General features: G+C 37.6%; 1 protein-coding gene across 2 annotated transcripts; it reads right to left on the bottom strand.

Annotated features, from left to right (window-relative positions):
- Window positions 1-20,118: 20,118 nt before the first annotated feature.
- On the bottom strand, window positions 20,119-64,420 carry mc5ra (melanocortin 5a receptor). 2 transcript variants are annotated; one of them, XM_067426144.1, is made up of 2 exons: window positions 64,113-64,420; window positions 20,119-23,282 (listed from the first exon to the last, which is right to left on the bottom strand). In XM_067426144.1, the coding sequence occupies exon 2, from the start codon at window positions 23,209-23,211 to the stop codon at window positions 22,222-22,224; it is 990 nt and encodes a 329-aa protein (XP_067282245.1). In that variant the 5' UTR covers window positions 23,212-23,282; window positions 64,113-64,420; the 3' UTR covers window positions 20,119-22,221. The 2 variants fall into 2 exon arrangements, with proteins under 2 accessions (XP_067282245.1, XP_067282246.1); XM_067426145.1 differs by lacking the exon at window positions 64,113-64,420 and adding an exon at window positions 63,913-64,035.
- Window positions 64,421-72,089: the final 7,669 nt, after the last annotated feature.

Below are 72,089 nucleotides of genomic sequence, written 5' to 3'. Positions count from 1 at the left end.
TTTCTCCGCTGGTTTGACCCCATCCACTCTGAAGGTGTATGTGGCAGCCATAGGGGCTTTCCACTCGCCTTTGGAAGGGGGCCCTTTGGGTAGACACCACTTGGTTGTGCGTTTTCTCCGTGGGGCTAGGAGATTGAGGCCTGCGGCTCATCCCAGAGTCCCGGCTTGGGACCTGGCGGTGGTTCTGGAGGGGTTGGCTGAGGCCCCCTTCGAACCATTGGAGTCGGCTGAGGCGAGAAATCTGACCCTGAAGGTAGCATTTCTCCTCGCCATCACTTCTCTGAGGAGAGTGGGGGACCTCCAGGCGTTGGCGGTCACGCCTACTTGCTTGGAGTTTGCCCCGGGCGGGGTGAAGGCTATCTTGCATCCCAGACCGGGCTACGTGCCCAAGGTCCCTTCTTCAGGGATGGGGTCGGTATTTCTTCAGGCTTTTCATCCTCCGCCTCACGCGACGGCAGAGGAAGCTAGGCTGCACCTGCTCTGCCCGGTTAGGGCATTGAGGATCTATCTAGACAGGTCAGCTCAATGGAGGAAATCGGACCAGCTTCTGGTGTGCTTTGGCCCCCCTAAGAAAGGGTTGCCTGCGGCGAGACAGACTATTAGTAACTGGATCGTGCAGACGATAGCCACGGCTTATCGGGTGCGCAATATGCCTTCACCCATGGCCGTGAGGGCTCACTCTACGAGGGGCTTGGCCTCCTCGGTGGCCCTCCTTTCGGGAGCCTCACTTATTGAGATTTGTGAGGCGGCGGGTTGGGCTAATCCACACACCTTTATAAGATTTTATAAGCTGGACCTCCCGGCTACGCCGGGTGCTAGAGTGCTTGCGTCCTGAGTGTGCCTGGGATCCAGCTTCACACCAGGATGGGCGTGTCTCGGTGTGGCATAGTGGGTATTGACGTTCCCAGAGTGTCGTCACTCGACGACGCAGTGTTGAGTTCCCTCGATATAGGGAACGTCTCGGGTTACTATTGTAACCCTTGTTCCCTGAGAGGGAACGAGACACTGCGTCTCGTCGCCACACCTACACGTAGAGCGCTCGCTTCATCGCAAAGGCTGTCTGTTGTTTGGGGCGGCGCCTTCTTATAGCTTCCGCGTACGCCGTCGCCGGTTACGTCACGACGTTGCACCAATCGGATTGGTGGCTGATTTCATTCATACTTCAGAGCCGTCACGCTGGGGGCGTTCCCAGAGTGTCGTCACTCGACGACGCAGTGTCTCGTTCCCTCTCAGGGAACAAGGGTTACAATAGTAACCCGAGACGTTTTGGGCTAGTAGTTGGCGGGTTTTGTTGTAAAAACTCGATAACCCTGTATGCACGCATGCTGGAATAAGTAACCTTAGAAGAAAAGGATGAGTGTAAACGATCTTTGCCAGTGTAATAAAAAAAAGAATTTGAGGATACACAGAGTCCTTTCCAACACCATCATCATTTCTGAGAGAAATAGTGAAGGTGAATGCATATACGAACAAGTTCTCCATTTAGGATTAGAACAAATTCAATGACTTCCATTGCTTTTGAGTTGGATGATTAAAGGGGGGCGAAACACTCAGTTTCAGTCAATCACATGTCAATTCAGTCACATCACATGAACAGAGTACTCTAAAAGGAAACTCATGTAAACACCTTAATCAGAATATTGTCTTATTTAGAATAAGGTCAATAATTAGATTACTGCTGTCCATGTAAACGTAGTCATTATGTGTAATGCCAGAGTTGATCGGACTCGGAAAACACCTAGCCGTGATCAGAGTCAGTCAGCACGGCTTGTGTACTTTGTGTAACTTGCAAATTGTAAAATTAGGATAAGAAAAGTGTGCGTCAGGAAATAAGGTTTAGAAAAATTAAATAAAAAAAAACATTAACTCTCTCTCTTTCGCTCGCACTCTCTAAGCCTTTAGACAGCAGGCAGATTTAATAGCCTACAAGTGCACGATAATAATGTACTCAACAATATTTAAAATCAGCAACAAAATCTCACTGTCACATAAATGTTTTCTGTGATGCTCAAATTGACCCTTCGCTAAGCCCCACCCCCCGTAGTTACTGTTGCTACGCCTGTCAATCTTTCGCGCCTGGCACGTCTATTACAGTATGTATGCGCCGGTGTCAGACATTTCCGAGGAGATAATTAGTCATTTCTGGCGAACAGGGGAAATATCTGAGCGAGAAAGAAAAAAGGGACTGCAGTATGTATTTGCGGGATATATCCGCGACATATTATGCAACCGATTACAGAATAATTTCAATAAAATTGAAGCTAAAGCCTATGGTCTCAGCGCAATCAGCAGCTGCCTCATATGTATGTTCATGCACAACAGGGTAAGTAAAATGAGAAAATAATCGAATAATTATAAATCAAACAACTTATCAATAAATCTTGTGGAATAAACACAAGACATTAGCCTGAAAACTTTGCAATGATTCTCCGGCTTAACGTTATATTTAGCGTGCCGGGCTACTGCTCACATGTCGTGTGTCTATAATCTACTCCTTGGACCTGGCACTAGCCTGAGATTTTGACCTGAGCCATTCATCAAAAACCACACATTTACTGAAACCTTATAACAGAAAGCCAGTCTCTCAAACATGATGGGTTTTATTAATATTATAAACACAGCCACTGCAACAATCCTTATGATGAAGGTCTTAATTTGCACACATTTTGTCTAAACAAAACTACAATACAAAACTAATAAATAAAGCTAAGACAGTTCTTTTTATAGTCGATATACTGCATCATATGTAATAACTTGCATCAGTCAAAAACCATGTATTTTCAGTTTGTTGAAGCAAACGTGTTTTTGTTAATCCTGATGACATTTAACGTTGTGAATGGGGTCTCACACACACTGCTTGATTCAAGGCTGGTATTTCTTACCTTCAGTTTTACGTTTTGGGGAAGGAAAAAAAATACACCATCTGTCCAAACTTTTAGGATAGGCATCAGATTTGCACAATCCATACGCACAGATTTGCATCGGCATGTTTCCCTCACTCGAAAGCTTGACAGACCTTCCGTGCCTAGTTACGGTTGCTAAGCCACGATTGGCCTGTGGTGGTATTCGGGCGTGGCTTAGCAAAGGGTCAATTGCGTAAAAAAGCTCATATTTCAGGTTGCTCCAGCTAACGTGCGAGTGCAGTCTCAAGTGCGTCATGTTTCTATGGCAACCCAAGCTTCTGCAGTAACTGTAATTACTTAATAATAATATGAATTAACCGTCTTGATTAATCTTTAGGTTTTGGTAGTCAGACTCGGCTTACAGAGATTATAGCAAATAAATAATGCTAACATCAATGGCCATGGCACTGAATGGGCCATCGCTATTAGTTCAAAAGGGCAAACAGTCAAAGTTATTATGCGAGTTACCTTCGAGTCGAAATGCAAATCTGAAAAGATGCATAAATCCGTCACTGTGACATAATGTGGACTTTTACAGCTGAACTGATGAGTGAATTAAGCATACTTGGAACAACAAGAGAGGAATACTGTAATACATCACAGTCAGGTATCAAAAAGCTATCATCATCATTCACCTGGCTCAGTATAAAAAAGCGATAAATCATCCAAATGTCTATCAGGAGGAATTCTTGGATATAAGATGCAGCTTACCAACTCATGTACCTGTATATACAGATGAGATTGAAGTGGCGGAAGTCATTGCAAAAGCGGAGGGTGCCGTCCAGCTTTGGGACCATCCCTATGGGGCAGGACCACGGGCTGCGTGCTGGTTCTATAACCCCCAACCTCAGCATCTTCTGTACATCCTCCTCAATGGCGTGCCGCCGAGCCTCTGGGACTCGATAGGGCCGCTGCCTGACGATTGTTCCTGGTGGTGTGCGGACAGTTCTGCAATGTGTTCTCCTCCCTCCCTGGGCGGACCCACGTGCTCCAAGCACGTGGGTCCGCCCAGGGAGGGAGGAGAACACATTGCAGAACTGACCGACCAGGTGTTGCAGCTCCTTCTTTTGGCCAGCTGAAAGATGGGGGTTGAGGTCTACCACGGCCGGCTCAGTAGTGGCAATGGCGGATAGCTGGGCCCTAGTCCCGACCCAACGCTTTAAGAAGGTTGACATGGTACAGCTGATCCTCCTTCCTCCTTCCAGGCTGCCGTACCCGGTACATAACAGGCCCCACTCGCTCCGTTACTGTATATGGCCCTTGCCACGTGGCGAGAAACTTGCATGCGCCGTGGGGACCAGGACAATCACTCCCTGGGCTGGGCTGCACTGTTATAGTGGTGTTGCTGGGTCTGCTGGGCTTTCGTGAAGTGTTCCCGGACTAGTGGCATTACCCTGTCGATCCGTTCCCTCATCTCTGGGACATGTTCGATAGTAGACAGATGAGCTGCTGGCTGCTGTTCCCATGCTTCCTTGGCGACATCCAGCAGGCCCCGAGGTTGCCATTCGAACAAGAGCTCAAAAGGGGTGAAACCAGTAGAAGCTTGGAGAACTTCTCGTATGCCAAAGAGTATGTACGGCAGCATCTAATCCCAATCCCGTCTGTCGTCAACGGCCACCCGACGGCACATCTGCTTTTACGTCTGGTTGAACCGCTCGACCAGCCCATCGGTCTGGGGGTGGTACACCGTGGTCCTCAGTTGTTTCACCTTGAGGAGGTGACAGAGGTCAGCCATCAGCCGGGACATGAACAGGGTTCCCTGATCGGTCAGTATTTCCGTGGGGAAGCTAACTCGACTACAGAGGAGGAAGAGCTCATGGGCGATGGCTTTGGACATGGCCTTACGGAGGGGAATAGCCTCAGGGTAGCGAGTGGCGTAGCCCACCACCACGAGGTTCGTTGCCCCGGGTGGACTTCGGCAGCGGCCCGACCAAATCCATCCCAAAGTTCATTATTTTCCATAATGTAATGATACAAATTAAACTTTCATATATTTTAGATTCATTGCACACCAACTGAAATATTTCAGGTCTTTTATTGTTTTAATACTGATGATTTTGGCATACAGCTCATGAAAACCCAAAATTCCTATCTCAAACAATTAGCATATTTAATCCAATAACAGAAAAGTATTTTTAATACAAAAAAGTCAACCTTCAAATAATTATGTTCAGTTATGCACTCAATACTTGGTTGGGGATCCTTTTGCAGAAATGACGACGTGGCACTGCTGAGGTGTTGTGGAGGTCCAGGATGCTTCGATAGCTGCCTTAAGCTCATCCAGAGTGACTTGCGTCTCTCAACTTTCTCTTCACAATATCCCACAGATTCTCTATGGGGTTCAGGTCAGGAGAGTTGGCAGGCCAACTGACATTGATACCATGGTAAGTAAACCATTAACCAGTGGTTTTGGCTCTGTGAGCAGGTGCCAGGTCGTGCTGAAAAACGAAATCTTCATCTCCATAAAGCTTTTTAACAGATGGAAGCAGGAAGTGCTCCAAAATCTCCTGATAGCTAGCTGCATTGACCCTGCCCTTGATAAAACACAGTAGACCAACACCAGCAGCTGACATGGCACCCCAGACCATCACTGACTGTGGGTACTTGACACTGGACTTCAGGCATTTTTGCATTTCCTTCTCCCCTGTCTTCCTCCAGACTCTGGCACCTTGATTTCCGAAGGACATGCAAAATTTGCTTTCATCCGAAAAAATTACTTTGGACCACTGAGCAACAGTCCAGTGCTGCTTTTCTGTAACCCAAAATTGGCTTGACCTGGGGAATGCGGCACCTGTAGCCCATTTCCTGCACACGCCTGTGCACGGTGGCTCTGGATGTTTCTACTCCAGACTCAGTCCACTGCTTCCGCAGGTCCTCTAAGGTCTGGAATCGGTCCTTCTCCACAATCTTCCTCAGGGTCCGGTCACCTCTTCTCGTTGTGCAGCATTTTTTGCCACACTTTTTCCTTCCCACAGACTTCCCACTGAGGTGCCTTGATACAGCACTCTGGGAACAGCCTATTCTTTCAGAAATGTCTTTCTGTGTCTTACCCTCTCGCTTGAGGGTGTCAATGATGGCCTTCTGGACAGCAGTCGGGTTGGCAGTCTTACCCATGATTGTGGTTTTGAGTAATGAACCAGGCTGGGAGTTTTTAAAAGCCTCTGGAATCTTTTGCAGGTGTTTAGTGTTAATTAGTTGATTCAGATGATTAGGTTAATAGCTCGTTTAGAGAACCTTTTCATGATATGCAAATGTTTTGAGATTTTTGGATTTTCATGAGCTGTATCATCAGTATTAAAACCAAAACCAAAATCATCAGTATTAAAACCAAAACCAAAATCGTCAGTATTAAAACAATAAAAACCTGAAATATTTCAGTTGGTGTGCAATATATATGGTATAAAGTATTGTTTATATAGTCTAAGAAATAGTTATGTGTCAATGAGTAACTCATATAATCAAATATTAAAGTAATATCATTAATATTATTGTATTATTGGATGTATAAAATATCCTTTAAGCAGGGCACTTATTTGATATAGTCAGTTTAAGTGTTACAATTGCCACAGCACTGTTCCACTCTGATATATTCATTTAAAGCATTGCTCCATGTAAATGTACTAACGGTACTTTATTATTTATGGTACATTCCAAAAGATGGCATGCAGGTCATCTGTGAGCTGAGAATAAAAACAAAAAATATATTCCAGCTGACCCTATCTACTTTTAGCAGTCACGACAAAAACAACTTTTTTATTACATCTAATCAGTGAAAGTTTTCAGAAGCTATGGCAACCATCAGAGGTGTCAAAAGTACTCGCATTCATTACTCAAGTGGAAGTATAGATACTAGGGTTTAAAAATACTTCTGTAGGAGTTGAAGTATCAACTCAAGCTTTTTACTTTTAAAAAAAAGTAAAAATGCCCTTAAAGACAAAAGCTTAGGCCACATGGCCACACCACAGGGGGCCTACTACCCCACCTCCTCAAAAAAACATTTTTTAAAGGCCGTATTGCCTATAATATTATAATACAAGGTTAAAGGACAACTCCGGTGAGAAATTAACCTAGGGGTAATTAACAGATGGTTACCGAGTAGATCGTTCTCTGGGATGCGTTTTTTTGAAAATCGAATGTAAAGAGTTTTATCTCTAAAAACAGATTAGCTTATAGCGCTAGTCTATGGGGCACAGGGTAGACACAGGGTGGTAAAATTAAAGAACAGCGCTCGTAGATCGATTCATCGAGACTGTTTTTCGAGATGGTGCCTGTCCGTGAACGCGTAAGGCACTATGTTTATAACGTATCTTCTTATTAAACTGTTTGTGCTCTTACAATGTTCTCAATGCTTCGGTTTGCATGTAGGGACCCTCATTATGCTACCGTGTTAGTGTGAGGCTATTTTGAGCCTTGTTATTGGTATTAACTAGCGATTTAATTTCACTACTCTGTGCCCCATAGACTAGTGTTATAAGCTAATCTGTTTTTAAAGATAAAACTCTTTACATTCGATTTCCATGAAAACGCATCCCAGAGAACGATCTACTCTGTAACCATCTGTTAATTACCCCTAGGTTCATTTCTCACCGGAGTTGTCCTTTAATGTTGAAAAATTTGGGATGCACTAGCTACCTGTTTCAGCCGCATATATACCCATTGAAAATGAATGCATTTTAGTATGATGGAAATATACCATATGTGTACTGCTGAGCATTAACATGTGTTTCCTGAAGCAGAAGATTTCCTGAAGCAGAGACTAGTTGCCTATAAGTAATGTAATGGTACAAAAAGTCAAACTTCAGAGGCATGTTATCAATAACCTTTATTGGTATGTAAATGTAGGCTATGTGTGATCAATGTTGCCAGATTGGGTTGATGATTTAGATCCCTATATTTCTGCCCAAACCCGACGGGCCCTGACTTTTTTTACGCCCCTAGGGCCAGGCTTTAGGCCAATTTTCACCTCATACCCACTGTCAGCCGCTGCCTCCTTGGTTGTCACTTTTAAAAAAATAAAAACTTTAACAAACAAAAAAATAATCTAAACATTTTTATAAATTAACTTAATAAAGAAACTAAATTAAATATAACTACTTGGACATTAAAAACAAAGCTGAACTATTTTAATGACTGCAGGAGTGCGTAATGAGGATTCAAAAAAGAAACTAAACACAGGCTCCAGTCGGACTAGAATTGAGGCCTGTGCAGGGCTCAAAGCTCACCAAAACACGAGCCCTGCCCCTGTGCAGAACTCAAAGCTTTAAAAAAATAAAAAAAATAAAAACATATGCCAAAATAATGTGCTATTATTTTATTGAATAAACCACTTTAAGTGGAAACAGTGCCCAATATAAGAGATCAGAAAAAGCACATAATTAACAGGCATTTCACACGTTAATAACACACCAAATTCGTAATTCATTGATACTGTACAATAATACGCCAACAAAAAACAAAAACAAAAATGCGCTTAGCTTTGCTCTGACAAAACTACAGTACCCTTGTGAAATTCATAGAACACGCACTAATAATTACTCCAGTAAAGTATAGATGCCCAAAACACTCAAATTTGAGGATCGCAACAGTCAAAAATTTGTAGGAAGTGTAGAGGCCCTTGTTTTGAATGAGCTCAGCACATCTGCAGCCACAGGACATCACTAAATACTCTTACTGCTCCGGTGTGATCTTGATCCACTCATCTTCAGTCTCTTCCACAGTTACGTAACTGAAGTGGGTCCATAACTTTGTTGCCAAGGATTTTCCCGTTTTGCAGTGTGACAGGGGGCATTGTATTGCATGAAAATTGTGGGCTGATTGGGAGATGCTCACAGTGAGGGAACCGCCGAAGGAGGTTCTGATAAACATTTGCATTCACCCTGCCATGTAGCTGTATAATAGGCCCAACTCCAGAAAACATCGCCCAAACCATGACACTTCCTCCTCCACCTTTCACTGATTTCTTTACGCACTTTGGGTTCAATCTTTCCCCAGTTTGATGACGAACAAAATGTTTCCCATCGAACCCAAATAAATTAACTTGCTTACATCACTAAAGTGACTATTGGACCAGTTGTCCTCTTTCCACGCAACTCCTCAGCAAAGGTTGGTATAGCCTTTTGATTCTTCTTGCTGATGAGAGGCTTGAACAGTGCAGAGTGAGCATTCAGTCTGAATTCTCTTAGACGGCGAGACACTGTATGGCAAAACAGATCCTTGCTGTGTTCAGCTCTGAACTGGCGAGAAATTCCAGCTGCTGTGATGAAACGATTCCCCATTGAAAGTCCTGTCCTCTCGTGCATTGGTCTTATGTGGACGGCCACACTTTTTGAGGGACTGTAATGAATTAGTGTCTTTGTAAAGACTCAATATTCTAGAAATTACAGATTTGGAACGATCAACTTCTCTTGCAGTAGCTGACAAGGTCATCCCATTGGCCTTCATCTGGACAACCTGGCATTGCAGGGTTTCAGTCACCTTAGAGCGGCTTGCCATCTTGCAATGTCAGTGAAAATTGGAACGTTTGCTGCTTTTTCTTGCGGCTGTCCAAGAACTATTGTGTGATTGGTCAGACATGTAAAGTGGGCGTGGTTAATGCAGAGAAACGCAGATGATCGGCACCTGCTTTTCTCATGAAGTATGGAATGTGCTAGCCAGAACGAACTTTGTTTGTGTTCTTGCCACCTCGAGAAAACGAATACATTTCTTTGTTCTTGCAGAGTATGTTCCAAGCTTAAGTTTTATTCACTGTTGTGGCAAGGGGGGCGTGGTTCAGCGGGGTCTGCAGCGGGAGAGAGAGCCGCGGGACGAGCGGTAAGTGAGTGGGTTGGACGCAGATTGATAACACCTGTATCTTGTTCCAGTGATGGGCGTGGGGAGAGGATAAAACGCCTGTGGAATCGGAAGCATGGGAGAGAGAGAGGGACTGCTGACGCTCCACCCTGACCTGAGTACGTTGACCCGGAAGCGGACGTTTAAACCGGAACCCGGAAGTGACTGAGAGAAATAGACACTCGCTGAGAGTGTACCGTGTTTTTGAGTTATTGATTTATAATAAAAAGCATCAGCAGTCAAGCCGACCCCTTGTCCTCTTCCTTCCCACCCACGAACATTATCACAACTGTACTTCAGAATATATTTAACTTGCGAAATATGCTACAAAAAACTGCCCTTCTGCTCCTGTTAGAATAACTAAGTTGTGATCTTGAAATTTTGTAAATTGTATGTTGTTCTCTAAATGTGGTCTCTACTGTAATAAATAAGCCTTCCATTCATTCAGTTCTTGATCCGTATTGCTTGTTTGTGTTGCAGGGTTGTGACTTATGTGTTATTCCCTGTGATTCTCCTGAGTGTTCCGTGTTGGATTTATGATTAAAGTCTCTTCTGTGATATTCCTTGTCATTGTGTGCTTCACCGCCACTCGTGCGTGACAGCAGCAGCACAGTGCAGGTTTCCTGTGGTGCTTTTGTGTAGTAAAGGTCTCTTTTTTTTAGGAAAGATCTGTTGCCTCTTCTGTTTAGCACACATTAATGAACTAGTGCTCAGGCACCTCATGAAATCTCATCATTAATGTTGCTCTGCAGTGCCACAACCCCCCCAAACATCAGGACGCATGTAACTCCACTGTCGACTCTTTGAAGCAGCGCTAAATGTTGCTATGGGCAACCAAGACCTTACACCGCTCTACACACTGCCTCTCTCTTGCTGGCTGCAGACTTTTGAAAATCAAGCTAAACATGTCACTAATTTTTATCTCATACAGAGGTCCATTTGTTACACAGTAAGCCTTCGACAATAACCAGCTATCCATTTAGACCTTCTTTTTTTTCCTCTATTTAACCCTGCACTGTTAGCAATTTCTGTAAATTTCACAGTAATTAACTGTAAAATGAACTGTATTTTACTGTAAGACAGTTATACAGTATGTTACTGTATTTTAAAGTTGCATTGTGGGAAATTTCCCACTGGCACCACTAAAATACAGTATTTTTAATTTACTGTAAATCAAAATACAGTATAAAAAAATGAGCGCGAAACCTGACCAATCACAGAACGGCTTGCTTGGCGAGAGAAAAATGAGCGTGAAACCTGACCAATCACAGAAAGGCTTTTATTTCCGCTTGGAGAAGGAAGAAAAAAGAAGACAGGCACAGATGCAAGAACATGTCAGCTGCAAAGGTTTGTGCAAATATTCTTACTTATTCTTTGTATATTTTATATTTGTAGTTTAATTAAACAACGCCACCTCACATACATAACGTTACTGTGTGGAGAGACTGTGAGAGCTCAGAGAGATTTGTGGCGCCACTCATTCCAAATATTAATATTTCTTTTTTTTATTTCCTTTTTATGGACGTTTCACCATCAAAATATGGACATAAGCTGGTCTCTGTCTTAGGTTTGACGACCACGTTATGAGCAGGTGAGTGTTCACGTGAAAAAACGAGCTTTTGTGGGTTTAACGTTAGTTTAAAATCAGTCATTTACCCCCGCTAAAAGTTACACAATCGTCTGCCGATAACCTATTACGTACCCCATATAAATGTTCAGCATGCATTTATTGTTAGAATAAAACACGCAATGTTCGTATGCAAGCACTGTGGCGTCTTATTTGCCTTTATTAATTATGCCAAAGGGCACAAAAACATGGCGAACTTCAGGTTTGCGTGTGGAGTTCGTTCCTGAATCCCCGTGCACGTGCCAAAGCCTCTCCGCACTTCAGTCACACATGTACCGCAAACACAGAAAGGCCGCGGCGCACATAACGAACAGATCGGAACAGCACGATCTGATTTCTAGATTCAGCGTTGAAGGTTGTCCACTGTACAGTGTCGACCAAATGGGCCAGTCTTTGTCCACACGAAGCCAGAGCTTTTCGTATCTGATCTTTTTTCCCTCCTCGTTTCTTCATATCTAAGATTGTACATTCGAGATGCTCTCTCTCTCTCTCTCTCTCTCTCTCTCTCTCTCTCTCTCTCTCTCTCTATATATATATATATATATATATATATATATATATATAAATTAATGTCAATGTCAGATTTCTGGCTCTAAAAGTATTTATAGTAGTTATAATTTATCATTTTCATTAAAAGAGATTAATATACTGATGTATGTATTAACTATTAATAATAATTAAAATTAATTAAACATTTAAATGGATAGCAGCAATAATATATTTTGTCAGCACCTCTAGTAAATTTCATATTATTTATAATTGTTGTTTATAATTGTTATAATTGCATAACCATGGGAGAAATGTGAACTCTATTTGTAACAAAAAAAGTTGATTGTCAATTTATCCAGAATCATGTAGTTCTAGGATAGTTTTTTAAAAGCAAACATGTTGCTTTATTTGTAGCATGTTCATTATTCATCCATGTTTAATATTCTGCTTAACATCTCCTTTAATAAGTTTTGAATAACCAGGGTAACTAAATGATGATAATCATTTTTGAATAACAAAGGTAGGCCTAAGTAAATCATGATTGTCAGTTTTGGGTAAACTATCCTTTTAAACTAATAACAAAAGCTCCATCTACATACTGTCACTGACACCAAAATAAAATGTGAAATGTTTTTCAGAAGTTAAACACTACATTTATCAATTTATTATTATTATTTTAGGGGATTCAGTTCTACACAGAAAAATGCATTGATGCTGGCAATTGAAACATCGAGTACCAAGTGGAAGCAACCAATACTTTGGAGTTTTCAGAGGTAAGTACATCTTGCAGTATGCTATAATATTAAACATCAAAGGGATAGTCCAACCAAATGCAATCCAAATGAAAAGGAAAGTTCTGTCATCACTTACTACTTCAGTGAAACACAAAAGAAGATATTTTGAAGATGTTTACATATAATATTTTGAAGTGATGAAAACTTTCATATTTGGGTTGGCTATCCCTTTTAAAGTCACAATATCTATGATGTATAGAATATTCAAAAACCAGTAGAACAATGTTATGCATTTTGTAGATTTGTGTACTTACTAGTGTTGTCAAAAGTACCAACTACAAAATCAAGTTGGTATTGAAATTAAAAAAATGTTACTACTAGCATTCACTCCAATCACAGATATACTACGAGCATGTGAACACTATGGTGAATCAGAGGTGTTTAAGAATCCGTTCAGAAATGCAAATATTATCAATTTTTTTTAATTTCAGTACCGACTTGGTACCTCAGTTGGTACTTTTGACAACAGTAGTAATTGCATTCATTTTTGATTATATAAAATGTATATGAACAAACTTTTACATCTTTAATAAGGTTAAGGCTTCTTTTGTGCTGTTATAAGCTGTTTGAATAGTTATCAAGGAGCTCTAAAGACCGGTTACACTCACTACGTGAATGAATCACGTTTGTGCCGAAGACTCATGGTATATGAATGTGAATCAATGCAATGTAGAAACTCAAAAACTAAAACAAACATTCACCTTCAATCCATAAACGCATCCATAACGTATTCTGCAATCTCAGTGTTTCAGTCTGTGTTTCTTATCTTAATAGAGTTAAATGAATAGTTCATTCAAAAATGAAACTTCTGTTATTAACTCACCCTCATGTTGTTCCAAACTTTAACAAATTAAGATGTTTTTAATCTCATAATTTTTGTCCATCCACTGAATGTCCACTTAACCAAAATATCCCGTTTCAAAAAGTGCATATGGATTCAAATCATATGGATTACTTTAACATTGTCTTTATGCACTTGATGCTAAAAAACTTTGGTTGACTGGATAGACAAAAATAAAGAGAGAGAGAGATTAATTTATTTTTATTCTGAAAATGAACCAGTCTAATGGGTTTGAAACAACATAAGTGTGAGTAAATGACACCAATGTTTAAAATGTTTTTACACATCAAATGATCTTACAAATTCTTTCTTTTATGTAAAGGTCCACTGTGAGGATTAACCCTGACCACAGCAAGTGCTCCTCAAAGTTCCAGGTCAGCAACAGAAGTGGAAAGATAGTAGCCTGACAAGCCTGACCCACATCAAGATGTGTGGTCTGGAAACTCTCCATTGACGGCTCAATCCGAGGGGCGGGATAAACGGTTGTCTTTCAAACTCTCTGTGCACGCGATAGGATAGCGCTACACCAACCAGAGCAACGTGAAGTGGAGCTAGTTGATATATTAAACATTCGCCGTATCCGGTCAGCAAAACTCCGAACACATCTTCCCTTCTTAAGAATGACTTCAGTGCCGCTCTTTGTTCTTTTCTCAGAGAAAAGCTTAACTCCAAGTCTTCCAGAGTCGCGGTCAGAGCTGATTCGACAGACCGCCGTTCACCAGTTTCTGTGTTTACTAGTAGCACGCAAGCGCAACTCGGCCGTCATTATGTTAAGCCCCGCCCACCGACTCTATACACGATGTGATTGGTATCTTTTGTATTTTTTGCAATTACCTTTTTTATTTTTCACTCTATGGCGGAAAAAAGCTTCCATAACTAAGCAAAAACTTTTTTCTTAAATGTTGTTTCCTGTTTTTTTCTTCTTCTGTTATTATTAATCTTTGTCTTCTTGTTCTGGTTTATTATTATTTGTAGATAATAATACTTTTTTTACTTTCTTTTTTTTACTGTACAGCCCTTCTTTTGAATTTGTAAGTTTTTATGACTGAATCTGTTTGTGAATAGTCTTAAAAATGTTATGTTTTAAAGTTGCTGCAGGCTTTCAGAAAACAAAGTTTTACAACTGAATGATTAAAAACAAAATTTTAAAAAAATTAAGCAGTTGTCATTGCTTCTTTTTATTGTTATTTATGAGGACCTGTTGAAATATAGTAATTGGCAATTTGTACAGTTTCACAGTAAAGGAAAAGTGGGAAATGATTTACAGTAAATTAATAAAATTACTGTAAGTTTCACAGTAAAAATATATATATTACTGTAAAACAAATTACAGTAAGATGTACTGTAAATAGTAATACAGTATTTTTACTGTAAGTTAGTTTACAGTAAGTTACTGGCAACCAGCTGCCAGTAAGTTACTGTAATTTCTACAGGAAATTTTTTACAGTGTGGAGTTCTAGAAAAGCATTTATTCTTTTCTCTTTTAACGGATTCAGCCCACCATGTCTTGAAGCTTTCAGTGTGCATGTGCAAAAACACTTCTTTCCTTTCAAAGCTATGTAGGAGAGTGGTGTTAAAGGAATAGATTTCTTGTTCTTTTCTAGAAGACAAAGAGATTTTGGCCAGGTCCTGCAGTTGAAAGTACAATACAATCTATGTGCTATATTTCAGGTCTTTTGGAGCAGAGAGAGAGCGATTTTTTTTTTTTAATGCACTTAAGCATTCGAGCTCTGATTGAGCTTAAATAGTGTGAGAATTAAAGGTGGAAAAAAGCCTGAAATAACCAGAAATACTGCAAATTAAATTTCTGAAAAGTTTCCTTTGGTGCGTAATGAAACATTACTTTTGCAAACGCTTGTGAAAAAGAAGTGTGCTTAATTGTATTGAATGTGCACTTGTAGTGCACTTGAAAAAACTGTCCTTGCAGATAATATAATATCAATGAGACAAAAGTACACTTAGAGTACAGTTTCATGTTTTTTTAACCGACTTGATTTTAAATCATGTTTTAATAATCTTTTGCAGTGCATACCACTGTAGTGTGTTGTTCAATATTACATTTAAGTTAATATGTTTTCAGTGTACTAAATTGCAACAAAAAATGTGTAATAACAAATATATTTAAATACATGACAAAAGTTTCAATAGAAATGACATATTTTAGTTTATCATAAATGCTTGCCAGTGTATTTGGCTGTGCGTTTTAACCATATTTCAAATCCAATAGAAATTAAATGACATAAAGATGTAATTAATTCTATAAATTTCAGCTAAGTGCATTTAATATAACTATAATACATTTTCATTTAATTTTAAATTAACATTCAAGTGTCGAAAACATTACACTCACTAACTGTATATATTTGCATTTTACTTCTATATCCTTATAAAAACATCCCCATTATAAATCAATGTATTTTTTATGCAGCATAAGTAGTGTGTTACTAGACTACTGACAGGGGTTTTAGCTCATGGTCTTTTGTAGATGCACCTTGTAAATTATGCACTAGCCATGTTTCTAGCACTATTCATTTATTCCACAAAATGTAGACTAATTCTTTAAACTTTAAAATCATTCTAAATTAATTGTAAACTAATTCTTTAAAATCATTATTAGTCAAAAATAAAATGTATTCTACTTTAATAACCAACTTTAGATTACAACAAAAGGGAAGACCTAGAATATACCAACTGCATTGTCCAAATGATCTGCATTGTTGCAAGTTTCTGTTGAAAAGTGTGTAATTGAATTGCGTAAGAAGGTTTTCTGTATATAATATGAATTTTGTTCTGTTCTTTACACAAAGCTGACATATGGCTTCACTCTTGGAATATAGAGTAGGAGTCATAATATCCCTTTTATGATGTTTTTTGTCCTTTTTGGAGCTTGCACTGAGTGCATTTTTATGATGGTCTAATGGTTTCCGGTTTACACCTGTTTCGTTCAGTTTATCTGAAAGTAAATAACTCTCCCCATAGAAAAAGCTAAAAGAAACAATTTTGTAAACAGTATTTTTACTTGACACCAGAATGCTCACATGAGGGTGAGATTTAGAGAATGTTCACTTTCAGATGAACCAGTTTAAGTCTTTACTCTTTCTGAGTATGATGCTACAAGCTTGGCACATCTGTTTTTGGGCAGTTTCTCCCATTCTTATTTGCAGGACCTCTCATGCTCCATCAGGCTGGTTGGGGAGCATCGGTGCACAGACATTTTCAGATCTCTCCAGAGATGTTCAATCAGGTTCAAGTCTGGGGTCTGGCTGGGTCACTCAAAGACATTCACAGAGTTGTCCCGAAGCCACTCCTGTTGTCTTGGCTGTGTGCTTAGGGTCGTTGTCCTGTTGGAAGACAAACCAGGTTTTCATCAAGGTTGTCTCTGTACATTGCTGCATTCATCTTTTCCTTAATCCTGACTAGTCTCCCAGCTCCTGCCACTGAAAACACATCCTCACAGCATGATGCTGCCACCACCATGCTTCACTGTAGGGATGTCATTGGCCAGGTGAAGAGCGGGGCCTGTTTTTTTTCTCCAGAAATTACTCTTGCCATTCAGGCCAAAGAGTTCAATCTTTATTTCATCAGGTCAGAGAATTTTGTTTATCATAGGACGAGAGTCCTTTAAGTGCCTTTTGACAAACTCCAGGAAGCCTTTTACTGAGGAGTGGCTTCCATGTGGCAACTCTAGCATACAGGCTTGATTGGTGGAGTGCTGCAGAGATAGTTGTTCTTCTTGAAGGTTCTCCTCTCTCCACCCTTGGTCACCCCCCTGTCTAAGGCCCTTCTCCCCGGAGAAGGGGCCGGCGGAGTCGCCACGCTTGCCGTGGGCCGGAGCCTGCTGCCGTCCGCCAGTTAGGGGAGGAGCAGGAAGCGCAGGGCTCGCTGCCGGCTCCCTCAATAGTAGGAGTCACTGCCGGCCGCCAGGGGGCAAAGGAGGATCGAGCTCTCCACCAAGCGTCCAGTGACATCGCATAGCACCGTGAGGAAGAGCCTCTCGGCTGGCGGAGGGCCGAATGGCAGTTTGTCCGGGAACCAGACCAGATTTTTATTTTTTATTTTTCTCCCCTCTCGTTCTGTTGCTCCTCGTGCTCCCTGCTCCATTTCTCTCGCCTCTCTGTCCTTACCCCCAGGTGCCACGGCCGCCATAATCGCCCCCCAGGAGAGGTGGGGGGGCTTTGTTTACGTTCTGTTGTGTGTGCGGGTAGTCGTCCGTGAGGGGCTGCCCGCGTTTTATTGTGTGTGTGTGTGTGTGTGTGTGTGCGGGCAGTCGTCCGTGAGGGGCTGCACGCGTTACTTTTGTTTTGTTTATTTATTGAATTAAAGTTTGTTCAATATTCGCCGGTTCCCCGCTTCCTTCCTTCCCATCTAAGAACCTCGTTACAATAATATAATATAATAATTATTCAATTTTTATTGTATGCATTTTGGAGTAAAAAATGACATAAATAATGACAAATATTTTTTTTACCCATACCTCACAAACATGAACATGTTTCAAACATTTGTAGTTCAATTAGATCTAGGATTCTTCCCACAGAAATGATCATATCATTACAGCAATGTGTGATGAAGGGTCACATGCTTCAGGCTGCTATCACTTCATATTGAAGGTCATTGCCGAACTTTTAAATAGTGCTTTGTGGACCTCATGCCCTGAAGCAAGAACGACGTGCAGAAATGATGATGGCTCGTCTCGCAGTAAGAAACATCAAAGGAAGAGTCCACAGGGAAAGAACACACTAAAGACTTCTACTGCTACTGCAAATGAAAGGGTGATGTTTACTCTTTTTATTACGTTGACATAACTCACATGATGTATTCTCAGGAGAGCGTTCTTCTGGAGCCCAGATACAGAGGAAAGCAGCATTTCAGTGAAATGCAATTCCCTTTTTATTAAGCGTTCTAAAAGATCTGAAAAGTGTATTTAGGAGAGGAAGTGATTTGATTGTAATGCTCACTTAGTAGGAACCTAAAAAGACCGACATATTGACTGCAGTACTCAATTGCATTAGTCTTAAATGAGATTCTTAAATGTTAAGAATTCAAGTTTACCCGACTGTTGAACTCTTGAAAGTTGAATTTGAAGTGGAAAAGTAAGTTGAAGACAAAAAAACTTGAATCTGGCACCATTTTGCACTGCCTCTTTTATCATGAAAAGGCTCTTTTTTCATATTATCGTGTCAACCCCTAAATAGAAAATGATTATACAATTCATTTCATTTAAGAGTCTGAACTTCCTTAATGGAATAACCGAGAGCAACCTTCTGCCCTGTACAGATGTAAAGCCCTGTTGTTCACAAGTAATGAACAAAGTTAATAATGTCTATCATACAATATGATGATGATGTGAATATGTTCTAGCAAAATCATATTCATGCTCTGAACATATGATTGGTCATGCTCTGACCCCATTAGGATTTAAACCAAGGAGGTCTATTTAACAGTTGCTTTAATATAACAAAACCATTGATTTAAAAAGACCAACTAATGTTTTTTTTTTTTTTTTTGTGTGTGATTTAAAACAGCTGAAGTTTCATGGACAAGAAAAAAAACATTCATTTAAAATATACAAGCTTTTTTTCATAGAAATTCAGGGGAAGGGATTTAAGTAGATATAAAACACACTACATATTTTGATGAATCTGATTCATATCTCTTGTGATCAGTCATATCGGTGATATGTCATAATCAAACCTATTTCTGGCAGGTTTGAATATTTCTCTTTGAATCAGACAGTCTTTTCTTGAATTATGTTGTACATTCAGTTATTGAACATTAATCATATCTGCAATACATTTATGTTGGTTCTGTTTGCCCTAAGGTGGTTTATCGCTGCTCTATCTGCTCTCCATATGGGTATAGGCAGGGAGAACCATTCTGCCAGTCCAAACTGTATGAAAAATGTCCATCATCCTGACAGATGTATATATCTGTCAGGATGATTGACATTTATCATACAGTTTGGATATATATATATTAATGGGAACTAAGAAACAGATCCAGCTCATAATTTACAAAACGCCAGTATGGCCAGTTCGTGTGTGTGTGTGTGTGTTTGTGTGTACCGCACAGCTGATTGGTTCCTGCTGTATCAGTAGCCGATTAGCTTGCTGCTCAATCATTAAATACTGGTCAAGCATTCGCTTTCAGAAACCCTCCCCCTTCCCTTGCTCCACCTCCACCTGTATAGATCTGCTATGGATAAATCATGTATCCTATTTTGTACAGCAGCAGCATGCTCACGTGTCACACGACACAGCTGTGTGTCGTGTATGTACTGGCAGGATCAATCCCATATTTGCTCTTCAGCAGCAAAAACCAACCGCAGCAGTTTAGCACGAGACCAAATATAGCTACATTGTCATATCCATTACCATGCCAAACACTCCAAGAGTTGTCATGACAGAAATAATTTTACATGATTATTTTATACACATGTACTTTGTAATGCAAATTATTATTGTTGTTATTTTAATATTGCAAATTGATGCAAAAAACAAACACGTAACCATGAAAAACAGACACATGAAAGAAATGTATTCTTATATTTTAATTATACATGCATCCAAATACATGAGCATAAGAGATTGCACAGCATAACACAGATGCACAGAGCATTTATCACAGTGAGGCGTATACTGCTGTTCATTAAAATCTAACAGATTCACACAATACAAGAACAAAAAAAACAAGTTATATATATATAATAAATATATATATATAGTGAGGGGCACTTTGGATGTTTGGAATTTTAATGATACTTGTCTAACACTCTGTTTATGTGAAACCCCTCCAGAGAAAATGATTGGAATAAGTGGGATTCAAGTTGTTTTCTGTTGAAACAGTGAGAGGTTTAGAGATACATTGCCATTGATTCTTCATGGAGAGCCAGCAAACCTGAGCACCTGAGCAGTTAATGTACCACAGAGAGACAGATCAGGACAAGATCAGACAACCTCGGGGTCATTTTGACAGCACAAATCACATTGAAGGCACATTCTATTATTACCATCATGAACCCATGTAAGGAGGATTGACATTATACTTGAGTGACTGGATGATGATTTGAATTGAAATGAACTGAACTGAACTTTTCAAAGTGAATAGGAGGGGATATTACAATGGCAAAAAATCAAGCTGACAAAACCTAACACATTCTGAGCAATTACCTACTTACACTTTTAAATTCTGACTGCATCTGAAGTCAATACAAGACATGAATCAACTAGCCTACTACAAAAATCCTACTGTAAATTATATATAACATAAACATTTCATAGGATTTACAGATTTACATTTACATTATATATACTTCTAATGTAACCCATTGGATATGCATTTCAAGGGGGCTTAAATAGAGATAATTTTCTAATTGTTTTCATAGTCTATGTTTAATTTATTATTAAACATGCCCCCATGGGAAACAATAACTCAAGGAAAATCAACAAAACACTCAAACAGATTTACTTATTCAGTGACAGTAGACTGTAAGCAGCATAATGACAAACAACAGGAACATTGATTCTCACCCTGAAATTGTATAACAAATACAATAAACAATAACTTAATATTGTTTAATGTAAAGGGTCAGTGGTAAATACTTCAAATGAGAATAACTACAGACCCAGAATTCAAGTACATGTTCGTGCTTACAATAATATATGAATTGCTAACATATCCACAAATGCTTGTAATTGCGAGGACAAGTCAGAAATATTTATTTAAGCTTTTTATTTTAGTAGTTGCACAGTATAATTAGGTAGAAATGTTTTTCTCTGTTGTTTTATTGTGCGTGTTAATATACAGTATAAGTCACAATATATTATGATTTTGTTTCCGCAGCTATAGATATACACACATTATGATACAGGCATACGTGAAGCATTTCTATTCAGTTCCAACTATTATAAAACTCCTGAGGCCTTTTAAGACTCTTGGTAGTGGCATGATACCTCACATTTTGTCATCCTCGTAGTCCTTGAAACCTTAAGTAGACATTCTACGAACAGCATGACCGTGAATACATACTTTTGTCACAGTCAGTTTGGTTCCATTCTTTTATTTCAGTGCACATTGTACTTTATGTTCTGTCTTGTAATGTGTGTATAAAGTGTCCCATGTTTTTAAAAATTGTAGTCTGCTGCAGTTTTGTCATTGAATATCATCTTGGGAAACAATAGAGTGGCTCGTTCTTACTCACTTTCACTGCCAACCACAGACAGCATGCAACAATACAAACTACATGCTATATTATATTGTAATTGTACCTATACAACATTAATGTCTATGACAGGCTTTGTATGGTTAATTAGACAAATGATTGCACTTGTTTTTCCCATAGGCTTTGATCAACAGCTCCTCCGTATCCCTGGAGACTGTGTCACATTGTTCATCGAGGATTATATTGTTCCATAGTACTAAGGCCTCCTTAATTCTCCACCAACATTACAACATCTACATAATTTATAATATCAAAAAATGTCTCTTTAGACATTCTATTTTGCATCTTTGTGCCCTGAAGAGTTTATTAATTGTCCAGCTTCTTTCAAGATTCAATTTCTTGAGAGAGTTTGCATGACAGAGTATGAGGAGTGAGTAGATTGTATACATCATCACCGAAAAAATCGATTTTTTTCATTTAGATCAAAGGGGGGTTGGCACATTCTGCTCTCAGACTTTATCATATGAAATAATTATTCTTGTGAAATGACAATCCAACTATTATTTTCTGGTTTGACGCTACCTTGATATTCCAAAGATGTTCCTCAGGCTATAGCAGCAGATGATTTCCTTAAGTGTTTTCCGCATTTCCTGACTCCTGAAAGCGTAAATGAGTGGGTCGATGACGGAGTTGCACATTATGAGGATGAGGTACATGTTGAAGTGAGACATGAAGCACATGCAGTAGAGGTTTCTGGGGCAGGAGATCATAAGGATGAGGTGGAGAAAAAATGGAGCCCAGCAGACGATGAAGATCCCGAGAAGGATGGTCAGTGTGACGGCCGCCTTCATGCTGGCTCTCTGATGGATGGAGTTGTAACCCGGTAGGGCGGCAATGCGTTTGACATGAGAACGCGCCAGCATGAACATGTGGCTGTAGAGGGAGGCCATGAGTGCTAGCATGATAAAGAACATGGAGACTAAGCACACAATGACGGACGTGTTGTCAGAATAGATTATGAAGACGATTCCACAGCCTGTGCAGAAGGTCCAAATCCCCCCGATGATGAGTGCAGCCCGGCGAACCGTCATGATGTTGTGGTATCGCAAAGCGTAGAAAATCGTGACGTAGCGATCGACAGCAATAGCTAGAAGACTACACATGGACGCTACCACAGATATGCAGATCATAGAGTCAAAAACATTGTCCATCTGTCTGATGAAATGGTCCTCCACCACCAACTGGCGGTTAGTGAGCAAGTAGATGACTATGGTCTCCCAGGCGTTGGAGACGCTCACCAGCATGTCGGCCACGGCCAGGCTGCAGACGAAGAAATACATGGGCGAGTGTAGGTTTTTGTTTTTCACTATGGCACAGATGACTAGAATATTTTCCAGTAGACTGACGATGCCAAGGATGAGGAACACCTCGGTGGCGATATTGAGCTGCTCGCATGCTTTCGGCTTGGCATGGGATGGGGTCCCTGTAGCGTTGAGGAGGTACGAAACAGGACTGGAATTGACATGAATGGCCCAGAAGGAAAGAGTTGTGGTCTCTGAAGTGTTCATCTTGAGCAACTGAATGGGTAGTAGTACACTTTTCTTGGGATCACTGAGATGGTGGATAGGGCATCTTTAACCTGCACAAAATGAAATGGATAATGTTTAATCTAGGAAGAGTTCACTCTTTAAATAAAGGTACTTTAACAAAGGTATTGGCATTGATGGTTCCTTAAAAATCGTAAATTGCATGGTTCTATGAAATACTTGATTCTGATTGGCCAGTTACATAATTCTGAAGTCCGTTATTCCATGATAATGACTGTTGTCTTATAAAGACATAAAGCAATGCCTTATAAAGATTGCATATCCTGGTATTTGAGGACAAATCTTCTTTCATGTCTCTTGTATCACACTGCAGACCCACTCGCTCCCATTTCAGTCAAATGCAGCTGGTGCTATAGAATGATTGTATTGTACACTGTAATGGATTCTAAGACATTAAACAAATAAGATTTTAAAAACTATTTCTTCTCAAATCAATATTTCATGTCCCTGCAATTATTGATGTGGTGAAAAGCTGTGTAATAAGTTATATGACTGTGCATTATCCCTTAAATGGCCATTTTATTTGAACTTGTTCTTTCGTCTAGACTCAAAGCTGCTTATTATGAACTGCTAATCAGTATTTTCTGTCTAATTATTTACTTATGCCCACTTTGTGTCAGGGCCCTGATCACCCTGACTGTTTTATTTTATGAATAAATAAAATGGCTGGATGTACATTTTCCCTTACTTAACATCCATAGAACCTTAACGCACAAAAAGGGCTTTGAAATGGAAAATATTCTTTAGATTATTAAAATGAAGTACAAATAAGAAGACATTTTATTTTATTTTATTTTTTTCTGGGGTGGGTGGGGGGCAGTGGTTTTCAATCCTGGCCCTGGGGATCATTTACAGAACATCCTTTTCAACTAAAAACAGAAATTGTTATGCGTCTTGGTGTAGACAACAGAAACGCAGGTTTGTGAAAACAGTCATTTTGAAAACAATGACGTCATTATGTTTGTATGCATTGTTCAGTAGACACGTAGTGTTTATTTACAATGGGACCGTCAACTACGGAGCTGTTTTGTATAACACAGTGTTTTTAGTTGTTTTTGCATATCCATGCGAGTGGGGATGTTGTCATCAGTACACAAAAAAAGCAAAGGAAATTTTTTTCAGTTTTCTTGTACATCGTTGTCATGTAAAGTATCGTCAGGTCAATTTATGGAGCTTTCCCCTAATAAGTTGATGATCTGAATCAGGCGGAAATTCCCTGATTAAAAATCATTGCTTTGGGCAACCAAAAATGGTTCTGTGGCATCGCTGTTAAACCCCCTTTAGGAACCTTTATTTTTAAAAGTGCATTTAAGAAAGTGGTGCTCACTCATGCAAAGCTCGCAACTAGAATGGTAGGGTTTTGTGGTCACCAGAGCAAAACTGTTTGGTTGATGTGTTGTGAGTGGGTGCTAGGGGACTGGTGACTGGTCCAAGTGAAAAGTGTCCACCCTCTGACATTCTAGATGTACGCAAATGTTAATTTGCCCATTATACCATCTATCAGGCGAATATTGAAAATCTGGGCCTGTATTGCAGAAACATAACTTAGAATCATAACTGTTTAGTAACCATATTTTACTTTTCAAATCTTAAGTCAAAAATGAAGATAGGAAGTATATGTAATAAAGCCCCATATCACTTATGTTTACACGACAAGAATGTACCTAAAAAGGGAAACATTTTTCCTTTGTGTGTTTCACATACAGTCAAAATGATCCCTGTTTACACAGATCAGTGAAAATTACTAAAAATGCTGTATTATGCATGTCAGACCAGTAGTTGGCGTTGTCACTTTGTGAAGAAACACTACACACATATAGAGTGAACATGAAATAATCATAATATAGAACTCAATACAGATTGAAACTAAGCAAACAACAAACAAAAGATAAGCATTCCATCATTGATTAGAAGCTATGGAAAACTTTTGTACTAAATGTTTAAGATTTAGGTTTTGATTTAAAATTATATACCGTTGTAGCAGTTCTAAAACTAACAGGCATACTGTTCCACAGTTTTGGCACTGTAATGTTCACCTCTAAGTTTTGCCCTTGAAACACAAATAGTCTTTGGTTTGAGGATCTCAGAGACCTCAACAAGCAATGTTCCGACACGAGATCAGTGAGATAAGATGATGCTGAGTCATTTAGAGATTTGTAGACCGTTAAAAGAACTTAAAACCAGTATAATAAGATTAGGGTAGGTGTAATATGTTCATGTTTTTGGACAGCAGTCTATAGCCTATAGCTGCATTTTGTACCACTTGTAGCCTAGAAAGATTAGCCTGACTAATGCTGCCTTCACGTGCTATCAGAAGTTTCCTACTTCCCACTTTAGAAGTCGTGATTATGAGCTTGTTGTGTTCAGGTGCTTTGTTGTCGGAAACAATGGAGGTTCACACTTTTGTGTGTCTTGGGTGTCTTGTGTTATTTTAACACTATAACCATTTCAGTCATTTCCCGGTCCCAGAAAATCCTAGAATCACTGGCAAACACTAGCAGCACAACATGAAAGCATATTTATAATCACATGCACAATAAAGGCATAATGTAGACAAGATAAGGCTGCCTAAAGACTTAAATAGTAATAGTTTTCAGCCATACATCCTATTGTATAGCTACTTTTACCACAATAGTCAGCTTGCTCACTGTTCTGGAATAATGGTCAACTACATGCGATTTTCGATGTGTTTAAAATACACAATATGCTTCAAATAATTGTTCATTTATGTAATATGTACTACTTCAATGACAAGACAATGAAACTGTTGAGGAAAAAACTAATAAAACATCTGCCACAGCAGAAATTCGTCTCCCATCCTCCATTTTTAACGGTTATGCCACGCCCATCTCGGGAACTTAGGTATCAAAATTATTTCCGAACTTCCCAGTGGTAAACACGACATCAGAGGGCGTTCATGTGCAATTTTTAGCTCTGAATCTCCTATTTACCGATCATTCTGATAGCATGTGAAGGCAGCATAATTCCCAAATAGAGCCAAGCCTTGAAGTAAAAAGGGCAGGGATAGCCTCTCAAAATTCTTATAGGACAAAAAAGTCCTCACCTTTGCCAATGCTCTTAGATAGAAGAAACTAGATGCAACCAAAGAACTGACCTTTATATCAAACTTAAGAGCATAAGTACATCCAGGTTTACTCCTAAGTTTTTTTTTTTTTTAACCCCTTACCTGTCATCCCTGATTTGGCAAATGGAGCATTTAGATATACTCATAGTTTAAACAGACAGCTGCTCCTAAGTTATTCTGAATAAACAAATAACCAATACATACAAAGTTTTACGTATCGGAAAAGAATACCTGGGGGCATATTACAGAAATGTTCTATCTTAGATCTTATCTTAAGATATGATAAGTTATTTTAGGATTTGTCACAATTTCGTATTACAGAAGCAAATCTTACCTTGATTTAGGATTCTTATCCTATCTTACAAAATCTCATCTTTTCTGTAGTTAGGAAATCTTAAACAGCTCAATCGAGTTTGGTAATCAAGTCTGTTACCAAGCAACCAACAACTCGCAAACTTCTTCTGAGGTAAACCTAAAATCAAAAAGTAGAAACAACAGCGTGCTTTTAATTTCAGTGCGGAAGAAATGTATAGTTTGATCATTTTGAAAAGTTAAAGCCTGTTTTATAAATCGCCTTTAAAAAAAGAGAAAAAGACAAGAAAACGTTCGATATTCGCAAATGTAGGGACTCTAAAGTTGCATATGACATTGGTAAGTTATACACATTTCTTACTTGAATAGCATTTGAATGGAATGACCGTATCAAAACCATAGACAGTAAAAGAAATGGACACAGCGACCCCATTGACGTCAACGGCGAAAGAATGAAGTCAACCTAGGGGCACTCACTTCCTGATGGCTGAGCGAACTGCGCAGGCTCAGACTGAGCTTGAGGACGTAGATGTGACGTGAGCCTCCTGTCTGACAGCTGTAGGTCTTCTAGTAGTTGTGGAAAGGGAAAGCTGAATCACGTTGTTTAAATATTTTCTCCCGTTGCTTTTGGCTCACTATGGGCTTTTCCCCATTCTTCCCCCTTGACTTTATCAGACTTTATGTCTCCACGTCCCCCCGACTGCCTCATAGACAGTAAAAGATTGCCTGCGAGCGTCTCCTCAGGTCTATACGGTAATTTCTCAACTGTGCGACAGAGTCACGTTGGTTATGACGCAATCGTTAGCCTATTTTTACAAAAACAGCTTCTGCGGGGCGATAGTGTAAGATACAAGGTAATGGAGCCTTTTATGCATTGTCGTGTTTCTTTAGAAATAAACAATGGACAAATTGAGTCTTTAAACGTCTCAGATGTAAAGTTATTCGCTGTCAAAGTGACTCAAAAATGAATGGGAGTCAATGGGATGCGAACAGCAGGTGATGGCTTGGTTAGCAATGGCCGCCCCTATGGGTGGAACGCTTTCCGAGCGCTAGATTACCCCCTTGATCAAAACCAACTCTAAAGTGTTCATCTATGTGTGAGCTATGATGCACACCTTTTACAAAGTCCGTTCAAACACTATGAAAGTAAGAATTGTGTAGTATACCAATGTCGTATGTAACTTTAGAGATGGTCCTTAAATTTGTAAGTCCAGCGACTTTATGCCACAGTGGACTGGTATAGGCTAATGCTCCTTGACGGCTCGTTGGGCTCGGTAATGTTGGTTGCTCGCAATTTGTCAACTAACTGCAAAATCATGTGTCGTGCCCTTACGCAACAAAAATATATTTCTCAATATATTAGTTGACAATATATTTCATGTGTCTCCATATATTGTGAAATTTACATGGTAATATATCATATGATATATGATATAATAATATATTATATATGCAAGTCATATATTGCAATATATGGGACAATACTGCAATTATTGCCGTTTTCATATATTGACTAAATACATATCATTATACTATTCAATATATTGCTATGTATATTGAAATATATCCTACAATATATGAAATTATATATTGGAAGAGTCATTGTATATATATGTAAATATATATGTAAAATTATATGAGATAATATACCTCAATGTACTGGATAATATAATCAGATTTATATGGGAACATGTCTTAAATATATTGATTTATTATTATAATTATCATATATATTGTATACATGGTAAATATGAAATAATCTAATGTACACTGTCTGTCATATATTTTAAAATATAACAGATTAAAATATAATACAGAAATTAGGGCCGCGACTCGATTAAAAAAATTAATCTAATTAATTAGGGGCTTTGTAATTAATTAATCGCATTTTAATTGCATATAAATATTTGACCTGAGAACAATGAGAAGTAATTTTTCACATGTATTTTTAGTATACCATTGAATAATGACTGAATACATAAGCTTAATCAACAAAATATTGTTTATTTATTTCAGTCCAGCAGACCAGTGCATGTTTGCCAGTTTAGCAAAAGCATTTTTGTGATATTTGAGGCGTGATGTGCTGCGGTGATACGCGAATTCCTTGTTGTATAGCTTGCACACAACCATGCTCTTGACGACGCTTCCATTCTTTCGTTTTTTAAAACAAAATTTCCAATCCACGGGGCCGAGCAAAGCAGTCTCATCAGCTTCTTCGTTCCATAGCTTCGTTCATGTTCACATGGTTCGTTGTTGTCGTGACTCCGGAGCATGGCTCCAACAAACGTACACAAACGCGAGCATCATTTTGTGTATTAGCAATTCAGCAATTTCATTGGTCAAACTCAGACAGAGTTGACCAATGAAATCGAGTCATAGGCGTGAGTCACCGCGGCGGGGCGTGGTTTTGGCGTAAGAGGCGTGGTTTGCGCTCAACTGGTTTGGGAAAAAAAATCACGCCTCCGGAGCGCTAGTTGGTGTTCCAGTATAATTGGTCCGTCGAAACTCATTCATTGAAAAACGTTCCGCGGTGCAAAAATAGTGTGGTAAAAAAAATGTTTTTTTTTTTTTTGTGTAATTAATTAAAGCGTTAAAGTCACGTAATTAACGCGTTAAAGTCACGTAATTAACGCGTTAAAGTCACGTAATTAATTAATCTTAATTAACGCGTTAAAGTCCCGGCCCTAATAGAAATATTTTCTAAATATAGAAAATATATTGAATGTCATGCACCATCTGATTTGGGCTATTGTTAATCAACCTCTGTAAACATATGCAGGAGCTTGCTTAACTCACAAAAAATACTTTGTTTCAATAAACATACATGAAATAATTCAGTTTTGTTTGTATATCAATGTATTTTAATATATGAATCAATATATAGCAATAGGTTGTCCATCCATATATTGCTATATATTTTCAAATATATGAGGAAGTTTCTGATACATTGAAATATATTTTCTAATGTATTGCAATATAAATTCTAGTATATTGCAATATATTTTTGTTTCGTAAGGGTGGGAGTATAATATTTAACGTTACAAGCATTTTTTCATCAAAGCACAGTGCTAGCTGGGTCTTCCAAAAGTATCTCCATTATCAAAATGCGCTGCTCTTCATATTATATAATTATTAAATGTAACGTGCTCTCGAAAAAGGATTTGAGTACTGTGATTTTTACCGCTGGATTTCTAAAAGGTTTGAAGTTAGAACACCAGTGGGGTTGTCCTAAAGTTAAGACAGCTTTTAGGATTTTTTTGTCGAGTCAGGATGCTTCTGTAATACCCATTTCCTATCCATAGTTAAGATAGGATTATGCATTTATGAAATGTCATTCTGTAATAGAATTTATCCTAAATTCGGTCCTAACTGAAATTGCCATGGTTACCAAACAGATAAGATAGGATTCTAAAGTTAAAATATTTCTGTAATACGCCCCCTGATTAAAATCTCTAAAAGACTGGGCCCTATCGAATTAAAAACATGTTGGGAGGAATTACAGTAATATGAAAATCCACACTCCTGAGCCAAGTTTCAGTAATGCATGGTACATCCAGACCACCACGTGTGGTAAAAAAAAAAAATAGTGATTCAGTATGAATGTCTGTTCTGGTGTTAATCAAAGCAATTTTCAACTTCACAGATTCATCGTTGACTTGTTACGCATCACAGAGTGAATGGAGTTGCCGCAATAGATAAAGAGCAGATTGTCCAGTTGCCTACAATTTCTTGTACACGAGGTTGAAGCTCCAGCTGGGCCACCGAAATCAATTTGTGCTTGGCATCCATAATGGGATTTGACTTGGTGGCCACCAATGGAAAAGCCAATGGTGAACGGCAAAGACACCTGCATCAATGCAAGTAGCAGAGAGGGGCTATGTAATATTATCCTTGCTGAACTCCGTTTAGGAATTTGTAAGTGGCTATAATATCCAGAAGTGCTATTCTGGATATTAAATAGCACTTTGAATCCCGTTTTCAAAAGTTTAGGCTTACAGGACCCCAAGACACTCTTGCCATGCAAAGTTTTCCTTTTTAGCTGAAAACAGTGTTGTTAAACGGCCCCTTAGAAAATAGCTTACTTCTTTTTAAGAACCCTCATGATTTGAGGAATCATTTCTATCTGTACTGTAGCATAAAGAATACGGGTACATTTACAACACACAATTTTCAACTGAAAATGGAAAACGCTTAATGCATATTGGCTATTCATTTATACGAAAACAGTGTTTTGTTAATATAAATTTTATTTAAAACACGACACTGCAAATAACAATTTTATATATGTTTTTCACTTTATCGCAAAGGATGCTCTATAAATAGCCTTTAAAGGGGGGGTGAAACACTCAGTTTCAGTCAATCTCATGTCAATCTTGAGTACCTATAGAGTAGTATTGCATCCTTCATATCTCCGAAAAGTCTTTAGTTTTATTATATTTATAAAAGAAATATGGGCTGTACCGAGTCTTTCCGAAAAAACCGAGCGCCTGGAGGCGTATCGTGTGGGCGGAGCTAAAGAATGACAAGAGCGCAAAGCAGTGACGTCCTCAAGCGTGGAGAAACCCATGGCTATCACAGATAATGATCCAGAATCATTCGGAGGCTGAAATAAATTGAACAGGAGAAACGGCAACAGCAGGACGTCCGTCTCTGTGGTATGTACTGTAGGTATAGTACTGTATATGAGGACATGATTCGGTTTATGGACTATTGTATGTGATTAAACCTTAGCAGTAGCAAGCAAAACGGTTTTGCACGTCAAACTAGTGTACATAGAACAACAATAGAGTCCGTTAGCGCATTTGAATGGTTTACTGATGTTTACTCACGCGACGAGCCAACAGCATAGACATCTGAAGCAGTTTTACTCACCGGCTGCTTCCAAAGCACGACCGAACCTTTATCGCTGGGACCGCTCCGTCAAAAACACACTTCTTTGGTATGATTTGGTAAAGTCCTGACAGCAGTGAACAGTGGAGATCCACTTTTGCGTCGCGACTGAAGCGATGTTGTGAAGCTTCCCGTCATTTCCGCGTTCAAATCGGGTCAAATGCAGCGCTGCCTTCCCGGAATGCTGTGCTGAAGCGTTGAAGTCACCCATAGGAATAAAGTGGAGCGCTGAGCCTGGATCGACTGGATCTGCACCTGAGTGTTTATGGCCGTGCATTTCCTCTCTCGCTGTAGTCGCGTGCGTGCGCACCCTGCCGGGAGAAGAGCCCGTACGGCCCATACATGGACCTTCCGATCTATTAACGTCAAGTCGACCCATACTCGAAAAAAAACTCTCCGAAACTTGTGAGAAACCGGAAGGAGTATTTTTAACACAGAAATACTCCCATCAAATGTCCAACATTAGTTTTTGAAACTTTGTCTATGTTTAGGATGGGAATCCAAGTCTTTAACAGTGTAAAAAGCTCAGTATGCATGAAACAGCATTTCAACCCCCCTTTAAGAACAATAGTGTGTCAAACTATGGTACATTCATTCATAATACACAAAAAACTGTAAGTCATCATTTGTCAATTATAACTGTGGTCATTCCAAGTATACTTACTTATTTTAATATGAAAAACCGAATGATGGCAGTGGGCATTTACATCTAAGACATGAATTTGAGTGTTTGAAAGAGAGGGTCGACAACAGGAAAGAAAATAGCTTATTAGTTCTAAATGAATATGTTTTTAATTTTAAAATCTTGATAACATTATAAGGGGACATTATAAAAAAAAAGAGACTCCATTAAATATGTTACAGTTTAGCAGTAAATGCACACTGGTCTTAAGATGAGCTTCTTTGTGTATCTTACCCTAAGGGTTATAGGGTTTGTTTAAATCCTTATATTTAAATGTAATTTATTATAGAAGTAATGCTTACCTTAACAAACCTCATTAAAGCATATAAATGACAAAGAACATGGATGTATTCAGAATGAAACAGCATGTGTCTAGTAACAGAAGCTATTGATTAAATATGCCATTTTAAAGAAGAAAAAGTGTTATTTTCTAGCTTTTCTGCATGTTGCCCATATCTGGAGGACAAACCTTTCAAAACCAGACACAGACGATACCTAATTACGGTTATGAATTCTTGCCTTGCACTAATTCATCATCTGTCGCTTTATTCTTTGAGATAGCACTTGAAGAAAAAAAACATGCTCCAAGGTTTTCCAGCTACTGCAGGACATGAAATCTAAGCACTAAACACATCCTCAAAAGCATATGATCATCTGTTTCGTGACAGATGGCCAGTAGGGTTTTGAAACAAGCCCATTGTTCATAAAAACAGCCCTGCAAGTATTTTATTAGTGAATTACTTGTCCTTTAAAAGAGTAGATTTATTGTGGCTACTGGTGAATATCACTCAGGTCTCTGGATAAAGGGTCTTCTTATATGAATATGTGCGTCAGAAGGTTTTTGCACAATAGCGTGTCATCTACTATCTGCTGATAACTGTACAGTCAATGAGTCACTGCCTAACAAACCACCAAATACAGAGCTTTAGAAAACAAGAAAGCAAAAACTATACAGTTTGACAACCTAATCAATACAGTAAATAAATGAGTGTTCGGGGCTGAACACAGAAACACAGCTTCTTACTAATGACATGTGATTTATGATTTAAAGTAAAATGTTTAATTTGATATTATTACAAAGAGCACTTTTTTTACACTTAAATCCACAATATGTAATTTTTCAGGTGCTTTATGCGGAACAAAATATAGCTTGATGACTGTGGCAAGGTAAACGAGCGAGAGACATGAGAGGAGCGAGTGAGACCGGGGACGTGATTGTGAAAGGGCGTCAACTGCGAGTCACACCGGTCTCGAGTCCTCTCATGAGGGAGCTCGGAGGCATTTAAGGACGAGCGACACCAGTCAAGGACGAGAGAGGACTAGGCCTGGAATTTATGTAATGTTTTGTTTATGTTTTGTTTTGTATGTGTATATCACTCGTTCGAATTAGCTATCGCGTCTGTTTTAAGCATTTTAAACAGCATTCTAAAAAGTTTAACTTTTCCACACCACTAGGCCAGGGTTATATATTTTATTCAGTTGAGTACCTACAATATCCCAAATCTTTCCAACTATTTGTAAATTGTGAGAAAATTGCTATTTTAACTAAGGACCGGGACATTTCAGCATAACGTCTGAGGGAGTCGCCTGTCAATTGCGTCATATCTGCGCCACCCTCAGTTTCAGGTTTTATTTGGCAGGAGCGCTTTACTCTTAGCAGTGTGAACAAGTGAAGACACGGAGTAACGTCATAACATCATTTTCAACACACTTAAATGTATCTAATATGATAAAAAGAGCTGCATTATCTCATAATCATAACCGGAAGAGTGGATCAGTGCAGGCGCCCGGCGACTGTGTCCCGTCCCGTCATAATAAAAGTCCCGGTACTCGCAAGGCAGGTATTTGTGTCACAATCGGTCCAGCAGCCGTGCTCAGCTGAACGTGATTTCTGGCCGAGTCCTATTTTCCACCGGCTGTGAGGTGAAGACCACATGTCCCAAGATGCTGCGCTCAAACTTTGCATCATCAAACTATGCCTTTGTTTTGAATAGGTGTCCTCTAGTGGACGGAAAGTTGCATAGTGCACCTTTAAGTTCAGTCCGTGGTGTTAAAGGTCGGATTAGCAATTTAAGAAAAAAACACTGAAGCAAAACATGGTCAGGTCAAAGTGTCTGAATAAAATTGATTCCAAAGGTTTTGCAATTTTACTGGCAGTACACTGTATGAATATATTTTGGTCGTCACAGTTTACTTTATTTTGCTATACTCACTTAAATAAATGAACTATAGGGTCCTACACCCACTAGTAAAAAATATATATCTGATGTATAATAATTTTTGGTTTGACTGTAAGAGGAGATAAGCAATCAGCCAGCATAGCCAAAATCATATTAAAAAAAGCTAAAAAGCCTAAGAACAATGCAATACATTAAAGAATATGGTATGTTACATTTTAACGATTATAGTCATCTAACTAAGGTCATCTGCAAGATTCACTGCAATGGTGACTCACGCTCATGGCATCAATAAACTTCAATGAGTTTGAGACAGCAACAGTGTTTCCCCGGGCCGGTACATCTTGTAACATGTTAATTTTGTTCAAAGTAGCTCATTTCATTTTAATAGGGGACTGCTAAATGTCAAATTAAATGCATGTTCATCATAATGACTGTGATTTTGAAAAGTCTTGTACATGGAGGTGTATTCATTAAGTAACTTTGCAATCAGAGGGAAATAATGTTGGTCCTAGAACATGTCAATCTTGCTGAGGGTAAGTCTTTCAGCATGTTTAGTTGAAAGCTATTAAAGTCATTATACATATGAAATCATGCCATTTGAATTTATTCTAATCTGATGGACATCTGACGCATTTTCAAAGTGTAGGCAGGGCAGGGGTTATTTAAAAGATAACTTGCCAACAATATTACCCAACTATAAAATAATGTCAAATAAAATCAAATGTTTCCGTGTGAACCACTGCAAACTTCTCACATATAACATTTTAATAATAAAAAAAATAATAACAAAATTGAAATCCTTGAAAGTCTCAGGTGCTAGATAAAGAGAAAATCTGGGGTAGACTCTAGCCTGATGCGAACACTGTAATATTGAGATTTGACATTTCAAAGGATTTAATGTTTTTTTTTCTGCCTTCATTGATAACCCCCCACCCAACACACACACACACACACACACACACACACACACACACACACACACACACACACACACACACACACACACACACACACACACACATTTGTGCAAGGACTTATATACTGTAAAGTTAAAGCTCAAATATTTTTAATTTAAAAAAAAAAAAAAATGTAGTTTGAACCATGATTCAGCTTCCTTCTTTTCCATATTCCAGAGCTTCACCTTCAGAAAACAGTCATAGCAGTGGGCTGTTTTCTTTAGTCCTTTATCTGGAGTTGCCATTGTGTTATAGTGTGTAGTGCTTGTAGTGCATTTAGTGTTCTGAACATTTTGTTGCAACTTCATTTGATTATGTTCAAACCACTTAAAGGATTAGTTCACTTTTAAATAATCTTTTGCTGATAATTTACTCACCCCCATGTCATCAAAGATGTCCATGTCTTTCTTTCTTCAGTCGAAAAGAAATGAAGGTTTTTGATGAAAACATTTAAGGATTTTTCTCCATATAATGGACTTCAGTGGGCACAGTGCAGCTTTAAAGGGCTTTAAATGATACTAGGCTATATTAGAAAACGAATAAGGGTCTTATCTAGCAAAACGATCATTCATTTAAAAAATAAAAATAAAACAAAGTTTACATTTTATAAGCACAAATGCTCGCCTTGCTCTGTTCTGTGATGCGCGTTCGTGACGTCACGTAATACACAATTATGTTGAAAAGGTCACGCTTGACATAGGCGGAAGTCCTGAGTCAGTGTTTACAAATGTGCGGAAGACACATATTCAAATGTCTTTGTGTCAGTTTGTCGTTTAAAACATTTTTACGAACACTTGTAAACACTGACTCAGTACTTCCGCCTATGTCAAGCGTGACCTTTTCAAACACAATTGCGTATTACGTGACGGCACGAACGCGCATCACAGAACAGAGGAAGGCGAGTGCTTATAAATTGTGCTTATAAAATGTAAACTTTTTTTTTTTTTTTTTAAATGAACGATCGTTTTGCTAGATAAGACCCTTACTCATCGTCTAATATAGCCTGGTATCGTTTAAAGCCCTTTAAAGCTGCACTGAAACTGTCATTTAGACCTTGAACCGTTTGGTGCCCATTGAAGTCTGTTATATGAAGAAAAATCCTTAAATGTTTTCATCAAAACCTTAATTTCTTTTATTCTTTTATACTGAAGAAAGTAAGACATGGCCATCTTGGATGACATGGGGGTGAGTAAATTATCAGTTAAAGTTTATTTAAAAGTGAACAAATTCTTTAAATTAGTACAATTTCAGTTAACTTACTCATTTTATTTCAGGACTATATGAATCTCTCACTCTCTGCAGTGGATGTGGAGTAAATGTTGAAATTAAGAGTCATTTTATGTGATTTTCAATATTAATGTTAGATATTTAGAAGGCTTTTTATTGTTTTGACATTTTTGTGGTTACCATTTAGCAGAAGAGTGGAGCTTAATGGTCTTTAACATGTTGCATCTAGTTATTATCTAGCATAGGAACTTAATATGATCTATTAGGGTTTGTTGTTCAACAAAACATGAGTGTTTAAATAAACTTGTTGTCCTAAACAGTGTTGGGGTGTAAGGCATTACAAGTAATGCGAGTTACGTAATCAGAATACCTTTTTTCAAGTAACAAGTAAAATAATGCATTACTTTTTAATTTAAAACAAAATATTGGAGTCAAATTTTTACATAAGGAAAGCAGGTCGTTTTGTTTTCCCACTTTTTAACTGCCATTTTTCCTGTCCCGGTGTTGAGAGAAATCTGTGTAAACATTACAGTTCTGGCTGGTCACATTGGTCAAGCTCGCAACTGCTGAGTGGCAGCTGACCACATCTACCTAGAATATGATGTCAATCACAGCATACATATATAAGTCCCTTGAGTACTATCAGCAGCTGTCGTTTCCAGAGCTCATTTACCCTCCTCCATCCCCACCTCCTCCTCTCGTCCCGTCCCGTCAGGATCTGGTATTCTGATTCCCCTTTTATCAGACTAAATTCCTGAATTATTTTGTACATTAAATATTGACCTTAATGATATCTGCGATACACTATGTTGGTTCTGTTCTGTCCTGAGGGACAGAACAGGGACAGAACAGAACAGGGACAGAACATTGTCCTAAGGGGGTTATTGCTGCTCTCCCTGCTCTTATGAGGCTGAATGGAAGCACAGGGAGTTCTTACCCAGAACGGAATGGAAGCACAGGGAGTTCTTACCCAGAACGGATCTATACCGGATCCATACCGTGGTCTTGACAGAAATTATGTTGTTCCAGACTAAATGTGAGCATGCATTTACTCATCTCACTTGAACAAAGACAGATTAAGTATTTAATCTGTCAAATAATTACTTTCCAAAATAAAAAATAAACAATAAAAAATAAGTGAATGTTAAGGGAGTAACCCAAAATTGGAAAGCATACTTAAAAAAGTAACTTTCCCCATCACTGGTCCTATAAATATATATATATATATATATATATATATATATATATATATATATATATATATATATATATATATATATATATATATATATATATATATATATATATATATATATATATATATATATATATATATTTAATGTTTTATGTATGTACATTTATAATACTAATACTTTGGATTATAATATTTTTGGATTAAAAAATACACAAAAAAGTTACCGCTGTATGTTTCTATGCTAGTGGGAAAAAATAACATCTTTCTCTCTTTTCACTGCCGTTATCAATCTCACTCTATTTTTCCCCTCTTTTGAGAAGTTGTAAAATCACTATTGTGGTGTTTTGCTATTTGAGCAAAATGGAGACACAAAAAGGATATTTAATGTATTCTCTCATTCACCGCTAAAAGTTAAACCCAACTAAGAAACCCTGAATGTGAAAGGGTCTCTTGCGTGGAGATGCTGTCCCTAATTTAATTAAGTTTCATTAAACAAACTTTTTTCTTTTTCTTTTTTTGAGTGTAGTGTCAAATGTCTCCATTTCAGGAGTATCTTCCAAAGAAGATTCTGTCAAAATGCATGATTAATTATGCCTGTCAATGATGCCAGATGGTGTAGTTACAGCCTCTTCAAGCTGGGAATATCAGGGCCATGCTGACCAGCAAAAGCTTGACCCCTTAAAAAGAAGCACTGGGACATGCTACCATGTTAATTAAAATGCATCTAGATCTAATATGTGTAAAATTTCCAGCCAAATTCATGCACTTAAAATTCACACATTTTTGAACTTGGTGATTGTGTGTATAGTAGCACAAAAATGCACAGATGCACAACTTTGAAAGTCCACTGTAAATATCCCATTTCAAAGTAAGATCTGGGTTGAGTTTCCCAAAAGCATCGTTAGCCAACTATGGTCGCAAGTTCCGTCATTATCAGCATAGTTCAACCAGTCTGTGTTTCCCGAAACCATTGTTCCAATGAACATTCGCAAACGTGTGGTTGCAACAACACCTCTCAAGCTGTGGTTAGAAGCAGAGTTTCTTGTTTGCATGACATGTAGACTTAATAAATCATTATGTTTAGCAAAGTAAGCAAGCTGACATTTAGTACAATCTATATCTTTTATTTCGAATACATACAAATGACATTAATGTCTTTTAGTTCTTCAAGAGATTTAAAGCACCATTTTTGACGAGTGTGCATGTGCGGACGTGCTCTAGTACGTAAGAACGAGCCTATTTGAATTTGGAAATAAAGCAGAATAATTGAGAAAAATAAGATTTAGTCTTCAAGTGGTATGGCCATAATTTATAGTAAAAATCTAGCATGAATTCGATCTCAAAATAATTAATTGCAAGCAATTATTGCTCTGCCACTTGCATGACATCATCAATGGAAAAGCATACCACCCATAGGGGCGGCCATTGCTAACCAAGCCATCACCTGCTGTTAGCATCCCATTGACTCCCATTCATTTTTGAGTCACTTTGACAGCGAATAAATTTACATCTGAGGCATTTAAAGACTCCATTTGTCAATTGTTTATTTCTAAAGAAACACAACTATGTATATATGGCTGCATTACCTTGTATATTACACTAATGCCCCGTATACGTTTTTTTTGTAAAAATAGGCTAACGATTGCGTCATAACCAACGCGACTTTGTCGCACAGTAGAGAAATTACCGTATAGACAGGAGGAGACACTCAGAAGCAATCTTTTACTGTCTATGAGGCAGTCAGAGGGACGTGGAGACATAAAGTCTGATAAAGTCAAGGGAGAAGAATGGGGAGAAGCCCATAGTGAGCGAAAAGCAACGGGACTAAACATTTAAACAATGTGATTCATATTTCACATTCCACAATTACTATAAGACTTACAGCTGTCAGACAGGTTGCTCACGTCACATCTTTGTTGTCAAGCTCAGTCCGAGGCTGCGCAGTACGCTCAGCCATCAGGAAGTGAGCGCTTCTAACTGACTACACTTTTCGCCGTTGAAGTCTATGGGGTCGCTGTGTCAATTTTTTGACTGTCTATGGACATCATTAACCAACGTGGTTGAACGACAGATTTGCGACAATTCGATTTCGGGAATCAGTCGTGACTAACTAGTTGATTTCTTCAACTATGCAATGTACTATGGTAAGCAGTGAATTACATCGTTGTACGGGAAACGCACCCCTAGTATGATATCCTCTAGTTTTCAAAGAAACATTAATTTGGGGAGATCATCATTTTGGCTTGATAACTGTCACAGTTGTTTTCTGTAATGTTTGTATTAGTTCTCGTTTGTTTCTATGGCAACTCATTTGTTAATCATGTTCAGGTGTTCATTATTTAGTTCCTCAATTACTCTATGGCCGTTTCTCAATGGCTGCAGCCAAAAACCTAGGCAGATGACTTGTTTCATTGCTGCCTTATGAGACAATGGGTGCGTTTACATGCGTTTACGTTCTTAAGCCGATTCCGACAATGAACACAGTCCTGTAAATGCAGTAACCCGTTTTCTTTTATTGGAGTAAGGTCATAAACGCTGTAAGCATAAACTGGTCGGGACAGGTAGTTTATTGCCTCCTACCCCAATTTTTGCGGTAAGCGCATTAACCTGCTTTCTGTCGGCTTATTGAAGTGCACGTGCGTTAAGTGACAAAAACGCAAACTTAGAGCAGATTTAAATGCATCCAGACAGAGCGAGTTAGCGTTTTGCATGAAATAAGGACATATATCACAAACGCAGACTCTTTTAAGACCCAGAAAATTGTAAAGATGCGTTCTCATCTCATGCAGCAGAAGTAGAAGAGGTTCAGTCAAAACGCTGCATCTGGAACTGCATGAGGGATAATATGAGCCGTAAATCTCCCACTGACACGGAGCACGCTTTATTTAAAGGACAAACTCCGGTGAGAAAGAAACCTAATTAACAGATGGTTACCGAGTAGATAGTTCTGTGGGATGCGTTTTCATGAAAATGGAATGTAAAGAGTTTTATCTCTTAAAACAGATTAGCTTATAACGCTTGTCTATGGCGCACAGGGTAAGTGAAATTAAATCGCTATAATACCACTAACAAGGCTCAAAATAGCCTCACACTAACACGGTAGCATAATGAGGGTCCCTACATGCCAACCGAAGGATTGAAAACATTGTAAGTGTACAAACATAAGAAGATACTTTTTAAAGACAAGTATATATATACTTTTTAAGAGCATGTGTAAGCATGTTAAGTACATTACGGACAGGCAGCATCTTGGAAAAGAGTCTCGATGAGTTGAACTATGAACGCTGTGCTAAGTGTGCTGGTTGATACACTGTAAAAAATTATGTTTTTGCCTTAAAATTTTGGTCATTGAAATAAGTAATTTAAGTTAATACAATGAACATTTTTGAGAATCAACAACCTTTATTTAAATATTATTAAAAGATTTTGTAACCATGGGGTAATTGTGTGTGTTTTATTTGTGAAGACACAGAAAAAGTGTGCTATTTTCATGATTTATCAAATTTTTATGTGGTTCAGATACAATAATATTTTGAGTTTCTATTTATTAAACTAATTTCCTTCAATGTATCAACTCATATTTTTAATTTCAATAAACTCACAATTTTAAGGCAACCAGGTTACTTACTTTTTTAAGTTAAACCAACATTTTTTTTTTTTACAGGGTAGGAATTAAGTTTGTGAAATCAAATTTACATGGACATTTTTATTTATTTATTTTCTCTTTTGCATTCAGTTTTCTTCTGGAAACAACGGACCATATGAGATTCCAAGTTACAGTTCATCACCTAGCACAGCGTTCGTGGCTCGACTCGTCGAGACTGTTTTCCAAGATGGCGCCTGTCCGTAAACATGTAATGTACTGTCTTTATAAAGTATCTTCTATTAAACTGTTTGTACACTTACAAAGTTCTCAATCCTTGGGTCGGCATGTAGGGACCCTCATTATGCTACCGTGTTATTGTGAGGCTATTTTGAGCCTTGTTAGGGGTATTATAGCGATTTAATTTCGCTTACCCTGTGCGCCATAGACAAGCGTTATAAGCTAATCTGTTTTTAGAGATAAAACTCTTTACATTCGATTTTCATGAAAACGCATCCCACAGAACTATCTACTCAGTAACCATCTGTTAATTACCCCAAGGTTCATTTCTCACTGGAGTTATTGTCCTTTAACATCACAACTGATGTAACATTGGGAATACTGTGAGTCAGATACGGACATTATTATGTTTGACGTCACTGCGAAGAAATAACCGGTTTATTAATAAAGTCATGTAAACGTCATATAAAGTCAGTTTACTGGTTTGCATGTAAATGGGGAAAACTGGTTATTTCAATAAGCTGATATGTGTGAGTTATCAGCTTACTGGTGTGCATGTAAACACACTCAATGTCTTGTAAGGCAGTGTTTTGTGCATGAAGGTACCTCACAAAACAATTTTCGGACAGTCTAAATGTACCGGTTTAATGATCTAAAGCCAAATAAAGCGAGCTTTGGTGAGAACTAAACACATTTAATTACTACATTAGTAATTTCTTGCTAGAAATGACATCAGAACTGGAACACATTGGTAAAATAATACATTTACACACAAACTGACCAGCAAACACAACATTCAGACGCCATCTTTTCCCCCCAGCTCAACTGTCACTGAATGGAAAGCACAGGATTGTGGGATATCAAAGGCAGCGAATGATACATGTATGATGCCTTCAAAAATCGATTAGATGAAGGTATCTCAGGAGACAGGAAGTTATTAGATTCAGACGAGTCTCGATGCCTCCCTGCCTTGAAATGTGTCCTCTGAAGGCAGCATTTTGCTAGTTTCAGATGCGGCCAATGTGTTCTTGTCTGTACTTGTGTTCTGGACTTGTGAAATGTCATCAGTCGCTGCCCAAGTACTGTTCCAATTCAAAGTTCACATCTAGGCAAGCTCAGTTAAAATCCCCGCATGTGTTCTTGATCTGCCTCTTTTATCTCGGATGCATCAAGAGTTGACTTGAGCGGACTTGAGGCCGCAAGGTATCCCAGAATGCATCTCGCGCCAACCAACAAGCGTCCTTAGCGGATGAGAAAACCAGTGTAATTTAAAAATACTCCAACTGTCGCGAAATTAAGACGTTTTCAGTCGAGAATGTAGTTGTTTAAAGCTCAAATATGTGGTTTATTTATAAAGATCGTACCTATTTGAAATTTTGATCTGGCGTTTTCGGAGTTGTGAGATCCAGGTGATCACCGGGCGCTCAGCGCTCATTAGCCTTTCCTCGGCTAGTCCTTGTGATGTTTGCCGCTGGCTCTGATGTGTCTGGTTACACATAAGATATATAATTTGTCTTGTGTAGATCTAACAGGCAATCATTGGTCTCATGTAACTCTATAATTTGTTCCCTGGCAAATTAATTGAGGGCAAAGTGAAGTTTTATAACTTTATATTTTTAGGTAATTGAACTTTACCTAGCCAAGAGCTGACTTTTTATGTTTGAATAAACTGTTTGCTTCATTTCTTTTACTTAAGCTATTAGAACGGCATTTCTTGATTATTAAAACTGATATTTAACAAAAAGAGGGCTGTTTTGTCATATTTAATTGTATTAAATTACGTCTACAGTGAAGATAAATATTGCCTAAAAACATAATGTTTTTTTTTTTTTTTTATGTAAACGAAGAGGTAGGGTTGTGTTTTGTTATTAACATACATGCAGTGAAGATAATTAGTGTACTCATTGCCTGAACCACATTTGTACTCTGTAAAAAAATTGGTTGTTTTTGTTGATTTAACTTAAAAAAGTAAGTAACCTGGTTGCCTTAAAATTGTGAGTTTATTGAAATTAAAACTTTGAGTTGATACAATGAAGGAAATTAGTTTAATAAATAGAAACTCAAAATATTATTGTATCTGAACCACATAAAAAAATTGATAAATCATGAAAATAGCACTATTTGGCATGTTTCACTGCGTCATCAGAAATAACACACACATAATTACCCAATATGCTTACAAAATCTTTTAATAATATTTTAATAAAGGTTGTCGAATCTCAAAAAATGTTCATTGTATTAACTCAAAATTTTCATTTCAATGAACTCATTACAGTTTTTTTCAGTCGCTAACAAGCACTTACCCATACTTCAGATAATTTTTCTAAACTCTTAACACAGACTTACACCTACAAAACACAATTGGCCAAATGGATAATTTTATTCTCAATAACACATTTTGTTAAATATACACTAACTCTTCATTTCAAAACAGAACACATCTTTCTCTGCACACACTAACTTTACCAAAACACTGGAAATCTGACTCAAAATGGAATTATTCTGTCAAAGAATAACACTTGTTTTCACTTCACAAGGTACATGCAGTCAATCAAAGTATACCAGGTTTCAAAATTCTGGCTATTGTTAGCATTACAAAGACTGCATAGACTTTTATGTTTCAATTTTACAGGTATTTGCATGCAAAACATGCAATCCTCCGTTTTGCACTAAATATTTTGGTTGGGAACTGTATGTCCACATGTACAGTAATGTTCACATTCAAAAGCATTCTAGTAAAAAACAAATCAGTTTTTTTTTTTTTTCTATTTACTACAGGAGATAAAGTAGATACAACGTATGATAGAACAGAAAAAAGTTTTACAGTATTGCTTACAGTGAACAAAATTAACACACAAGAACATTTTGAACAAAGAAAAAAATAAGCACAAAATTACTGTATCTAATCTCTGCGATCTACAGGGATAGGCCATGTTTTCATCAACATCACATCTGATATTATCCAAGTCGATGCACCTGGGATAAGACCACTTGGTATGTCGGATCCACTCTTAGCAATTACAAACTGAGATGTCCCTGCAGCCAGCATCCATGGCTTCAAGGAGGGACATCTGGTCATGTGGCTGATGGTCATAAACCTTCCATCTCCATGCACAAAAGATCTCCTCTATGGGGTTGAGGAAAGGTAGGGCTCTTTGACTCTCTCACTGTTCCTCTCAAAGGGAAGAGTGTAGAGCTGCTTCATTCGCACTCAGTGTTTGGACAATGTCCGCGTAATGGTTGTGAGGCTAATGCTATCGATATTGTCAAAAATCTCATGGTCCTCCACAATTCTAGTTTGAATATCTTGCGGTTTTATTGCATTATTTTCAAGAACCATGTGGCATGCTCTTGATCATTATTGAGGAGCTTTCCTCTTCTCCCAGAGGGTGGAAGACGTTGTTTTCTTTAGAGGGACAAAATATTCTACATATGCATTACTGTAAGACCATATTGACATGTCAATTGAGAATGGAATTATTATCAGCTGAGATATATTATTTTTGAAATGATAGCATTGCAGAAGCAGGGGTTTTTATACTGTATCTAAGGTTTGGAATATTGTTTTTACTATTGTGGGATGTTGTGTGTTAGCATTCGCAAATACAACAAAAACAATCCATAATTTTGTTGGGAGGTATAGCTTGTCTGTTAAGAAAATATAAGCATTGTGGAAATGTGTTCACTAACTGCATATTGTGTGAAAACGACATGAAATGTGTGAATGGTATGGCCACAAAAGACTGATGCTGTGCTAATTGTGTTTAGAGTTTTGAAAATGTGACAAGTGATTGGACAAACGCTTGTTAGCGACTGAAAAAAACTGTAATATGTTTACGTTTTTGTTTTTTTTAAAATGAGAATGAAAAGAGGCAGAGTGGTATTTTTTGGCATATTTAGTTTTATTGTAGCCTAAAGTATTCATACAGCAAGAAGTGAGAGCAAGCTTAGTGACGCGGCTGTTCCATTTGCAGAAATTTCTGTTAATATTCTGTTGTCGGTTCACGTTACACGTTAAGGAGTTGTTATCTTTGAGTCATTGAGTAAAGTTGTTTCCTGTTTATTCATCTTCATTGTGTGAGTTTCTACAAAGCCTTTGCGTTTGTGACAATAACACTATAGCGCAAGAAATGTTTTTTAGAATAGAAGAAGAATCCATTCAAATGAGAGATTCACTGAATGGAGAGGTTCATCGATAGCATCTATTCCTCAGGCTACATTTTATATTGCTAATTTTGTGGTCATATAAATCTTTTTCAAGGTTAAAATAAACTGCTTTCCCATAGTTTTATTTTTTTGAACCCATCGGACAGCCCTACTCCCACTATCATAGAAAAACAAACTCTAAACCTAAAGGGTAGATCAATTATGCTGATTAAAAAAAGTATTTGTGTTTCTCCAAAAACGGTTTGCTTAGGTTTATCCGAATCACTACTAAATGCAGAGTGGAAAAGTTTGCACTTGAAGAACCTTTGCGTCTTTATATTATTATGTGTAATTTTTTTTTTTTTAAGTGTGAAGAAAATAAGCATAAAAGCTGTCTGAGAGCATTAACCTTATCTTCATAATGAAGTTCTATCTTGCATGTACACACAGTTTTCCCTTTAATTGTTTCTCATCAGAGACTACTTTATAGTTCATTATACATTCTGTCTTTATTTATCTGTGTGCAAGTCAGCTCATTATTGCACAAAATAAGCACTGCACAGATAAAGTAATGGTAGAAAATATGTACCTAAAAATGTACTTGCATTTATTTAATATTGTGACTCCAAATAATATTTTTATAAGATTATGAAGAATGCTTACACATGCTCTTAAAAAGTATAATAAGTATCTATTTCTATATAATATCAATTTACCATTAAATTATTAAATAAATGTAACTTTCATAAAGGGACGTGTGCTGCTTCATTTATCTATTTATTTATTACATCAAATGTTAAAGGTCTCATGACATGGATTCTTTTATTATTTTATGATGTTTCCTGGGGTGTACTTATATTGTTAGTATGGTTTTTACATCAAAAATGTCATAATTTAGAAATAAAAGGCATTTTTTTCTATACTGATATTAGCCCTGTAGCTGGAATGCTCTGTTTTAAGGGGCATGTCTGCTGTGAGTCTTCAGTGAAACACCCACTGTTGTGATTGGCTGACATCTTTGCATTTGAAATGCGATTACACGAGGAGGGGGCGTGGTTTAGTCATGTGCGAGTCCGTTAGCAGCTTCAGTAGCACTCACTGCCAGTCGAGAGAGAGATGCCCTGTCCCAAATGGCACCCTAAACCCTCACGGTCTTCCTCTGAGTCCGCACTTTCACGACGTAATGTTGCTTTGACTGCCGGGTAGAAGTCCTCTGCGTAGCTCGCAAACTTGCGGGCTTAGCTGAAGTGCGCATCGAGGGCGCATAGCAGGCGCAAAGGGGGAGCTCACGAGCACCCTTTTTTAAGCTTAAAGGTCCCATTCTTTGTGTGTTTTCGAAGCTTTGATTATATTTACAGTGTGCAATATAACATGAGTTCATGTTTCGCTTGTAAAAAACCACAGTATTTTTCACACAATTTACATATCTGTACAGCGCTGTTTCCTCTGTCCTAAAAACGCCCTGATGAGTTCCTTGTTCTATGAAGTCCCTCCTTCAGAAATACGTAACAAGTTCTGATTGGGCCAGCACTTCCCGTGTTGTGATTGGACAGCAGCTTAGCGCACTTTGCCCGGAGAGGTTCCGCCTCTTACCATAACGGGGATATGCAAGCGCTGAATGCGCGCTCTTCTCCACGTGGGAGAGCAACAATACCACGCCCCCTATTTTGCATGTACTTGTGGGCGGAGGGTTAGTCAACAAACGGTTCTAGTGACGTCATTACATCCGTGCACTTCCTGCTGTAGTCCAAACCGGCCGTTCGCTGTAGGCTTTGAAAGGGAACTTCTATTAAATAAAATATCTCGCTTGGCATTGAACTTTGAGCTTTATAATTTTACAGGTATTATTTATGCTCTAACAGCAACATTACACACTAACTAAAGTTTGAAAGATGGAATCGCAAAGAACTAAACCTGTTAATGAGTCGGCCAGTGGCAGGACTGACAGTATTAAACGATTTAAAAAGAAAGCTACACATCAGAACTTACTGATCCCAGGTCAGGCATTAAATGAACACTGTTACTCACTGTTTGTGGCGGTGCTGTCGCATCCATGTAGTAAAGCCTGTGCTGCTGACATCGCGTCTGATAAACTGAACCCATTCTCTACTAATTCTCTGGGCAGGCAGAGCAGAGGAAGGGGAGGAAACCTTTCCTGTTATGACGTCATAACAGGAGAATTCAAGATCATTTCGTCTGGGCTCTCATTTTCTCAAAGGCAGAGAAAGACAACCAGAACCTGGTTTACACCGATCAAAATTTCTAGCCACTTGGGGACAAAATGCAGATTAGGGGAACTCATATAAACGTTGAAAAAAACTCATAAAATAAAAATTTCATGCCATGGGACCTTTAATAATTTTTCTAACAACCACTAATGCAACAAAGAGTCATCTGGATTACTCCCTTAATAGAGTTCAAATGAATATATATTGCCAGCTGTGCACTGGAACAGATGTTTTCAAAGTAAAAATCAAAGCAAAAATGAATATAGTCTACCGAACATTCTAAAGGTTACATTTCTAAATGTTTCTCTCCTTTCTTCCCATATACATACTTTCCAGAATTAGGTAACACTTTAGATTAATGGTCATTGGTGACACATTAGTTCATGTATTAACTGAAATGAATAACCGTGAGAAGTTCATTTGTATTTGTTCATCTTTGTTAATGTTAGTTAATAAAAATCCAGCTACATCCAACATTATGTTTAGCCAATTTACATTTAGAAACAATATGTTGTATTTATATCACACTATTACAATTTAAATGTTTTTTCATACATACAATATAGAGATGGATTTTAGAAAGGGGGTCCCTCATAAAAGGTTCATCACATGTGGGTCCTTGGCGTCATACAGTTTTGAAAACCCATTCACTAGAATCATCGAGATGGACAAATATTCATAGTGTGATACATTTCTTTCTGAAACTCTGATATAAATTATGGCACCACTGTGCTGCATCAAAAAGTATAAAGGTCTTATCTACAAACTACCACTGCTTTTACACTGCTTGAATACAGGTGTATCCACTTAATTGTTCAATGCACTTGTAGGTTAAACATTTGACTCTCATTTTTAGGCACACAATATTAAAAATCTAAATCAAACATTGAAATAGAAAAATTTAAAGACCAGTTAAATATAGGTGAATGTGCAATGCCGTTATTTTGTAAGCATATTGGGTGTGTGTTTTATTTGTGATGATGCAGTGAAACATACCAAATTGTGCTATTTTCATGATTTTTCACATTATGGTTCAGATATAATATTTTTAGTTTCTATTTATTAAACCAATTTCCTTCCTTGTATCAACTAACAATTAGATTTTTTAATAATCTCAAAATTTTAAGACAACCAGGTTACTTGGATTTTAAAGTTAAACCAACAATATTCTTTTACAGTGTGGTGAGGTTTAAAACAGTAGAGAGTTTCAGGCTCCTTATTAGAAAGTAGTGTTTTGACAACAAACCTATTTTATATTCACTCCTGATTTTCCAGACTGGCCTATAGTTTGCTCAGCCCTCAGGGACATCATCTGCATTCTAACTCATCCCGCATTAATTCAGTTGCTCAATAGTTCCTATGAAAGGAAAATATTTAATTCATTCACACCCACATTCTTTTACAGGGATCCAATTGGTTTGTTCTGCTTTATGCAGCACATATGCATCATGAGGGCTTCGGACCTCTGGGATGCCACACAAAGACTGCAATTGATCTGCCAACATTGTACAGTTTCTCAAAGCAAAGAATGGAAGTTTCATTTTATGATCTCATGGCTTGTTCTCAGGGGTGAATCATTTTGTATTATTTAACCTTCTTCTAAGAAAGCTTGAAACACACATTTCTTCTGATCAGCGGTGGTAGAGATCGTGCTGTCTGCAGTGCGCTGGAGGATGAGTCACTGGCTGAAGAACACTGATATGACCTCCAAAGTAGACAAATACTGAATTGTACTGACTGAATTGTACTGTTTCTTCTCTTTTTTTTATACTCAACTTTCATAATGTGTGTTAAAGAATCAGCCTTTGTGTCTTTCCTGTTATGGTTGGAATTTTTAAGCTCATGCTCTTAAAGTTGATGGAGCCTTAAAGGAATGATTTTTTTTTTTTTTTGACAATGACATTTTAATATTAAAAAGTGGACTTTATTGTATTGATTATGCTCTTTTAGCGCACACTTAACGGTGCAGTATTTGATTTCTGTGAAACAATGTTGTCAAGCCGAACAAACACACATCTTCCCCATGAACAAACAAGCAATGCATAAAAAGCTAAATAATAAGCATACAGTACACAATTAAAGTATATACAAGTAAAACTGTCCTGTTAATAGTCCTTCCAGATAAATGTGTTATTGTTTTTTTGTGATTGTTGCGGGCAAAACTGCGGTTTGGTGAAAAAGAGGGGACGAAAGTGATTATTACTCCCTATCATTACAAGCAAGCATACTGCATCACAGTGCTGGGAATATTTAGGTTCTCATCTTGTTTTATTGCAGACCTTAATAAACACATGGCTCAAACTTGCAAAACACCGATGAGTCAAACGAGTTATGAAGAATCTGCTACAACTTCTGTAAAAATGAATAAATAAAATATAAAAAATGTAAGTTTGTGCTTCTGGTTTTACAGAGGTAGCTATACAAAACAGACATCTTCTGTTAAATTAAGTGCTTCCAATGCACAAAGTGGGTATAATGTAAATTTACATTACAGTAAGAGATTGCTTTTACTGTAACATAAATTTACATACTACTAATATTCTTACACCTGTAAGGTTTTTGAAACTAGTATCATATAACCCAATTGGAAACAAAAAAAGTGCAATATTACACTGTGAAAATAAAAACTATGATTTGCGTGCTTTATCATGGTTTCATCATGGCTTTTTGATGATGTTCACGTCGCGTAGTTACATCACTTTATAACGTTCCCATGGGAATGGGGAAATGGCTGCTCTTCTGTGAAGTAAACGCAACATTTTTCAACTTTCTGCTAAGATATATGACTTTTTGCAGCGAAAATGCAGGGATTCTGAAATCATGCAAGCCCTGCATATTTTGCGCGCGGAAATTAGCGATTTATGTCTAGACAGTGCGGCTTAATTGAAAAAATTATTTCGTCTTTCGTTCCCTCACATCTGACAGACTGACAGACGTAGCTGACAGACTTTTTTTTTTTTTTTTTCTTTATTGGACATTTGGCTATATTATGTTATTTTAAAATACAATAGAAGCTTGTTTCCGCCACAGAATAAAAAATTTAAAAAAAGCTAATTGCAACTTTTTATCCTACAATTCTTATTTAAAGTTTATTTACTGCCATTCTGATTTTATATCTAGCAATTCTGACTTTATAACTCACAATTCTGACTTTATAACTTACAATTCTGATTTTTTAACTCGTAATTCTGACTTCATAACTCGCAATTCTGATTTAATAACTCGCAATTCTGACTTAATAACTCGCAATTCTGATTTAATAACTCGCAATTCTGATTTAATAACTCGCAATTCTGATTTAATAACTCGCAATTCTGACTTAATAACTCGCAATTCTGATTTAATAACTCGCAATTCTGATTTAATAACTCGCAATTCTGACTTTATAACTCACAATTCTGACTTTATATCTCACAATTCTGACTTTATAAGTGACAATTCTGACTTTATAACACACAATTCTGACTTTATATCTCACAATTCTGACTTTATATCACAATTCTGACTTTATAACTGACAATTCTGACTTTATAACTCACAATTCTGACTTTATATCACAATTCTGACTTTATAACTGACAATTCTGACTTTATATTACAATTCTGACTTTATAACTGACAATTCTGATTTTATAACTCACAATTCTGACTTTATAACTCACAATTCTGACTTTATATTTCACAGTTCTGACTTCAAAACACAATTCTGACTTTATATCTAACAATTCTGACTTTATAACTCACAATTGAGGGGAAAAAAGTCAGAATTAAGAGATAAACTTGAATAAACTTGTAACTGTTAGAAAAAAATGTGACAATGGGTTAGAAGACAAATTACATTAGAGGCAGGCAGAATGTAAGTACGACATGATGACATCACAAATATGTGAATTGACCCATGACGTCATCTAGTGATGCATTATTAGTTGCATTAAGCAAATTTTGGGCAGGCTATAGTTACTTTTCTTTGAAAATAGTTGGCAACACTGCCTTAAAAGCTGGTTGAAAAGGCCACCATATAATGGATGAGCTAATGTATTAAAGATTTATGAATGCTACTGTAGTATGGTAGCCTGGATGCCAGCCAAACTTAGCCCCGCCCACAAAAATTTTAGGTCGGGCAGTTCGGTCTGGCCTCAAGCCATAGAGGAGTAATTATCCCCGAACAGAAACTGGACGATGACAGACAGATGATCAACAGTAACGTAATCATGCACGTCATCAAAGCGGCTTGGATTATATTTGTTCGAATCCTAAACGGAGAGCTTGTTTGTATATGCATTCACCTTCATAATTTCTCTCAGAAATGACGATCATGTTGGGTAAGTACTATGTGTATCATTAAATTATGTTATTTTTTTACAACACTGGCAAAGATCGCTTATTCCAGCGCACGTGCAGACAGGGTTGCCAAGTTTTTACAACAAAACCCGCCAACTACTAGGTCTAAACAATAGCTTCTCGGGGGGTTCTCCGGGGATATTTTTATTTTGGCAAGGTTGCCTGCTAAAATTTGCACTCATGGGTCTATATATCACATAATAGTCGCGTCAACCCGCGGACATAGAAAACAACCCGCGGAAAAAAGGTCGAATTTGCAACACAGTGCAGTTGAGCTCTGTCTGTTGACATTTGACAATGCATTGCTTCTTTGCTCTGATTGGTTGTAGGTCTATCCAATTGGTTAGACACGCCCCATAATCATACCCCAATAGAGCAGTTTCAGACTCATATTCTGACTACAATTGAGTATGACCACGTCAGGCTAGTAGTATGGAGCAGGGTGAGGCTGAAGCTGTTGGAGTGGAACGAGGCGGCTGGAGCTATTGCTAATGAGAGACAAGCACGACACACGCAAAAGACGATCGCTTCTGCTTCCTCTGTTTATGTGAATGTGGGGTAATGCAGCTTTTTTTAATCACATTAGACACAATTGAGTGTGCTGAAAGTTATATTATAATGCATTCCATGGTTTCTACAAAAGAAAAAGAAAAAGAAATCGAGGGTAACACAAGTATGATGTCATTGATAGGCAACACACAGACACAGTCCGTGTCCTGGTTAAAACTGCTTATTTCTATGGAGTTAAACATTCTTGGAAACATTTGGGATAATGTAAGAACACTACAGTCCCTGACAAAAGACTTGTCGCTTATCTATTTTGTAGAAATACCTGATATTAACCTGACTTTTAATTAATCAATTGGTGTTAGAAATAGCTCATATGAAAAGCTAAAACCCTCCCAAATGATATTTAATGCCCTGAAATAAATAATTTTCACAGAAGAAATATTAAGGATGCATACAATTTATTGATGAAGTCATCAGGAATAGCTAAGGAAGCAGTCTTGTATGCCTCCCAGAGTTCATCAATATTCTTTGGTTTCGTCTTCCATGCGTCCTCTTTCATCCTACCCCACATATGCTCAATGATGTTCATGTCTGGTGACTGGGCTGGCCAATCCTGGAGCATCTTGATCTTCTTCGCCTTGAGGAAGTTTGATATGGAGATGGAAGTATGCGATGGAGCACCGTCCTGCTGCAGAATTTGGCCTCTTTTATGTTTGGGAATATAAGAGGTAGCTAAGATTTCTTGGTATTTTAGACTATTGATGTTCCCTTCCATCCTGCAGATCTCTCGCACACCCCCATACTGGATGTAACCCCAGACCATGATTTTTCCGCCACCAAACTTCACTGTTTTCTGGGTGAATCTCGGATCCATTCTGGCTCCAGTAGGTCTCCTGCAATATTTGCGGCGACTGTGGTGTAATTCAACTGAAGACTCATTTGAAAAATCAACCTTCTGCCACTTTTCCAGCGTCCATCCTTTTAGCAGGCTGTGGGCCTTGGCAAATGCCACACAGTTTTTCAATTTTTGTTTAGTGCTGGCTTCTGGGCACTGATTCGACCATGGAGGCCATTTCGAGGCAGAATCCTACAAACTGTTCTGGTTGACACAGGGACTTCAGGTGACCAGGTCTCCTGGAGCTCTGCTGCAGTGGAAAATGGGCTGGCCTTGGATTTTCGAGCCAACAAACGGTCCTCTCGAGCAGTTGTCTTGCGGGGTCTGTCTGACCTGGGCTTGTCAAAAACGTCTCCAGTCTTTTCAAATCTTTTTTTTATCCTCTGTACTTGACGCTGAGACACATTGAAGGTGTCTGCCACATCAGCAGTGGATCTGGTCTTCAGCCTCTTGATAATCAAAACTTTAGTCTCAGGGTGAATCTTAGGCATGTTTGCAGAGGTCTAGTTGCAGTTGATGTGAAGGTCTAGTGTACTGGGGTTCTTTTACAGACTTGAGACCTAACTGATCCATTATTAGTCACAGGTGAAGCTCATATGACAAGGTGACAACACTTATGTCTTCGCAAAAATTGACTCAATGGGCTTTACCAAGCTGTGAATATTAGAATACTTTTTGAAAGTTTAGTTTTTCACTGAAACATTATCACAAAAGCTGGTGGGATTAAAATGAGCCATTTCTTGTAAAAAAATCTTGATTAGAAATATATTTCAGCGGCACTTTAGGTCAATTTGTACACAAGCGACAAGACTATTGTCAGGGACTGTAGTTAACAAAATATATAACATTTTTTAGTGGTTTTTGGATATTTTAATATAAAAATATTACAAATTGCACCTTTTAAAGGTAACATTTAAAAAGTACTAAAGTACTAAGAAACTTCAGAAGCACTCAAAAAAGCACTCTTATTTGCATTTAACATACATTTCAAATATAATGCATTTTCTGTAATTATAGTTTACGGTCCAATTCTCAGAAGTTGCATGCATATTACTTGGATATTGCCTGTATATTTTTATATTCATTTTGAGTTTAAATATTTTATTTTATTTAATCCTATAGATATTTTGCTATGTTTGATGTTTTATATATATTTGGCAATGGCATGTTTAAATTGCTCACCTTATAATTATAATTCACAGGCATAAAGATAAAAATGAATGTGTGGGAATCTTTTTAGCTTGGTGTCATTGTATGAGTTTCACCTCAAATTAACCTCAATGCATATGAATGTGTCATATGAAAAGCTATAATAACCGTTCAGTGCGTCATCTGCTTCAGATCATCACGGTCACAGAGTTATGAAAGCACTGAGATCTCCTTACATCTCGAGCCTCATTATTGTGGTGTGCTGGTGCCATAAACACTGAGCTTTTTTAAGATCAGCAGTGTTTGTTTGTTTTTTGGATGGAGCTTTTTTTCATAGAATGTATTTATTTTCCATTGTCTTTTCTTGTTGATCAACATAAGAGCAGCTATAGCTTTCTAGAGAGAGCTTCGAAATGGCCTGGCGTGACACTTCATGAATAAAAGATGCTGGGAACACCTTGTGTTCTTCCAATCCAATAACGCTGAGAACACGTTTCTGAGTACTTGGATAATGAACCAATGTCTTGTTTGCTTTTACCATAATCCTTAACCCCTCTCTTTTTCCTGTTGAATACAGAAAGGGAAAAGCCAGAGAAAGTAAAATCACACATATAGAATGGATGAATCACATGCATGTGCAGGGATGGGCAGTATTTCAGATATATGTATTTAAAATACGTATTTGAAATACAAAATACTATTTTGTATTTTAAAGCCTTTGGAAAAAATCTAAAAAAAAAAATCTAATTAAGATGAGTATTTTTGTATTTTCAAAATACTCTAAATACTTTGAGCCAGTAAACCTCTTTATCAGGAGCTGTTTTCATGCATCTACTAGCTCAGACCAGACACTCCCCTCCACCCAACCCCCCAACATTCATTCACGTGAGCCGCAGCTGTACAACCCAGCCTTGGCTCGGCAACTTTACAAAATTGTTGGAATAAGGTGAGGATGTCATGGTCAATTCTGTTTGAAGCATTAACGTTACTGCATATTAGGGATGGATGGGATATATCATATGACAAACATATCGTAGATTCATAGCAATGATATAAAATGTGAATCGATGGAACTTTTAATTTTTTTTTTACATAGATAGGCCTATCAAGGTAAGCACATATATCTCTGCAGCTTTGAGTGGGCAGGAATAATTGGAATGTTGGACTGGAAAAAGAAGCGAGGGCGAATAAACAAATATTTGGATGTCTGAAACACACAGGTGCACCACCTGGAAGAGTACACCATCAGTTATTTAATATACAATTGACTTTGTGTTGTTGAGGTCTTGTTCCTGAGTTCAAAGTAATGGTGATAGAATATAATAAAAGTTCAAAATTAGTTGTTGTTTTTTGTTTGTAGTTTTTTTTTTTTTTCCTACAGGGCAGGGGAAGGGGATTTAAGTTTAAGTTTCTAAGCAGTTGCACACATCTAAATGCTTTTTGGCATTCAGAATAGGCCCAGATAGGTTTCAGCCTAATAGGGATACCTGAACTGAATTGCCGATTTCTCATGTATTTGGTGTATTTTCAAAATACAGAATACTGTATTTGTATTTAGAGGGTTACTTCAGTGATTAGCATATGGCTTTGTATCAGTAGAAACCCTGGAGTATATTCAAATGATTGTGCTTCCCCCCGATATCCCCCTGAGATAAGAGATTTATGCATTTTATTTCTGGAAAAATTCAGATATTCAAATATCGACGATATTTGCGTTATCTTTGGAATTTTTGGCCAGAGGCTAAAGACTACAGCCAGCAGAGGGAAATATTTCCACATGTTTTCAACTCGCACATGGGAGATTGGAGATCACACTCACAGCTCAGCTTGCAGCTGCACGCATTCATGTTAACGAATCTATGCTGAGCAATGTAAGTGTTTTAACTTCTCAAATTAATTTCTGTGAAAGTTAAGCTTCCATGGGCATGTACTGAAAACGCGCCAGACTGAACACGCGTTGTTATTGTATCCCGCGAGTTTGATCGCGATTACCTCACTCTCATCACAAGAGCTCATCAGCTCATTTATGACATTAAATGTAATCTGACTCCTGCAGCGTCAGTGCTTGGACACTCGTGCGGTGACTCAATCGTTATATTGAACAGACAAGTTCAGTATTTAATTGTAGTGTCTGTTCTCCAACTCAGTCACAGTAATCCAGTAGCGGTGGCTTTAGGAGTGGCCTCACAGGGCAGCGAAGCATTCTGGGAATTGTAGTCTTTCATCCCCATGAGACAGGGGTGCCGCCAGAAATTCTGGGCCCTATGGAAAACAAAATTTCTGGGCCCCTTACAATTTTTACAGATAAAACTTAACCAAATAAACATGGCCTGTATAAGTCAAACGCACACACACACACACACACACACACACACACACACACACACGCAAATATACTGTTTTTATTGGCCTATTTAATTTTCTTAATATAAAATATTAAAATATCTATTGCGTTGACACACACGGCAAACTGATTTTGTTATTTTTGAATTGGTAGATTACTTTTTGCTTATCATCATGTGGCGAACACAGTAGATAAGGCGTGTTAGAGGCTTCAATCTTCGGGAAGTTTCGCGCTCAGACTCACCTTGTCCGTCTGAGATGGGGACGGGGAACGTGGGGGAAGGATGTGCAGCAGCCACTGAATCTGTGTCTACGAGACACATGAGAACCCGTCATGTCTCGGAGACAGCACAGCAGAGATGTATTGTTGGATTTAAATCCTAATTGTGACTGACTTTTTGAAATTTGTTTTTTAAATATAAAATTTATGGTCAAAACTGATAAAATACACATTTAGTGCATGGGGGGCCCTAGCACATTTAATGTATGTATAAAAAAGAGAAAAGAAATAAGAAAAGAAAACGGGGGTCTGCTCTTCTGGGACCTAAATCAGCCTGGGCCCTTAGATTCGTCATAACCTTCCACCCCCTTACAGCGCCCATGCCATGAGACAAAAATACATTTTCTGTCTTTTCTCAGTCTAGAAGGCACCAAATTCAAAAATAATTTCACATTTCTACTACATTATTGACCCAGTTTAAATACAGATTCATCTTCCCAGCGCTGAAGTACCCCTTTAAATACATTTTTCCACAGAGTATTTTGTATTTGTATTTAAATACATTTTTCCTCACAGTATTTTGTATATGTACTTTAAATACATTTCCATGTATTTATGCCCATCTCTGTGCATGTGCTACAGAAAATCTTTAGAACAAACTTGAAAGATGGTTGTTGTTGTTGATTGTTTTTTATTGTGTTTTTATTGTGTATAGTGTTTGAAACAATGATTATGTGGACTGAAAATGTGACTAACTGTAATGAAAGCATTAGGTCAGGTTCTGAAAGAATGACTAGCTGTGTTACACGTGTGATCAGTTTGGATTTTTGTACCAAGAGTTCTGAAAATGTACACTTTACCTGTGAAAATAGTACCAAAGCCAATAAAAAGTGTAAAGTGTGCGTATGAGTTTTTTAATGGAAACCGCAATACACCTCCAGGCGCACTTGAATTTCAGATAAACCTGCCATATGAATGGACAAATAGCTGTTTCAAACTATGGTCTGACTAGCTGCTGTTCTGCTGCTATATTTTTTAAGAAATGCAAGTGAACCATAGAAATGTCCAAGGGACAATTTTTTCTAAACCATTTTCTTCTAAACTAAAAGTTGATTTCAAAGTTGGACCATGAAATCTGTAAAGACTAATGTCACATCTGTTTCTATGTTCATGTTTTGTGATCCCTGTTCCCCTCATGTGATCTTGTCATGTGGTTCCTTCGGTTCATTGTGTTGATAGCTTTCAAGTGTGTCTTGTTTAGTCATTAGTCCATGTGTGTTTATATAGCCCTCTTGTTGTTGTCAACCTACTGGCAAGTCATTGTTTATTTTTGTATAGGCTATGTTCTATGGGCTAATGATGTGGATATGCAGTTCATTTTAATATTCTTTTTCTGGACTTTTCCAAGGTGTTAGCCTTTTGAAATTGTTGCGCTGTGAAAAAGAACATTATAGCATACTTTTTAAAAAGTAGTATTTTATATGTGCAAACTAAATGTTGATTTTGGACCCTTAATAATGAATTAAAAATGTATTATAGTTCAAATTTATACTAAATTCAATTAGTGTAACTTCAGAGTGCTTTTCAGATTTTTGTTTTTTTGCACATTTTTAAATGTAATTTCATAATTAATTATTGTCTCTGAAATATGGTTAACGTGTACTACTGAATGTCTTTTTTATGGAAGCTTGTATGTCATATATTTAAATATATTTGTAATTAGACATATAATACAATATAACACAATAATGAAGTTGCATATATTAACTTTAAGTGTAAGAGAATAACAATACTATTAAAAGTACATGAGCTTTATTATGTCTGTCTTAAAATTCTTTAAAGCATAAAAAGATCCTTAAAACATAACAATTTAAAATGTACTCCATAAGGTAGAGGCACACCAACACATTATTGGGAGATGAGAGGTACCTCAGCCGATCATATAATGACAGTGCTTCAGGGGCCAGTGTTCAGAGTTTTATGACAGTTACAGTTTACGTTACACACAATTTATCGTGGATTAGCATTTTTATCATCGGTAAAATGTGAAAGCCAAAGAAAGAAAGCACTGATCTTGTTTATTTTATTGAGACAATATACAATATGTAAGGGATAATCCACAGTGTGGAGGCAAAGAACCACCCAATGTGAAGCCTCCGCGAAGTGCCTTGCAATCTCATGGATTATCCCACTTATACCCTGTTCATTTGCCAGCATTGACAATTTAAAGCTGTTTTTGATGTTTACAGAACGGAAGGGTAAAATGTACGGTTATTTTATCAGTTATGGCTCATTAGATCTAGCGTATTCTGCCCACTTTAAATTAGACTAACTCCGGGGCTTAATAAAGGCCTTCTGAAGCAAAGTGCTGCATTTTTGTAAGAAATATATCCATATTTAAAACTTTATAAATAACTAGCGGTCAGCAGTCAGCGGTCAGCGGTCAGCGGTATGCAACTCGATTTACAGCAAAAGAGTAACCCTTAAACCTTGAACCCTTGACGCATGCGCACTGACGAAAACAGAAGTGCAAAGGATAGAGCAAAACTAAAAACGCTCTTTTAGCGCAAGTCGAGTCGCGTACCGCTGCCAGCCGGAAGCTAGTTATTTTAGTCCATAAAGTTTTATATATGGATATTTTTCTTACACAAATGCGCCACTTTGCTTCAGAAGGACTTTATTAACCTCCCGGAGCCATGTGGAGCAGTTATATGATGGATAGATGCACTTTTATGGACTTCAGAAACAGAGCAACATTCAATGCCATTAAAAAGATTAGAAGAGCCAGGACATTTTTTATATAACTCAGATTATGTGCATCTGAAAGAAGAATATCATATACACCTAGGATGTCTCATGGGCTAATTTAAATTTTTAAGTGAACTATCCCTTTAAGACTTATCACATAATGTATGTGCCTTTACAGAAACAGAATCAGAATCAAGCAGAAAACTTTTCACATCTAAACAAATTCAGCATGGACTTCAGAGTTAACGAATAAACCAGATGCAAGTAAGTCAATGTTAACATTTACTAATTTAGCAATAAAATGTACTAAAATATAGGATTTTGTACAAAATAAATAGAATTGCACAAGCTACATTTGCAGCAGTGTGCTACATATTTGCTATTTGGTAACAAATCGAGCCTCTCACAAGCCTCCTAAAAATATAAAGGACACAGTTTCGGCCGAATTTTCTTACACAACACAAAAGTTAAAATTCACTATGTTTGCTTTATGAGTGTTCTCATGCAGTCATCTGTTGACTTCCGATGAGATCTGTGTTCATTCCCCTGGCCTCATTACAGCAGGAAGTGACTGAGCCAGGCCTGTGGATTTAAAACCCACTCCAGATAAACAACTTCCTTTATCTAAGGCTATGTGTATGTTTATTGCTTTTTCTTAAATAACCTCAGAGGGCCGACTTGACCTTCAGTCAAGACTTATGCTCCTGCTGTGGTTTTGTGTCCATGCACCACTGCAGTGGGCACACACACACACGCGCGCGCGAGCACGCGCGAAGCGAGACGTGGCATGATCCATGTACACAACACCCACGCAGCTCTGACTCAATCCCACAAACAAGCTCTGCAATGCCTAACGCTGGATGTGTCTCAAAACCTAGTGATCTGCCTACTGGTATTTTTGGCATCAGAGGTGCTTTCCAAGTCAGTAAATCTCACATTCTAAAACTCTATATATGCCCTACTTATAAAGACGATACTGAAAGAAAAAAACAAAACCTAAATAGTACAGATATATACACATAGACATTTGCATAGCTGATTGCACATATATGGCTAAAAATGAGAGATCATTGTTTGTGTCAATTTATCCGTTCAAAAAATAATGATGATCACTAGTAGCTTTCCTAGAATTCAGTGTGCAGCATTATACATGTCATTTTTGTTTTGAAACATTTAATAAAATTATGGTTCCAGCGATTCACCTTTAACATTCGAAGTACTGTAGTTCAAGTCCTTTCATTGCCATTTTTTTTTAAAATTTAAGGAACTGTATAACTGTTTTTTGATTACATAGACTGTGAAATAAATGTGAAATTGTGTTGAAAATTTGAAATGTAAATTCAGTAAATTCTACACAATTAAGCAACTAACCCTAATCATATAACAAGTACATGACATTATTTAAAAAACAGTATTGAATTGTATAATTATGCTGTAACAAGGATACGATATAGTAGAATATACAGATTTGAGCGATAATTGATTGAGTTTAGTCATTCAAAAGAACTGTTTTGTTGCTTTTTGTTGCTTTAAAATGCTTTAATCGCCGATATTTCAAAGACACTGAGGTGGGGAAGAACAATATCACAATATCAGCGATCAAGATTAGATCTGTTTTAGTCTGTATTTATACTGAGGTCTTTCTTAGGTATTTTATAATATATTTTATAATTAGGTATTTGTATTATATATATTTATCAATATCATTCACCTCGAGGTAAAGAAGAAGCATGTCTAAACAGGTCATTGCATGAGGACAAAGTGAGGAGAAGCATACCTCTCCTACTGTAATACTTCAGTCATATCTTTAAATGGGAGGGTATCCTATTCCAAACACTGAAATAGATCCTTTTTAGTGTCTATTCAAAAACCAGTCAATTGTGCATCGAACATGCTGCTTTTCAAGAAGGCTACTGGGTAGGATTTAATACGTACCCACAGGCAGCCTGTGACTTACTGAAGCAACACTCTCAATATTAGCAAAAATATTCCCACCAGGTTGTGACATAATGATTCCAGGAACAATCAATCCAAAAAAAAACAACAAAGGACGAAAACAATCCGTTTTACATCACATCATTACACACAGACACACACACACACACACACACACACACACACACACACACACACACACACACACACACACACACACACACACACACACACACACACGTCGTGTTTCCATGTTTTATGGGGACTTCCCTATACATCCTATCCCCCTACACTGACCCTGCCCCTAAACCTACCCATCACAGGAAACATTCTGCATTTTTACTTTCTCCAAAAAACTCCTTCTGTGTGATTTATAAGATGTTTTCCTCATGGGGACCTAAAAATGTCCCCACAAGGACAAGGAATTCGGATATTGCCATCTTTGTTGGGACATTTTGTCCCCATAACGTAGGGATTACCAGGCTACACACACACAAACACACACACACACACACACACACACACACACACACACACACACACACACACACACACACACATATATATAATGTATATATAACATATATATATATATATATATATAACATACATAATATATATACATAATATATATATATATATATATATATATATATATATATATATATATATATATATATATATATATATATATATATATATATATATATATATATATATATATAATAGTTATCATTTACAACAGTAAACTACATGAACTACATTCATCATTTACAGCAACATGATAACAGGGTACATTTATAGGACATAATAAAGTGCTTTCAGATTCTTCCACATTATAAAAAATGTAATAGTCTTTATGTCATTAAATGACAGTATACTCTTTGCACTGTAGAGTGAATCTTTTTAAAGTGTACCAATCCAAACTGATCTTACTTGTAACACAGCTAGACATTCTTTCAAAACCTGATCTAATTTTTTCAATCAGTTGTACATATTTTAGTCCACATAATCAATGTTTCAAACACAAGATTATTGCAGTGTGTAATAATAACATTTGATTTCATCACCGGAACACAACTGTATGATCTTCTTTCAATGTACTACTGTTGATACATACTTCTGATGTTACTGTACACAGTCATTGAATGTTTCCTCTCCCTTGCACTTTATCCTTCTCTATGTTCACAAATAGCACATTTCTCTAAGTATTAATTACATTTGGTAATCCAATCCATATCGGAAATTGCATACAAGTTCTATAGAAAGTATCGAATCAATATCTATAGAAATCTATAGGTGTACCAAATGATTCATTGAATAATCAGTTGAATTAAATATCAGACAAATGTATTAAACTGAATGAGAAAAGATGCAAATCAGTTTGATAGTTAGAGTTTTATGAATGGCAGTTACTGTAAATGAAACAATTATCTATGAAACAGTTATTTTGTGTAGTCAAAAGGATACTTTGATTTTGTGTGTTGTACTAACACAGTTAACAATATGCTGAAATGTTTGAAGAAAATGCAATTTTGATGATCTGTTGCTATATTAGCAGTGAGAGTTTTGAAAATGTACACCTTACTTGTGAAAATATTACCAAAGCGAATAAAAAAAACTGTAATGAACGAACATTGAATGGAATTTCAGCACTAGTTGGCGGACAGCGCCGAATTAATGAGCGATCTGATCATTATCACTTATTCAATAAATGAATAAATGAACGAAATGCAGTCTGATGTAGTAAACCCACCAAACAAAATGAACATGCTTTACAAGCTAACTAAACACCTACCAGTGCTCTATCCAAAAGAGATGGTGGCGCCCTTATCTATTGTAGAAACAACGAATGAGCGATATTCTTCAGCGCAGTGCAATGAAAGGGGAAAAAATCAGTCAGAATAATGTTGCATAAGTTACGGCGGGACGTAGCGCACCTCAAACACATCTAGACTCGACAGAAATGACAAAGCTGAAGTTCGGTAATTGACTCACTTGTTTCGGAGAAGGAGTTGTCTGCGCTGAATATTTTCACCACTAAGAATCTCAAAGACTCTCCGTTTATTTCAGTCCAGAGCCGTTTATTCGCGCTGGAGGAGGATGTTTGAAGATCTCCATGAAGAACGGGGCTCTGCTGCATCAGATGAATATATAGGATCGGGGAACAGCGACAGCTCCACCTCCAGAGCTTCTGAAGCTCCTCTAGACCCCACACTATACCACGCTGAGCACGAACCAGGATTCATTAAACCATTAAACACCGAAATCAAACTCGAAGTCTGTTTTCCAGATTGTAAGACCAGAATACTTGCAACATTCAAAAAATGTTTTAAAAAAACTACCTAACCCATATCTTAATAATTTATAGTTCAAACAGGTCTGAACCTTAGTTGCTATGCACATACGCGTATTCTTTATATATATATATATATATATATATATATATATATATATATATATATATATATATATATATATATATATATATATATATATATATATATATATATATATATACACACACACACACACACACATGAATAAAAGTCAGTTGAAAATTGATAAATAAGAAAAGTCAAATAATTATTTGAACAATTTTCTTTATTGACAAAATATTGAATAAAAGAAGCTGAAAGAAGACTGAGGGAATACAAGCAATTCAGTCACTGAGAGATTAATGCGGAGAAAATGAATACCAAATGGAAATTGATTAGACATGATAGCTAGCAAAAAATGCAGAGGTCTGAGTGAAGCTTCCTATTTCAGTGGAGCAACATAATAATTTGCTTTATTTCTATTCCTTTTTTATTTGAACTGCAAAAAAAAATACATTTAAATGGTAAAATAAAGTCTAGCTTACTGCAGACTTTGTTGCTCAGCTGCTGAGTTGAATTGCTATTCTATTTATTCAGTTTGCTATATGTATAAATATAAAATAAATTTATATAAAATATATGAATTTCTAATAGATTTGTCTGTTTTTGGATAATTAAATATATATATAGTTTTCAAAACACAGACAAATCTATTAGAAATTCATATATATTGTCCCCATAGAAATGGAGACAGTGATTTGTTTTCCCCTGGCTGGGCAGATCCTATCTTGCAGACTGTATTGTTGTCATGCAGAGCTGCACAAACATAGAGTTTACACTTTTCAAATGTCAACCATTTTGCTTGCACATTAGTGTCACTTCTTAGTCTAATGTTAAACTGGAATATGAGAAAAAAAAAATTTATTTATTTTTTATCATTGTAACATTACTTTAGAGTAAGAGAAAGATGGACATTAAAGAATCCCACCAGTGATGTTGGTTTCCATTATGTGATTTGTTTTTGCCTTGGGATCTCTACATTAATTCTTGAGATTATCCATGTTTGTATGAGGATAGACCTACTTTAGGTCATCCAGATTCATATGAGTGACAGCTCAACATCAGGATCAACATGTGAGAAATACGTTAAAACAGAACCCATGACTGTTTTCATAAATGGAACAAAAGGAGCATTGAGAAAGCAGTATCAGGGTGATCTCTGTTACCACTGCCTGAACAAATTCGAATAAATCCCACATAACTCTGAGAGACAATTACTGATGACGGAATCTGAAAAGCAAGAGTTGTCTCTAGGGATGTTTGATGAATAATTCTTATATGCATAGCACTAAATGTAAATTGTGATTATGGTCCTCAACAGGGTGTCAGCTAATGAGAAACTTGTGATGGCAGTCACAAGTTTGTTCTTTTTTTGAGATTTAGCTCACCATGGATGCATAAATAACTCTTCTTAAGTGTTTCATTCCTTGGGGAAAAAAATCCCCAAATGAGAACTGTGCCTGTAAAGGAATTGCAAACACAAAACTTTTAAAGACCAAATGTTTATGTATCACCTTCTATGAACATAAGATTGCGTTAAAAACGTTTGGTGTTTGGACCCGACACAGAGCACCAGAGGGAGGACTTTATATAATCAAACTGGGAAGTGTGTTGATAAAATATTTGACAAAAACAACAGCTTGCAAAATGAATTGTAAAATTCAAAAACACCAGTGAATTGGCTCTTATGAATGTTTAGCTTGCACTCTTTCTAAGTTTCTGTGTGCAGACCTCAGAAAGCTGTGTCATGGTCTTCTGTTTGGCATCAGACTTTTTTCCAGCCTAATGACTTTACATTGCCAAATGCTGCGACACAGAACCTCTTCCCTTCAGAGATAGCATGCTATATGGTCTTTTTATTATAAATCTGATAACAAAGAGGCAACATTTATGACAATAGCATTGTTAAAATCTCCCTCAATGATCTCTGAAGGCACTGAGAAAGTTATTTTTAGTGTTCCCTTGGGCGGACAAACAATTTCCGCCATCAATAACTTCCATTTCCTTTGGATTTGATTAATCCCTTCATCTCTAAGAGAGGGAACAACATTACACACAACTAAATTACTGTATATGGTCTTAGATGAGATTACATAAAATGATGTATGGTTTATTATAAAATATCAGTTGAGTTTTGTGATCAAATCAATACCAATCAAGTGAACATACACTGAGAAAAATGTAAAAAAAAAAAAAAAAAAAAGGCTCTAATCTTATTAGTTGACCTCAAGTTATATGTATGCCATACCATCCTTAATATATAAGTTTTCTTTGAAAGCCAAAATGTTAATGTTTGTGTAACATGTATATTCTGCTATGTTTTGGTTTGGTTTCATTTTCACTCTGTCTGTTTAGTTCCCTTTTGCCTGTGTTCTTATAGTCTCCTTGGTTCCTCTTTACCCTCTTGTTTCTCATTTGTGTCCCAGGTGTCCACCTCTGATTCATGGTTGTCTGATCATCTTTTTTAATATGGAACTGCATAAACACTATCTCTTCTCACATTATTAACTATTGCAAATGAAGATCTTCTGATTTTATTTGTTCTTCCTTAAGTTGTTTTTGTCCATCTGATGCACAAGAGGACAAAGTTCTTATGTTAAATTCGCTCATCTGGATGTTCTTCGACCAGGTATAATGATAATCTGCATGCAATGAAGGAATCATGTCATATAAGCAGAGGCGGAGAGTAGTGGAGTATTTTTACTTTCTTTTTACTTTCTTTTTACTTTCTTACTTTACTTTTATCAGTGTTTTTCTTTGGAAAACTTTTACTTCACTACATTCCAAAGCATAATATAATGTCATACTTTTTACAGCACTACATTTCATTAATAAAAGGTTTTTTTACCTTTAGCTCTTAATTACATTAAACATATAGTACTTTCGTACTTGTACTTAAGTTAAATTTTAATTACTTTTACTTGAGTAAAAGTAAACAGCACTGCATTTTTAAGGTAATTAAGTATTACATTCCATATGAAACGCAGTGCAGTAAAAAGTACAATATTATGTCTTGGAATGTTGTGAAGTAAAAGTTTTCCAAAGACGAACAAAGATAAAGTACATATACTTGACAAATAAAATTACTTGGTAAGTAAAAATACTCCACTACTGTCCACCTCTGCATATAAAGGAACATAGGTGGTGCATTTCTGGCTTGACTGTCCATCACCAGGCCTGGAAAGACCACTTACTTGAAAATAAACCTCAAATTGCATCAGCCAAGTCTCATTATTTCGCAAAGATAATTGATGACAATTAGAATAACCAAGACAATTGTTTCATTCTATTAACAAACTACCCAAATATAGTTTTTCAAATTGTTTGGGAACACACAGATGACAGGGCTCAATCCAAGAGGTGGGAAAAAAAGGTTGTCTTTCAAATTCCCTCTGCACGCTTTAACATCTACCCAGATGAAAATAAGAAGAAAAAAAGGAGGCAAGAAGAAAGGCATGGGTCAGATGAACTGGTAGTCCCACGAGCCTTTAGATACTCGCACAAAAGTGTACACTCTTCCCAAACATGTAAAAGAGTGCTCACATAAGACCAGCGTGCACCATAGAAGACGCTACCTTGAAGGCATAGCAACATTAACATCATGAACAGTATTCAACATACTTTAGGTAGCTTGCAACACAATAGGGTAGCCAACCAGAGTAAGAAGGTGAAGCGGAGCTAGTTGATAGATTAAACTTTTGCCGTATCTGGTCAGCAAAACTCTGAGCACATCTTCCTTTGTTAGACAGACTTCTAAAAGAAAAGCTTAACAAGAAGTTTTCCAGAGTTGTGGCCATCATGTTAAGCCCGCCCGCCGACTCCATACACGACGTGATTGGCCTGACCAGAGGATTTTCCAACCCGCAAGCCAACGGAGAGTTGCTAGATGACGCTGGCTGCAAATTAGATTTGCTGCCGCTAGGGTGTGTCTAGATTTCTAGGCTAGCTTCAAATCACTTCTGTAATAAGTTTCTTGATTTTTCCAGTTCCAAGATTGATTCCATTCAAAAATGTATTCTCTCTACTTTTCCTTTGTCTGTTTCTCCTTTTGACGACCGCATAGAAAAAGCTGTGGTTTTGAAAATACCTGTGTTCGTGTGGACAGGGCCCTAGTCACTCCTCATTGTCACGGGTAGCTACACCAGGCCCTCTCACCACCACCACTCAACGATCACAATAGCTGTGTCTCATTTTTTCATTTCATCTCGAAGGCTGCGTCCTCCGGAGGACACGTCCTCAATCAGAATTAAATGAGACGTCCTTCGTACACACAGGCAGGAAGTATCACGTTGCTATGCCAACACGTTCAGCCTCGTTGCGCTCTCACGGCAGTTATATGAATGAAAATTATTTATAACTTGCAGACTATGAAATGTTTCTTGTTTTGACAGCAATGTACTGTTCTAAACGTTTAAAACGCATTAAACACTTGTAATCTTGTTCACCACAACTATCTGTTTGAGGTAATACAGCTTAAAAAACAAACAACAGGCTTGAAATGACTTACATTTAAACACCACATCTAAGCTTACATGTATATCTGGTGGTGGTGCCGGTTTTTTTTCAAACAGTATAAAAAAAATAACAAAGAATTGTGGGTTATCTATAGCCGCGAAGGATACGCCTCACGCACACTCCAAATTCTTGTGAAAGAAGGACGCATTTGAAGGTCGTATATGGAGTGTCCTACTCACTTTTTTGAAATGAGACGGCCTTATGATGCATGCAACCTTCAATGTGACCTCCGGAGGACGCAGCCTTCCGAAATGAGACACAGCTAATCTCCGAGTCCAGTGTTCTGATTATTGAGCCCAATCTCTCGAAAATGTATATAAATACATTTGGATAAAAAGCGCTATATAAATGCAGTCCAAATAGTATGCGTGTGCAATCTCGTAGAATGTATACGCCAAGATGAGTTTTGGCGTGCATATGGTACGTGTTTTTTTAACGTGAATATGATACGTACCTTATGCCGTATTATACGTACGAACCACCCACCCCTCCACCCCCAACCTACCCAAGAGCGTGTCATATGCACGCCATAAAGTGTGAATCATATGCACGCGAAAAACTGCGTAGCATATGCATGGCAAAACTCATTTTGGCGTATACATTCCACAAGATTGCAAACTCGTACTGTTAATACGCATTACCATGTGATTGTGTTTGGATTATTACCGGCACCTGTCACTCATCAGCACGCCTCATCAACCACCTCAGTTCAGTCACTGGCTGCGTCCGAAACCTGGAAAATGCTTACTTCAGAGGATACATTTCAAGGCAGAAAGGCATCAAGCCACGTCCGAATCTAATGTTTGCTCTACTTCCTGTCTCCTGCATGAGATACCTTCATTTGATAAATTTTTGAAGGCATCATACATGTATCATTCGCTGCCTTTGATATCCCACAATCCTGAGCTTTCCATTCAGTGACAGTTGAGCTGGGGGGAAAAGATGGCGTCCAGAAGTTGCATTTGTGGGTCAGTTTGTGTGTAAATGTACGTTTTTTTTACCAACATATTACATTTCTGATATCATTTCTAGCGAGAAATCACTACTGTAGTAATTGAATATGTGTTTAGTTCTCACCAAAGATCTCTATTTAGCTGTAGATCATTAAACTGTTACACTGCCTTAAAAGTCTGTCCGAAATTAGTTCCGTGAGGTGCCTTAATGCGCAAACTCTGCCTGCAGAGTCATTGTCTGATGAGGCAGCGAGGCAACGGGTCAGCTGCCAAGATTTTCGGTCATAGCCTCTGTCTATAGCATTGAACAAGGAAACAGATCCATTACTACAATCTCATGATTTTATGTGCCTAAGAATTATCTTGAGCAAACTTACCTGTAATTCTCCCTCCTGGTTCACCAAGTGTGTTGCTATACTTACTGACGTTCCATACTAGTGATGCAAAGTCCGATTCATTTGGGCGAACCAGTTCTTTTTGGACAGTTTGGCTCAATGAACCAGTTCAAAAAGCTGATTCATAGGTTCCTGACGTCACTGCAATGCCACTTTATGGCTTCTTATATTTCTCACTGTCGTTAAGGATTCAAATATAGTAATCTGTCAATGTATATTGAAAAATATTTTAACAAAATAATAAAGTTATTTGCCTGAGTGCATTTAGCTGATTATTCCCTTTTATTCCCTTAAAGGGTTACTTCACCGCTTTTTCATATTAAACTATGTTAGTCCCTTAAATAAAACGAGTTGATACATACCTCTCTCATCTTTCGAAACATCAGGCCGAAACATCTTTCCTCACACCTCCCCCTCACTCTCGCATTTCTGTCAATAGGGAGATGTGAGGGAAGATGTTTCGGCCGGGACTTTTTACTGCGCCGAGCCGAAGTACTCTCAGAAGTGCTATTCCGCCATACATTATAGTTCTCCTTTTTAATCCGATTAGAAACGCGCCAGGTTTTATTTTGTCACCATACTTGATCGTTCAACTATTCGTGTAACTGTATTTAAATAGGGGAAAGGTGGAGGTGTTTGGTATTTCTAACTTGATCTCTGTTTGGTTCCATAGTGAATGAACTGGGCTTAGTGGGCTAAGCTAAATGCTATCAGATCGTCACTGCGTGTCAGAGAGATTAAGTGCACGCACTGAGACGAGAGAGGGATGTATCAACTTGTTTAAGTTAAGGGAATAACATAGTTTAATATGAAAAGGCAGTGAAGCATCCCTTTAAGTTAATGGTGTTTGTGTTCACAGTTAATTAATTTATCCTTCACGTCGGATTTGACAGAAAATTGCATAACTACAGTAGGCCTACATTACAGGCTCTGATCAACAAACACGGATATGTTCTTTATGTCTAAAGTAGCCTACCACAGAATGAGTAAACTAACTCCTTGTTTATTGTCCTTATAAACTCCTTGATTTAAAATATAATCTGCAAGCGCAAAACCTAATTAATAAAAAACAGTTCACTTATGGTGTTTAGTTTCAGTCGCAGATCCTTTACGTCAGATGGCCTACGACTGACCAATAATGAGTTGCCCATGCACATCTTGGATAAGATTCTTAAAAGTTTTGCACATACAGCATTACAGACATGCATAGACGTGGATATGTTACATGTCTAAAGTAACCTAACCTACATTTCGCATAACTTAAAAGGGCCTATTAGTTGTATGCACAATAAACTACAGTAAAATGTATTTAAATCTCTTTACAGAAAGGTTTTTGCCGGTTTTAATAGAATGTTATTTAATAACAGTTGTCATAATAAGCATTCTGCAATTTTCGACAGATATTTGAACCGGCTCGTTCGGGCGTGCTACTTCGGCTTTTGCGTCTTGCGTCATCAACCCGGAACTACCAGTTTAATTCAGTTCGATTAATGAACCGGTGGTCAACCGTACTTCCTGAGAACCTGCTCAAAAGAACGATTCGTTCAAGAACCTAACATCACTATTCCATACTCCACCAAAATACGGATGATTCCAAGCAGCATTATGTGAAAGACTTTCATTATCATCATTCCACCATCCATCTACAGCAATAACCAATAATTACTTGCCTGTTTTTTTCTGCGCCCGATGTGTTACCAATATAGTGTTTTGGGATTCATTTATATCCTGACA

The sequence above is a fragment of the Pseudorasbora parva genome, chromosome 19, assembly GCF_024679245.1.
Source record: "Pseudorasbora parva isolate DD20220531a chromosome 19, ASM2467924v1, whole genome shotgun sequence".
NCBI lineage: Eukaryota > Metazoa > Chordata > Actinopteri > Cypriniformes > Gobionidae > Pseudorasbora > Pseudorasbora parva.
Note: the sequence above shows the minus strand (reverse complement) of the source record. Positions and strands in the feature narration are given on the sequence as shown.

Bases quoted from the DNA above. Each gene is read 5' to 3' on its own strand.
- mc5ra (XM_067426144.1), bottom strand. From the start codon at position 23,211: ATGAACACTTCAGAGACCACAACTCTTTCCTTCTGGGCCATTCATGTC.